Source organism: Prunus dulcis, chromosome 8 (assembly GCF_902201215.1).
Source record: "Prunus dulcis chromosome 8, ALMONDv2, whole genome shotgun sequence".
Lineage (NCBI taxonomy): Eukaryota > Viridiplantae > Streptophyta > Magnoliopsida > Rosales > Rosaceae > Prunus > Prunus dulcis.
This window is the reverse complement of record NC_047657.1, coordinates 2,360,445-2,430,609: the sequence shown is the minus strand read 5'-3', so window position 1 is coordinate 2,430,609 and position 70,165 is coordinate 2,360,445. Positions and strand designations below refer to the sequence as shown.

The window sequence follows — 70,165 nt, the reverse complement described above, 5'->3', positions numbered from 1 at the left end:
AGAAACGGAGGAAAGAAGAAGAGGAGAGGCTTAGGCTGGAAGAACTTGAAAGGCAAAAGGAAGAGGCCAGGCGTAAGAAAAAAGAAAGAGAAAAGGAGAAGCTACAAAAGAAGAGACAGGAAGGCAAGCTTTTAAGTGCAAAGCAAAAAGAAGAAGCCCGTCGGCTGGAGGCAATGAGAAACCAGATACTTGCTAATGCAGCTAATGGATCAGGGAGTTTGCCTCTCCCTACCACAGACAATGAGAAAAAAGCTAAACGACCTTTGTATCAGAAAAAGAAGTCAAAAGCAGTACCCAATCATGCAAATGGTGTGGCTCCTGTGAACCCAGTGGAAAGCATAGAAGAAGAAGAAAACCAGCAAGACACCGTTCCTGAGCTGTACTCTGTGGAATTTGACAAGGTTGAAGAGGTAGAATCAGTGGACCTAGAGGACAAATCTGAAGTTGCTGAATCTGTTAAAGAGAATGGAGTCGAAGAAGAAGAAGAAGAAGATGATGATGAAGAATGGGATGCAAAGAGCTGGGATGATGCTGTTGTTAATCTTTCTCTTAAAAGTGGATTTTCTGATGAAGAGGTTGACTCTGAGCCTGAACCTGTCGTGAGAAAAGACATAAAGAGTGCAGGTTCCAAATTGGCAGTTTATCCCCAGAGAAGCGTTCCTTCTCAACCAATAAAATCTCAGGATGCTGAGAATAAGAAAAAACAACCGGAGATTGATGCTGATAGAAGTAGGAAGAAAGAGGCTACTGCTAAAAAAGAAGCCCCAAGTTCAGATTCTGCCACTAAAGAGGGTGAAGATAACCTTCGTTCTCCTATTTGCTGTATTATGGGCCATGTTGATACTGGTAAAACTAAGCTGCTGGATTGTATACGAGGCACAAATGTTCAGGAAGGTGAGGCTGGAGGTATTACTCAGCAGATTGGCGCAACATATTTTCCTGCTGAGAACATCCGTGAGAGAACTAAGGAACTGAAAGCTGATGCAAAGCTGAAGGTCCCAGGTTTATTGGTAATTGATACCCCTGGGCACGAGTCATTCACTAATTTGCGGTCACGGGGTTCAGGTTTATGTGATATTGCCATTTTGGTTGTTGACATCATGCATGGCTTAGAGCCTCAAACAATAGAGTCACTCAATCTTTTGAAAATGAGGAATACGGAATTCATTGTTGCATTGAACAAGGTGAGCTTTATGGTTAAATCCACCCTCTGGATCCCTACTAGTGTCTTATTGTCAATGTTTAATTAGTTTTTGCTTTTCTTGAATGTCCAATTTTTAGGTGGACAGACTCTATGGGTGGAAAACCTGCCGCAATGCACCAATTGTTAAGGCAATGAAGCAACAAACTAAGGATGTGCAAAATGAGTTCAATATGAGGCTTGTACAGGTCCTGTGTATTCCAACCTTGTCTTTTTGTGTCACTTTATTTAATTTGACTTTCTTGGTATTAAAAACCTTCAATTCTTGTATGGGTTGCCAGATTATCACTCAATTCAAGGAGCAGGGGTTAAATACTGAATTGTATTATAAGAATAAAGAAATGGGGGAAACATACAGTATTATACCTACGAGTGCCATTAGGTATGGCTTGTGGAATCTGGCCTTGTCTTTCTTCTTAGTCTCCACTTTGAAGGTTATTTTTTAAAGTATCTTTTCTATATGTCCTGAAATTTGGGTTGTGAATATTGCAGTGGTGAAGGGATTCCAGATATGCTGTTACTGTTGGTTCAATGGACCCAGAAAACTATGGTTGAGAAACTTACTTACAGCAACGAAGTGCAGGTTTGATTTCTTTTGACCTTTTTCCCAGAAATGTAAAGGTTTTTATAACAGTTGAAATGTGAGTAATTTGGTGGGGGTTCATCTTGTGCACCAGTGTACGGTTTTGGAGGTTAAAGTTATTGAAGGCCTTGGGACAACAATTGATGTTGTATTGGTTAATGGCGTGCTTCATGAAGGAGATCAAATAGTTGTTTGTGGCATGCAGGCAAGTATCTAAAACCTTTTTTCACAAGACAATTTAGTAAATTGTGACTTATAATTTTTACAAACTATTGTGATTATTTATTTTACAACTGGTGCAGTCAGCATGTGAAGAAGTTTACATGTGATTGCCATTATTGATATCATTTTCTTTTTGTCTCTTTTAGGGACCTATTGTTACTTCAATTCGAGCTTTATTGACACCACATCCGATGAAAGAACTTCGTGTGAAGGTGAGTTTTCTTCCATTTCCTTTTTACTCGAATTTGCTTTTAGCTTTTTGGTGATTTGGTAAGAGAATGAAATCTGTTACTCCCAGTGAAAGTCCACTGAAGAATAGGTGGAGCAGCATCAGTATTGCTGAAAATGTTAAACGCACATTAAAGTAGATTTTTACTTTTATTTTTTATTATTTTTATGTTTCAAATTTAAATTTAGTTGAAACTTCTTATGAGATTCATTTCTATGGAATGCATCGTCGAGTGCTTATTATCCGGCAGGTATTGGGATTCAATACAGCAGGTGCTGGGTTCAATCCAACACCTGCTAACACCTGCAAAGTTAATATATATTTACCTTTTTAATCATTGAAGCTTTTGGATGGTGCCCTATGACTACTGGATGATAGATGTTAGGCGCCTATTTGTAGGTGCTTAGGTGAGCGTTTTTGCACTGTTTATATTATACAAATGGAAAAAACAGAAACAGCTGTTGGATTTTATGCTGAAATCACAAAAAGACGAACAGTAGGAGAATAAACTGTAAGGTTAAACCACCACATCAATCCTCAAATTTTAAAATTTGAGGAATTCTAATGCACTCTGATGTCAGTGTGTCAATAATTCTTCTGCTTCTCTCATGTTAGAACTTAGTACTTCAGATATAACAAGAATTAGCTCCAAAAATTATATTGTTTTCTCATGTCTTGTATGTATGAATCCTTAATGTCTGAGACTAGGCAGTTGTCACCAGATAATGATTTAATGGTTCTTTATTTCAGGGAACTTATCTGCATCATAGTGAAATTAAGGCTGCACAGGGTATCAAGATTACAGCACAGGTAATTTTGGTTGAAATCAAGGCCAATCCAATTCTACTAATTGTAAACTCCTGTTGTGAGATTTTATTAATTTTTTATGTTTGTTATCTGCAGGGTCTTGAACATGCTATTGCTGGCACTGCTCTATATGTGGTAGGGCCTCGTGATGACTTGGAAGAGGTGAAGGAAGCAGCTATGGAAGACATGAAGTCAGTCTTGAACAGGATTGACAAGAGTGGTGAGGGAGTTTGCGTACAAGCATCTACTCTAGGCTCCTTGGAAGCATTGCTAGAGTTTTTGAAGACCCCAGAAGTTAATATTCCTGTTAGTGGTATTAGCATAGGCCCCGTACATAAAAAGGACGTCATGAAGGCCAGTGTAATGCTCGAAAAGAAAAAGGAGTATGCCACCATCCTGGCATTTGATGTCAAAGTGACACCAGAGGCCCGGGAAATGGCAGATGATTTAGGTGTGAAGATTTTTATTGCTGATATCATCTATCACTTATTCGATCAATTTAAGGCCTATATTGACAATCTCAAGGAGGAAAAGAAAAAGGAATCTGCTGATGAAGCTGTCTTTCCCTGTGTGCTCAAGATTTTACCCAACTGTGTTTTCAACAAGAAGGATCCAATTGTGTTGGGAGTTGATGTTCTGGAAGGCATTGCGAAGGTACTATTATATACATTGAATTTGTTTCACCTTGCTCTCTTTAGTGGGATATACCGTCTGAAATTTAAGTTTATCGTGGCATGACATGTCTATACATTTGGTAAGAGCCCATTGTGTTTATTCTCAGAGTACTGTTTAGGAGTGTTTGGTTAATTTTTTACCATCTTAATTTGTGTCTTTCTGTTCTAGATTCTTTTTTTCTTTCTATTTTGCTTAGATACTTGAGCTGAGACCTCAATGTTGAAAATTTCCCCAAGTAGAAGGATAGTCTGTAATTTTCACCGAGTGAATTATTAGAGTTGTTGAATGTTTAAAGTAGTCTCTGGAAATGATCTTACTGAAAGAGCTCGAGTGTTCCTGTGGAACCTGCCAATGTTTTGCTGGTTCCCCTTTTCATTATTTGGCGGAGCCAAGGATGTAACTCCTGAGCGGGAAAGCCCTTTTATTGCCGACTACTATCTTGGATTAAGTAGTGGAATTTCTCAGAAGGTTTCTCATGCACTTTCACGTGCAATATATTTTGTTTAAACAATGTGCACTTAAAAAGAACAATTAATTTTCAAAATTCATGATTTATGCTTTATCATCCGAAATACCAGACAACTAGTACACGTTCTAGATATTGTTACACCGAAAGCTCATCCCCAGATGCTGGTAAATTATATTTGATGTTTCCAGAGCTAGCTCTTTTGGTTTTTCCTAATTTTTTATCTTCATTTTATCAATACTAGTTCTTGAATCATGTATGATCAAAGTTTGCGAGTTTATTTTTGGTTTAATATGAATAAGTTCCAATCCTGTTATTATGTGTTTAATTCCTTCACCTTTCAAAGCATGTGTTACATTCCTCAACCTTTCAAAGCATGTGTATTATGTTCCGGGGTGTAGATAGTGCTCAGTGCCTTCACAGGAACTTTTTGAAAGTGTTATTTTATAAGATCAATTAAATGTTTGTTAATTAAATCTGGCTGTCTTTATATTATGTGATCTTTGTGCAGGTTGGGACTCCAATTTGTATTCCGCAAAGGGATTTTATTACTATTGGGCGAATTGCATCCATTGAAAATAACCACAAACCTGTTGATATAGCGAAGAAGGGGCTGAAGGTAGCCATTAAGGTATGATAACTTTTGACACTTGTATGTATACGTATTCTCTCTCTCTCTCTCTCTCTCTCTCATGTGTCACTAGTCGGAAAAGTTCAATTTTGTAGCTGTTGCTATTCTTGCCTCGGGTAAATATATGGAGTTGCCCTGTCAAAAATTATAGGGCTTTATGACTTTTGTTATGAATAGTGGGTAGGTTTTTGTTAGATCAATGCTCTTTTGTATAAGCAGTGACGATACTCTTCCATATTATCATTGGAAGTGTAAGTTCTATTATTTGATGTATAACAAGTAACTGCTCACATATTTTCCGCGCAACTTAAATTTTTCACAGGGTTCAGTAGTCGTTTAATATTAGAATCTTAAGTAATTTGAAAATATAGACTTCATGGTCATGGCTCGTTGATTGGGGCTGTAGCTCAATGAAAAGGGAAACTTTGCCTTTTGGAAGCTGTTTATGCCATTTGGAAGGAAAGGCATAAAAGAATTTCTAGACATCAGTTAAAAACTCCCTATGATCATCAAGCTAGTTAATAACTACTGTTTTGAGAGAAGGGGAGGGGGGTTTGATTCCATTGAGGTTAAGTCCTACAGAAGCACTATTCTGATTTTGCAACTAGTCCTTTGATGCATTAATGGCCTTCGCTTTTACTTTTATTTGTTGGCTTTTAGCATTTGACCCATGCTCATCATTGCTTTATGGGTGATCTGGTTCCTGTCTGCTTCTGACTTTCCTTGGCATAGTGCTTATCGCAGTCTTTTCTTTGTGTTTTTGCAGATAGTTGGGACAAATTCTGATGAACAGCAAAAGATGTTTGGTAGGCATTTTGAAATTGAAGATGAACTTGTCAGTCATATCTCAAGGAGGTCGATTGATATACTAAAATCGAATTACCGGGTAAGCTTAAATTTCATGTACAGTTCACTTTTCGGACTATGTCAACTGTGGCTCTTAATTGTAATTTTAAATATTCAGGATGAGCTATCAATTGACGAATGGAAGCTGGTTGTGAAATTGAAGAAACTTTTCGAGATACCATGAGTGAAGCTGATGTGATACCTGAGCAGTTCTTTTATAACACAACACTTGTGGGCTTTACTGACTTCAGCGGCAATCAGAGAGAATGCCGAGATTCCTTGTGGAAAGATTTTTGATCTTTAAGCGACACCAATACATTTAGGCACTCAAGTTCAAATGCCATATGTGGAGAGTGGAGAGGGAGCAGAAGTAGTTCCAGCTCGTGTTTCCATGAGGTCCTTTTTCCAGAGTTGAAAGTTGGGCCTGTTCTGATTTTTTTTAATCATGTTAGGCTACACTACGTTGTTTTGTACTTGTAGTTTGCATCCGTATCTTTTTGGAACTCTAGTCTCTATAGGTTATAATACCCACCTTACAAGTCTGTTGATGGAAAATGTATTTTAGGTGCACGTGAGCTCGCTTTCGAAGAGTAATATTGAAATTTTCATGGCAAACAAGCTTAGTTGTGTCCTCGTCAAAACCCTACTGGGCTGGCAGATAAAACTCGGGAAAATGCTGAAAATCGACAGCGAAGAAGCTAGCAAAATGGCAAGAAAAGCATCTTATCCCTTGTTTTGCTGATGATAAACTCTTTTGTTTTGCTGATGATAAAATACATATGCTTGAAGGAAACCTCAAGAGACTTGACTCTTTTGTTTTGCTGATGATAAAATACATATGCTTGAAGGAAACCTCAAGAGACTTGACTCTTTTATTTTTCATTTTTCCTCCATCGATGGCAAGCCGTCTTATGAAAAGTTTTTGGCTGTTTCTATCTCTAGGATGTTATTTTGCTCCTCGTGACCATTTTAGATATAAGAAATGAAAATTAATAATCCAACATGAGGCTAAAACTGGTGTCAAATAGGCGTTTAATGAGATTTGGCTCCATTTCTCTACTCTCACTTTGATATTTCCTCAAATGTTGGAAGATAGGCATAGGGTATCCTTTTAGGCGAAAGACATTGTGTTTGTTCTTCTTATCAGTAGTGGCACTAATTAGCGAGACAAGTTGGATTTAAAATTTGCATAGGGTTTTAATGCATTTGATGCACTAGGCTATATAATGCAACACAAGTCTCCCAAATACCAAACATTGAATTTAAATTTGATAGTTGATGTACCCGTCTCGCTGCCGATACATTAAAGTGGAAGTCCCCGAGTATTTCAAACGCCAACTCCCCAGTCCAGTACCCAACGAATTGGCTAAATCAACCACTTTACTTTCTTGAGTATTCATCCCTGCAATTGAAGACTATTGAAGACTAGTCCTTGTATCCAAACCCGATTACAAACAGATTGTTTTCTATTTTTCTTATTTATTATTTTCCTATTTTTCTTGATGGCATATCTAGTTAGAAAGTATTTGATTTATACATTTTGGACTGGAAAAAGGAATCGATTAACATACATGTCGTGCTTATAAAAAAACTCCACATATGGCGCCTTAAGGATAAAAATTAAAAATATTGACGACGACTCGAGATAATTAACCCTCTATATTTAATTCATTGGTAACAATTAACCCACTGAAATAAATTTTTTGAAAAAATGATGAAAAAAGAAAAGCCCAACCCTTTCCCGACATAGCATTGTTCTCGAAGTAGTTGCCTAAATGCTAGAAAGGAAATCTAATTCGAAACTCATCGAAACAAAGTTTTTGTCGACTGGATCATCATCCACGCACTTGAGAGCTCCGCCGCTCCCTTTCGAGATTTGGTCTCGCTTCCCAAATGTTGAAGGTTGGCTGAGACTCACTGACTCACTGAGATGCTGAAGATGATGATGCGGAATATAGCTGCTGCTTCTTTTTATTGCAGCAGTCGGAGATGGAGAGGAGGTATGCCTTGTCTTCACTCTAACTCCCTTCTTGTTGTTTTCGACAACAATTACTTTGCTTTCTTTCACTCTCAACCTTCGAAACCAATCAATTCTACAAGAACCAAACTAGACCAGCCAGTGAGAGACTCACCCAAAATCACAAATGTTGAGGATGCTTTCAATATGTTTGATAGAATGCTCCAAATGCATCCTCGGCCTTCAGTTGTTCGTTTCAATCAAATATTGGGTCAAGTTGCAAAATTGAAACATTACTCGGCCGTCATCTCGTTGTATAACCAAATGGGTATGTCGAGAATTGGACATGATGTTTATACCCTAACCATTCTCATAAATTGTTATTGTCATCTAAACCAAATGGGGTTTAGTTTATCTGTATTGGGAAAATTCTTCAAACTTGGTCTTGAACCAAATGTCTTTACCTTCAACACTCTAATCAACGGCTTTCTTCTTGAGAATAGAGTGGCGGAGGCGGCAACCCTTTTCGACAAGATGATGAGGGGAGGTAATTGTCAGCCTGATGTGGTTACTTATGGCACACTAGTCAAGGGCTTTTGCATGAGGGGTGACAACCGTGCAGCTATTCAATTGCTTAGGAAGATGGAGGCAGGGGTTTGCAAGCCTGACCTAGTAGTCTATAACACAATCATCGACAGTCTTTGTAAGGATACACTAGTTGATGATGCATTAAACCTCTTCTCAGAAATGATGTGCAAGGGTATTTCCCCAAATGTCATTACCTATACATCCTTGATTAATGGAGTTTGCAAATTAGGCGAGTGGAAAGAAGCTACAAGGTTGTTGAATGAAATGGTGAGTAAAAATATCTTTCCAGATGTGTTCACGTTCAATGTCTTGGTAGACACACTTTGTAAGGAGGGAATGGTCGTGGAAGCAGAAGGCGTGGTTGAGATGATGATTCAAAGAGATATTGATCCTGATACAGTTACGTACAATTCACTCATGGATGGTTACTGTTTGCGAGGAGAAATAGGCAAGGCACAAAATGTTTTTGAACTAATGCTTAGCAAGGGCTTGATGGTTAATGTTGTTTGTTACAACACGTTGATAAATGGATATTGTAAGCTTAAAAAAATAGATGAGGCCATGATGCTTTTTCTGGATATGTCTCATAAGGGACTAGTTGCAAATACCGTTACCTATAACACTCTTCTGGATGGTTTTGGCAAAGCAGGTAGAATACAGGATACACAAAAGTTGTTCTCTGAGATGCAAGCTTGTGGCCAACTTCCAAATGTTCGAACTTATTCTATTTTACTGGATGGCCTGTGTACAAACCGACAACTTTCTAGGGCAATGCAATTGTTTGGAGAGATGGAAGCGAAGAAGTTGGATATTGATATTGTGATTTACAATATTCTTATTGAAGGTTTGTGCATAGCTGGAAAAATTGAATCTGCAAGGGATCTCTTTTGTGGTTTATCATCAAAAGGACTTCGACCTGATGTGAAGACATACACTATAATGATTAATGGACTCTGTATCGCGGGCCTAACAAGTGAAGCAGAAAAGTTTCTTATCCAAATGGAAGAGAAAGGCTGTTTTCCTGATGGTTGCACCTATAACACAATTATCCGAGGGTTCATCCATAATAAACAGACATCAAGGGCGATGGTACTTATTCGAACAATGGTAGAGAAGGGTTTTTCTGCAGATGCATCAACAATGGAGTTGATAGTTAATTTACTGTCGAAGGATGAAGTAGATCCTGCTTTGTTGCCTTTGATAAAAAAATCACTGTGAAATTAATATGCATTTGTAGACAATGAAATTTGGAACTGCTGCACCTTCAACGAGAATTAATACCAGAAATTAAGGATGCAAGTGAGAAGGCATTTTCACCTCCTGCCACACGCACAACCACTGTAATTTTCCCTTTATCTATGATGATTTATTTACTTTGTATTCCTATCGCTTAGCATCTTGCAGTATATAGAAGGCCAAATATATAAATTTAGGTGTGCCTTCTCACGACTCTCCTAGCTCGAAATGTTTCTATAGATAATTGTCTCCTATTTCAGGTATCAGAAACCTTGACAAAACATAGACCATTATAGGTTAAGTCAATTGACATTGACTTCAAAATTAGTTATCTACAGAGGATCTTTAAAATCAAAGGTTGGTTTATCTCTCTTCCCACATAATGTATAATATATATACTAATGGCTTCTAGTTTGAGGATGAAATAATGAGCCTGCACTTTGGTAACTCATTGATGCTCTGGAGAGGAGTGTGTTATTTTGGGATAGTTCCTTGATTGAACTTGTGTTGAGTACCCATCTTTATGTTAACTAAACTAATTTTCCAAGTTAAAACTCTTTTGTTTCTTGTCTGGTTCATATATACCAGTCAATTTAGATGGTTTGCTTGGTTAGAAGTTGGAACTAGTTAGCCATGATGGAAAATATTTGCCCCAGTGCCAGGATTGGGATTGGAAGGGAAGGGAGAATTTTTACGAAGTGATTTTTGAATGTAGTGAACGATATATTTTCTATCGAAAAGAAAATGAGCTAGTTTATGTTTTCTTTTCATATTTCCACCCATACAGCAAGTAAAACTCATGTGTGTTTGTAAAGCCCTATATTTGTACAATCTGTGTAATTTTGGCGTTGGTTTAGGACAACTGTCGTTTATTGAGTTGGATGGTGCAGTTGCAGTTATTGTGATTGAGTTTAAATGAAATAATAAAATTTGACAGCATTTAATAATAGTTTTGTAATTTTGAGGTTTTTTTCGTTTCGTGATTGTAAAATTACATCCTATTTTTTAGGCATTGGCCTTATATAAATTAGGTAAAATTCATAATATGAAAAATAATTTTACAATCACGTGTAAAAGCTCACATATTTTTTTCAGAAAAAAAAAGACCCTTAAAAAAAATAAATCTAGTATTAGCATTCATAATTCATACAAACTACAATAATCCATGACAATTTTTCATATTATATAGTATTATGATTTGATTATCAATACAAGCAAAATTATATTTCTCAATATAAACAACCAAGCGAACACTATCATTGATATCTCATTTGGTTCCGTGCGGCAAAACCTAAGCCTCGAGACATTAAGACGTAAGCTTTTTTGACAAATTATTTTAATTAAGAAAATATAAAACAACTCAAAAGGACTTTAAAAAAAAAATTACAATATATAAAAATAAAAATATATATATTTTGTGGTTAGAAATAACTCACCTCAGAAGTGACAAGGTTCCAAACATTAAAATAGAGGCAAGTGCAGTGATTCTATTGGATGAATGAAAAGAAGATGGTAGGATTATATGGAATTTAATCAGAAGGCAGAGTTTTGGTCAAATAGGGGATTTCACAAACCAAACTGTGGTGTCTTTATTGTATGAGCCAGACTACATGAAACACATCGTTTCATTAAAAAAAATTCAGACATCTCAATCCAACGTCGTTTAAGAAAAACAAAAGTTGAGTTAGGGTTGGGTCTTCTTCTTCGCGAGGAATTAGCTATTGACGGCGCCGAACAGAGCTTATATCGCATGGCAACCATAGCTGCTGCGCCCGTTGCAAGGTTCAACTAATTTCGCTCAAGTGTCGAATTCCGGCGTTATGAGGGTCAATTGACCACTTTTGTTCCAAAATGAATCCGTTTATGAGTGTACTCAGTTAATTTTAAAATTAGTATAACATCACTCGTAAAAAATTGAATCATATTAATGATATTGTAGTGTCAAGTGACGAGAAAAAAGGACTCGAGTTACCCATATAACAATTACCATCCTATATATATGGAGGTGGCATGTTTTTCCTAATCGTTCCCAAATTTCCTACATAATCCATCAAAGCAAAAGACTCGAGGCTTTCCCATACTGCAATAATGCAATTGGTGCTTTTTCGGTTATAGTCGAGTCATTGCCTTTTCCTTATCCACTACGTCATATATATATATATATATATATATATCGTCATTATCAAAACTTTTGTGTTGTTGGCGACACTACGTGCCGGATAACGTGATGATTATTTGTCCCATTGATTGAGACAAGTGGATATGGAAGAAGACGAAGAGAAATTTACAAAGTTCATAGATGTGTCCTTGTAGTTTGTGTACTGGTAAGTTACAAAGTTTACAGACGTGTCTCCGATTTGAGTCAGAGGCATATCCCATAAAATTTTCTAACAAAAACAATATGAAATAATTAAAAATACGAATAAGGTCTTAGTTTAATTGTACTTACCAATATACGTTCCAAGTTAAAATTCCAAATAAAAAAACGAACGTTCACCCTTCATCTTAGGGACATTGATTAGAGGTAGATCCATTAAGGCGTAAGGAGGTGCAGCTGCACTTCCCCTCGTCGGAAAAACCATTGTAGGTGCTTCTAATTGCACATTTGCTCAACTGGTGTACAGATTACCTTATTTCCATTTTCAACATTTAAGTAAACGTCTTTGTTCTTTTACTTTAATTTATGTTTATATTACTCTATTTACTTAAGTTTACAATGTAAATAAGGAAGTACCCCTCATTTGTATTCAAATAAAAATATTAGAAAATCAAATTCCTACCAAATCAAAATATGAAAAATCGGTTTTAGTGCAAAATAGGCTAAAAATGATGGCTCATTAAGTCAATATATACTTCATACTAAAATCCCATAAAATCAAGTTTTCTTATTTGATGTGTAAGGAATAAAAGCCGCCAAAAATTATCTTGAGAAAATGATTATTCCGAAAAACCATTTTTCATATTTAATCAATTTTGCACCTCCGCAAAAAAATTTCTGAGTCCGCCACTGCATTGAGTATGACAAAATTAAAAAGTTGGGTAACTTTATTGGTCAAATTTTTTAAAGGGGAGCTTAGTGGGCAAACTTGCACTTCCTTCAAAATAAGGCTACATACATTTTTATTTATTTTACAATTTGTATATATCCATAAATTTTGAACTCACAACCTCCACAACATGTTAAATATATTACTTGAGTTTAATGTAATTTCTTTTTCTAAAATTGGAACTCCTAATAACAACCTCCAACATATTAAATATATGACATTTTTTTAGTGCTGTTTTTCTTTCAAATGTTTTTTTAATGCAAAATGATAGTCTAAACTACAAAGAGGCCAACGAAATTTAGCTCTGTGGCAAAGGGGACGTAATCTGCTGTCCCCTTTTTCCATGCCCATTCGTGTCCCTTGCATAATTTTTTGACACGTGCCTATACTTAACCCCAATATAACATCCATATGACCGACAACATTTGCCTCTCCTCCTCATCGCCGGCCAACCTCATCCCCTCCTCCTCCCCTATGTCAAGCTGGTTGGAGTTGATGATAGAGCACTTGAACACTGATGCCGTTAAAGAAATCACAAAGATCGGACTTGTCTATCATATCAACTTTGCACCTAACCCTTCCACCTTCTCTAAAGTCTGACAAATTCACCACCTTTTCCTTTGATATTTTGAGTGGAATTGGAGAATTGGATTTGATGACATAATTTTCACCGTTGATCTCAAGAAAAGGGCAATTTTAGGGTTTCTAATTTTCCTCTATCCTAATTAATTATTGATTATATAATTATGTATGAAAGATAAAAACTTTCTAAACTATTAAACCGGAAAACGCAGGTTTTAGGGTTTCTAATTTTCCTCTATCCTAATTAATTATTGATTATATGATTATGTATGAGAAATAAAAAATTTCTAAACTCTTAAACAGGAATTCATGCCACGTGAAGGAGGGAAGCCAGGTACCATTTTTCTTCAAAGAGTGATGGCTTTGTGAAGGTTCCAATGGGGAATATCAACCCACAAATTGCTTTCATAAGGATTGCAATATCCAAACATTTTCCCCCAGCCTTCCAAGATGTGAGACCTGTGAGGTTGCCATAGATAGGAGATTGAGAGAGACTCAGGGGAGAGGGCTGGTCTGCGGTGATGAGGACAAGGGATTGTGGCGGGTTGGACACTGGTGGCAGTTTGGTTATATTTGTTCTTTTAATGTTTAGTTTTTATTTTTCTAATTTATTCAAGTTAACAATGTTATATTAGGGTTAAGTTGTTGGACACATGTCAAAAAATTATACAAGGGATACGACGGGACATGGAAAATGGAGACAGCGAATCTCATCCCGTGAATAAGCGTCTTGATTTGTAGACTAGTGGTTTCAGGTTGCAAACCTTGATTTGATTTGATAGTGTGTGTTAGAATAAGTTCTTTGTTGATTAAATTAAAGAGGCCCCGGGGAGATCCCACTTACATTCCTCAAAATAAAAGATATGATCAGTTATGTGCGTGATCTTTAGTACTTTTATTCCCCAATAATACTATGCGTTTCCTTTCTTTTAAGGCTCAACTTACACCAAGAAAATTAGCAAAACTCACTCCCTATACACATCTTGTCATCTTTCATTACACAAAAACCAAAAGCAGAAAAAAAGGGAACATAAAAAAGATGAAACATCTAATAACACAGTTACAATGGATGTGAGATCAAGGTGTTTCACAGCCCACTAGAGCCAATCAACTTGGTTAACCCAAAGGTTATAGCCATGGCCATCCAACCTCCAACCAAAACCCTCATCATTGATCTCATAATTGGTGCCTTCCCTAATTTAGCCCCCAACCACCCAAACACCACCAAAGCCAAGCTCACAGCTGCAGCCACAACTCCTAACCTCACCTTATACTCCCTTATGAACGAAGCTGCTAGCAATGGGACCATTGCCCCTACTGAAAACGCAAGAGCTGAAGCAGCCGCAGCTTGCAACGGGTTGGGCAGGCTCTCCTTTTCATTGTCTCCCTCGCTATCACCATCTTCCGCCACTTGTGCCAGAGTCTTTTGCTTGTTCTGATCGTCCCTTTTCATTTGAGCCACCTCTATGTCCAACTGGGAGTACACAGAGACAAACTCTCCAATGGCCATGCTGCATGCCCCGGCTACTAGTCCGGCGAACCCAGTTAGGATCATGGCCTTGATGTCTTCCTTGACAGCTCCCACGCCCATCATCAACGACGCCGTTGAGATTAAGCCATCATTGGCGCCTAGGACAGCAGCGCGAAGCCACTGGGAGCGTTTTGAGTAGTCGAACTCGTTTTGATCTAGGGTTTGTTGGTGTTCTAGGTCGTTTGTGGTGATTGGGATGGCACACTTGCCTTCGTTAAGGGATGTTTGGCTGTTTGGCGCCATGGGAAAATGAATGAGAAAAGTGGATAATGGGGAAGGATTAAGGATTATGGATGTGTTCTTCTGAAATGAGGGAGAGAGAGGTTTGAGAAGTGTGGAGGACACACGCACTCAACTAAGGTATTTATGGTGGAAAAGGTTCAATTATGGGGGAGGCAAAGGTGGGGGATAGCCACTAATGGGAAAAAAAGCAAAGAACAAGTGTGTTTATTTTTTGCTTCATTTGAAAAATAATTAGTTAATTTGACTAAATGCCTTGGTGGTCAAATGGCTGAGACTTGCGTCGTAGTTTGGTAGAAAGTGGAATTCATATGATATGTCCACTAATTCAGTACGGAAGTGAAACCCTATAAGCATGAATTTAACTGAGATATCATCTGAAAAAGGTGAAATAAATAGAAGGGAAAACTAATTCTAAAATAAAAAGAGTGAAAGCAGAAATCATTATATTAATTTAAGTTTTTGATTTACATATGGGAATAAAACTTTTAGAAAGATATTTTAAAAGCAGATACCCTTAATACCTTGTTCTCTTATACAAGTGATCCACGACAATGCTCAAAGTTTTAGTGATGCAAATCCTACCAGGTGTTGACCTTAAATGTATGAATGCTCAATATCTTCAGAGGATAAAAAGAAAAAAAAAAAGAAAAAAAAGTAGCACCTAAAAAGAAAAAGAAAAAGAAAAAGAAAAAAGAACGATATTGTAATATAGATAGATTTAATATATAGCTGATAAAATTATTGAGGGCCGAATAAAGTTGAGCTGAGATTGCTGGTGGATCTCGACCAGCTTTCGCTTTGAGCCAATTGTTCCATAAGCTTCTAATATTTGAAATTAAGAAGAAAATTAAAGATGCAAATGTGGGTTAGGTCAGTTGATTGAGTCCGTCTTCTTGCACTCATGTTCAAATCTCCCTCTTTGTAGATTAATTTAAACTATCACTTGTATCAAAATAAAGAAGAAATTCAAGATCGGAAATTCGAACAAACAGACAAATGTGATCAGAGGAATAAAACTGATAAGCAAGAAGAAACGTAAAAGGAAATTAAAGACATACTTTTAAGCAGTTACACCAGTAAAAATAAAAAATAAAAAATAAACCGAGTTCATGAGCAAAGCGTGACTATGGAACCAGACAAAAACTGGAAAGACAAACCCTTATGCAATCTTTCGTACATGGTTATCAAAACGGATGCAATAATTCAAGGCTTTCCCTTCCCTTTATGTCTTTTTCTAACTCTTTCGGTTATGGTCTTCTTATTATGTAGTTTATATTTTGGTATATTAGCTTTGCTTCTCTGAAAGAATCAAGTGGACGTGGTTTCCATGACACTGGTTTGCCAGAAGCATACTACATATAAAATGTAATTGACCCAATTTTCTGTGGATTCTAAACTACTTCCTGATCCCATAGACATCAAATCAGTGGGATTTATAAATGTTAGCTCATATAAACATGTGCTGCAGTTAACCCAAATTTGTGCCAACCAAAAAGAAAGAAGCTCCAATCTGTTCATAAAAGAGTAAACAGATTGAATGTTATACTATCAAATTGTCAGTTTCATATGACTTATATGATAATCATGAGTGTCCATTAGTAAAAGAGTTCATTATAAGGCTTTGCCAAATTAATCGAAATCCTCGATTATCGTAGTGGAAGTTCAACAAAATTTCATCGAGTCCAATAAATCAAGAGTCACCAAATCTGCTCAAGAAAGATGTGTTAGTACACGCGTTAGTATGTGATAATGGCAGTGGGGTATAACTCAGTTGGTTGAGTTCTTCCACTTCCACCCATGTGGGTAGAGGTTCGAACCATAGACATCCAATGATATTTGTGTAAACCCTCTTCCCATGTCAGCAGTATATTCATTAGCTGCTTTGTAATATTCTTTTGCACCACCATTTGATTAATAAATTCCTATCATATGTATGCCACAGAACACCAACTAAGTATGATTGCTGAAGAACCTACTAAAAAAAAGTTGAGCAATGGATTGCTGAAGAAGAAAGCACTGAGTGTCGATAAAGAAAGAGTGGGGATTGGATAATATAAGAAAATGGAAGGGAGTGTGCATTCCATACGAATGCCACCACCACCTTGATTTTAAATTGAGTCAAAGAAAACGAATTAGGGTTCTTTATCTTCTCTCGTCCTTTCTTTTCAGCGTCCCACAATCCCACTCAAATTGCTTTTTTATGGCCCTATTTGGAGCAATAAATGACTTTTGTTTTGTGTACAGCCAACGTACCAAAGAAGCTTTTTGAATGTCTGTGTTTTAATTCTTTTAGTGGACCACCCAATTGTTTTCTCTACTTGAAGCCAAAACCTCTCCCTGATCATGGCCAAGCAACAACTTTGGATAGGTAGCTAAAAAAGTATATTTAAATCATTATCCCAAACAATGGGTGAATGATATCAATCTAAATCTTTCTTTTTTGGTTATATCTAACATATATACTCATAGAATAGGCTCTTTCTACCACATTATTTCCGAAATCAAACTCTCGTTGTGAAATCATGGATTTAATCTTGTTATGAAATTATAGATTTAATTATTATGTATTGTCCCAATCTCTTGGACGTCCAAGAGATTGTGGTCACCCACCGTTGGATATTAATCCAATGGTTCAAAAAAGTATCTTAAAAGGAGTGCAAGAGCGAGTAAACCGTTGAATTTACATCCAACGGTGAGTGACCACAAATCTCTTGGACCCTGTAGTCCAAGAGATAAGGACTGTCTTTAAGTTATACTTGACTTTTTCTTTAATCATGCCTTATCATTTATAAATCATGCATGTAGATTTTCCCTTTAGCATCAAAGAACCAAACTCTTTTTTCTCTCAAAACCAAAGCACCTCTTCTCCGTTCAATCACTCTTCTTCTCCAAACTTACATTTTGTTTATCTCTTTTCATCTTCTTAAAAGATAAAAGATTACAAAATAAACCAAGACTATGTATAGTTACTCATATACTTTTTTTTTTTGCATGGAATGGAAAATTGTGAAAAATGGGAGTCAGCTCATACTTCGTGTAGGCTATAGACTTTCGACAGCACAACAGATTATGATGTGTCCCCAACTCGTTTTGTCCCACACTTATAACAATATAGAGAGTGCCCTTGTATTTGGTGGGACTCTCTGTGTATCAACGTTTGGTTAAAGGCTTCGGTCGCACACAAAAATTTCTCCTCCTCCTCGTCGAGGGTTACATCGTCTAGAGACTTGAATCATTACATTAGTTTTATACTTAATACGAAGTCTTTCATTTTCGTTTCATTGTTTAGGTTATACTTAAAAAAGAAAGTCCTTTCCTTTGGGTGGTCGATTGTAACAACATTATCGTAGCATTAGTGTTTCATGCGGTGGCCCACTTTGATCTGGAGCTGCATGTAGAACAAGTAATGGTAACATTGAGCTAATACCATATGCAATATGTTGGACAAAAATAAAACCAACCTAATTTCTTTCACGTCTTTTTGTTGCCCCAATTCACCACTGTCTGAGTGAGTTTGCTGGGATGGGACTGCATTGCCTCCACAATATAATATGGAGACTACTGGTCATGGTGTGTGTGATGTTTTTGTGGGTTAGGCCTGTCATATCCATATCGAGTTCAATTGGATTATAGTGGAATACACCTTGAATTCAACAAGGGGATCAACTTCCAAAAAGGAGTTAGTTTAACACTCTTCTGTGTGTGCACGAGAGCTCATGTCTTCTTGTTTCAGCTCAAATCACAAAAAAAATACAAAAGAAAAGTACATGCATCTCGTTACCAAAGGTAGATAATTTTAGGGCCATTTAGAAGACATTTGTGCTCATATAAGTATTTTTGTAGGAGCGCTTGTATTATAAAGGCTCGTTTGGAAGTGGTTTTAGTTTTAGATAGGTCAATAATCACTTTAAGTGGTTTTAATTGATTTTATGGAGAAGCATATAGGAGGTGTTTTTCCCCGTAATCATTCAAACCCACTTAAAGTGATATATGGAGACGCATGTTGGAGTTGCTTCTCCCCACAAGTGATTGTGGCCCTCCGAAAATCACTCCTAAACAAGTCCTTAAATGAATATAAGGTAAAATGATTCTCCATAGCAGTGATTATTGGTCTCTCCAGAATTACTCCCCCAACAAGCCCTAAGTAAGTTGAAATATTTATAAAAAATCTAAGTGTTTATGGGAAAGGGACTTGGAAGTGATTTCCAAAAGAACACCTCTAGAAAACGCTTTTATGTCCACAAAAACACTTTTAAAGTTGTATGTCAAACCCTTTCAGAAGTAGTACCAAATCAAAACTCGAATTTACTATTCCTTTAAGGACAAATTGCAATGGCCTTTCCAGCACAGTAGAGAAAAAGCCTCGTAAATATGAATGGGCAGATGAGCCCAAACAAACTTATGATGATTGGTTTCTAGTAGTAAGAATTCTATAACGAGGGTATTATCTAAGGTCTTTAGATGAGGCCATATGTCATAGTTATTAGTTTAAACTGACTAGTTTAATTCAATGATTAAGAGATAAAATTTTATTTAAGGTCTTTATATAATGCCCTCATTATAGAATGACTTGTTTCAAGCAACTTTGATTCTCGATTTGGGCTTCTTCTGTTTTGGAGTGTTTGAAATGGTTGTGCCATATATCCCGTGGTCCTCCTCAAAGCCTCTAAACTGCATGGTGTACCAAATGGAGGCTGAATATTGATATTCTTTTATCCCGTGAACTTTAAGATATTTTCCAACTAGGGGAAGACCTAAATGTCACTAGTCATGAACAATGAAACTAGAAATATTTCATGTCTACGTTACTTGAAAGGCCAATAATTCTTAAAATGTAAGCGCAAAGTAGGCCCCATAGAGGGCTTCCCACAAAAATATAGGAAAAAAGAATTAGAGCCTTGAATTTTCTTTCTACTGCACTAAAACCTTAGGAAAAAGGAAAAAAAAAAGAAAAAAGAAAGTAATATGTAGTTCACTTCAGTAATCTGAAATGTCCATTTTTGTATTTTCAATTTAGAAAGGGAGATGTTATTAGCAGTTCTTTTTTTCTTTTTGGTTGGATATTATGCACTCCTCCTTTTTAGTTAAAAAATAAAGGCTAAAAATCACTCTTGGTCCCTGTAGTTTGGCACTTCAACCACTTTTGACCCTATAGTTTTAATTCCGTCAATTTTGACCGTGTAGTTTCGTATTTGTAGCAATTCAAGGACAAGTTAGTATTCCTGTCAATTTCTTTGACGGGGCAAGGGGCAATTTTATCAATCCAAAATCCTTGAGTATAAAAACTCGTCTGAAACTTCCCTAATTTCATATTAAGGCTTGAAATTGGTCATTTGTGTTTAGGTTTCTTCAAAAATTGGGATTAGTGGTTGAATTTTGTGTCCTAATATAAAATGGGGAGAATTTTAGATAAGCTTTTACGCTATAGGGTTTTGGATTGACGAAATTGCCCCTTACATCATTAAAGAAATTGACAAGAATACTAACATGTCCTTGAATTTCTACAAATATGAAACTACAATGGCAAACTTGATGAAATTGAAACTATAAGGTCAAAAATGATTGAAGTGCCAAATTACAAAGACCAAAAGTGACTTTTGGCCAAAAATGAAATATAAAGGAGTGCAAGATCACTATTTTGAAGTGTTAATATCATTTCCCTTCAGAAATCATCCCTAAAAAAGAAAGCTCACTAAAAGTATTTAAGTATTTTATCATTATCATTGTCTACCTGTTTGATTCTAATTAGTTTGTCCAAATGAGATCCCGAATTTCTGCACATAGAGATTATGCCGTTAAACTGTACGTAAGAATATGCCGTTAAAGATGGCATGAAAACTAAAGTACGTAGGGACCACATACGATGAAAAGAAGGCATTCAAGGGCTGATTTATCTATATATTATACAGAGCCCAGTCCTTTTCCTGTAGTCCTAATTAATCACTAATGTCCTTGTTATGTTGCTCTCGCCACCATTTCCAGTCAAAAACTCGAATCAAATAACACTTTGAAGTTCTTGGAAGACTTGGAATTTTTGACATGCGAAAGCATAATCTATACATATGCATATATCACAGGAAAATTATCCGAGAACTTCTCTGGTAACCATGTTCTAGTGGCATTTGGGAAGTGGAAAGGCTTGCAAATTATACATTATAAGGTTTACCTGCCAAGAAATTTCCTCAATTAATTAAGATTTTATGTCAACATTTCCAGTAGCTTGTGGAGGTAGACATCTCTATTTATCCTCTATGGCACCCATGAGCTTTTCAGGATATCATTTATATTTTCTTACGTTGTTTCTTGGTAATTTGGTCATCACATTAATGCGTGTGTGTCTATATATATATACAAGCCTCTCAGCAATCTATAACAAATATGGCAGTTCCACAAAGAACAAGCATGCTAGTTGAGCTTCATCACTCAAAGCAATTTTGCTTTTTTTTAATTCTAGTATTCTCTAGCACCATATCTACGAACCATGCATGCAACCAAACTGAGCGCAGCTCTCTCCTGTCCTTGGCTCTCAATCTGTCTTCTCCTACTTTAAATTGGAATTCTGATAATTGTTGCTCTTGGAAGGCGTCACTTGTAAAGATGGATGGGTAACCCAATTGCTCTTACCCTCCAAAGGGCTCAAAGGAGGTGAGTTTCCCTTTTCCCTTGGTTCTCTCACACAACTCACCTTATGGTTCACTTGAAATCGGATTCCTCTTGTCGTTGAATCGCCTTGAAATCCTTGATTTGAGCTATAACCTTCTTTCCGAAGAGCTTCCATTTTCTCTACCATCAGTAGTAATATCCAAGTCGTGGATTTGTCCAGCAATTGCTTCCACGGTGCAATCCCATCTTCGTTCTTTCCAACATGCTTGGAACTTGACTAGTTTCATTGCCAGCAACAATACCTTCACCAGATTTATCGCGTCCTCTATGTCTTCATTCTCCCCCCTTCATTAGGGTACTAGATTTTTCCTTGAATAAATGTAGTGGCAAAATTTCTCCCGAACTAGGGGAATGTTCCAAACTACAGGTTTTTCATGCTGGTTACAATAATCTCTCTGGAGAACTTCCGGATGATATCTATAATGCAACAACACTTCAAGAAATTGCTTTACCGATGAATTCGCTTAACTGACCCGTTAGCAATAGAATTGTCAATTTCACCAACCTTGCAGTCCTCGACCTCTAGCATAATAACTTGATTGGCAAGCTACCTAAAAATACTAGGTAACTCTCCACGCTAAAACTCATGCTCCTTCATTTCAACAATTTAGAAGGTTCTCTGCCCCCATCTTTGATGAACTGCACAAGCCTTATAGAACTGAATCTGGGATTCAACAACTTCGAAGGAGAAATCTCCACCCTAAATTTCTCCACACTTAGTCAACTTAGTAAACTTGACCTAGGAAGTAATTCCTTCAGTGCTCACTTGCCAATACGCCTTTACCCAAGCAAGTCCCTGAAAGCAATTAGGCTATCTAGAGGGGCAAATACAACCTGAGATTCTTTCATTAAAATCCTTGTCCTACCTTTCGCTTGGTGCCAGCGAACTGACAAATGTCAGAGGGGCAATGAAGATATTAATGGGTTCCAAGAGTCTTGCGACCCTCCTTCCGTATAGTTTTGTAGGTGAGGAAATGCCGACTGATGAAGACATGGTTGGTTTCGACAGATTCGAAAATCTTTGAATTTTAGCTTGGGTGATTGTGATCTCACTGGTCAAATACCTATGTGGTTATATAAGCTCAAAAAGCTAGGGATCTTGGACATGCCTTTTAATAGAATCACAGGATCAATCCCTAGTTGGTTGGGAACTCTTCCAAGGCTCTTTTATATGAACTTTGACTCCAACCTAATTTCTGGTGAATTTCCAAAGGAGCTATGCAAACTACCCATGTTGGTATCTGAACAAGCTGCAGCTCAAGTAGACCATAATTTTCTTGAACTGCCTATCTTCATCCAACCTGATGGTGCTCAAGCTTTACAATACACCTATTTGTCTTTTTTGCCGCCATCGATATACCTACACAACAATAGCATTAGTGGCAGCATACCTGTTGAGATTGGTGGACTGCAGCTTCTTCATGCGTTGGATCTTAGCAACAACTTCTCCGGAGAAATTCCAGACCAAATATCCAATCTCAAAAATATGGATACGGTGGACCTCTCTGTGAATCATTTGTCTGGAAAAATCCCAACATCATTGAAGAGTCTTAATTTCTTGTCATTTTTCAATGTCTCCTACAATAATCTTGAAGGACAATCCCAACAAGTACTCAGCTCCAAGGCTTCAATGCCTCTGCATTTGAGGGGAACCAGAAACTTTGTGGTGCCCCCCCACCCAAATGGATGCCTGGGAACTAACGGGATTGATGCAGGTAATAAGAATAATCAAGATGTGGACAATGGGCACGAAATCCCATGGTTTTATATTTCCCTTGCGCTTGGATTCATTGTGGGATTTTGGGGAGTTTGTGGTCCCTTAATGTTTAAGAAGAGATGGGATGTGCATATTTCCAATTTCTAGACAATTTACAAGACAGACTCTATGTAATGATCACAGTGTGTGTGACCGCGATGCAAAGAAGGGTTAGGACCTAGATTGTACTTTATCCTTCATGTATTTCAGCTTTTTTGTGTATTGATCTCTTAATTCTTTTCAGCAATCAGGCTATTCTTTATGTTAATGAACAAAAAATAAAAAGAACAATAAAAACGATACGATACAGAGAAAAACATGTTATAATCTCCTTATAGCTTGATACTTACAATATATATCACAATTGAAGGATCAATCAGAGCTAGAGGTGCCATTTCTTCACTCTTGCATCTCCATAAACCTGCGAAACCCTTACAGACTTGTCTCTCCTAACTGTAGTCCATCGCTTACCCCACAAACTTATGTCTCAAAACCCATTCAGTTTATAACAAAGAAAGACACACAATGAAAGACCCAGACAGCAAAATTCCTAAACACCATCTTTAGGTTTATACAAATTCTATCTCCAAGATTACCCTCTTTCTTCTATGTAGCACTCCACCTGAACACGAGAGCGCCATCCAACTCAAACATACAAGCAAAAAACCATCACTCACTCGACCCAAACCAACATTTTGTACCCACTGTACAAAATATCATCACCACTTCCTCACCATCTGTCCAATAAACGTACATTTGTCTATATCTTTGACTTTTTGATTACCCTTTCGAGTACCTAACCTAAACTTCAGTCAAGGCAGTACACAGTCCTGATTCAACATGATTCACAATGCATGTGGAGAGGAACCTTGATACATTCTCTCCACACATACCACCTTACAACATCATTTACACTCTATGAAACACGAACATGGTTCTAATCTACTTCCGATACGTTAAAATCTACTACCAATACGTTATAAAAAATCTGCTTCCAATAAGCCATTAAGGCCTCATCAAACAGTTCACAAAAATCCACCATACTTTTTGTTCATTTTTCGAAGACCAATTACCACTAAAAGAAGTACAAGTATGCATGGAGATAACGAGGAAGTCCCTACACATTCACCTCCTCTAAAAGTACACCCTACAACCTTATTCTTGTACTTCTGACCTCACAAATACTAAACCCTGAAAAACCATGCCCAATTGAATAGGGCTTTGGCATCACTTGTCATAAAAAATAAAAAGATTAAGGAGAGGCACATATGCATCCAATATCAAGATCAATCACAAATACTAAGGAAATAAAATCTAATGTGGCGTAGTGAAAATCCATCTACATACACAGTACATAGGCAAAATGGATTATTCACTATCTAAAACCATAAAGAACTAAAAAACAGGTACCAGAACATAAACACCAAATTCAATGCCAAATCTCAAACTATCCCCATTTCATTGCTTCCTGATGTCCCAAGCTATAGGACAAATTATGCCACTTTGCTTCCCAGGAACTAGCCAAAAACCTCTCACTTGAAACATGAATGTAACAGGTAGTCATCTCATCTAAAAGAAACATATTTAACATATACATACTCTCTCAATGTATAGGAACAGGGAAACCAAATCTACCATGGAGGAAGACTTGTTTAGCAAAAGTGTAGTCTCCCCACTACCCACTCTGGTGATCAATAGTTATACCTTTCTCTTTATAAGGCAAACACAAATACAACTGGGGTGATTGAAAAAACAAAAACAAAAACCCTTAGCATTTTGATAGCATATGTGACAACAAATATATATTTGTTTTATGTTCAAAAACTAGCATCAAATAGTCAAAACACTGCGATGCATCAATGTTGCATCCTAAGGTACTTTGGAAAGCATTTTCTCCACTTGAGTAAAGCCACAGTAGCCATTGTACAGGGAAAATGAAAAGCACAAGAGTTTATTTGACACTAACCCAAAAAAAAAAAAGAAGTATGCATTTTTGACTTCTCAATATTTATCTGGATGCAAACTGTAATATTACACTCAAATGCAATGTACACAAGCATTAGGCTTATACAATTAACTACATTGAAATTGATCCAGAAAGTAGTTCTGGCAAAGTTCTACCCATCATGTGAACTTGGTGAAGCAGTATGCAAGAAAATCTACAAGTTGCACAAAATTAAGAAATTCAAAATATCGCTGACATATTGCATCTGTAAAGCACCGCTCTCACATTCCTGTTCCTGTAAATCAAGAGAGATCATGCATAGATAGAAACCCATTCATGAAAAACACAATCTTACAACTGCAAAACCAAGAGATGCATTGTATACTCTAATCAACATGCATGGGTTCCAAGCCCCCACTTGCATCCTCCATTCCGTGTTTCTGCTCTTTCTCCTCAATCAAACTCTTCTGCTCTTCCTCTATGGTGTTCTGCAACTCATCCACCTGCAAAAACATCAAATAAAAATTAAACCTAATTTCAAAAGGGTTCTACTGCTTAATGCAGGCAACATAATCGAAAATTGGGGAATTTAACAGAGCTGCATACCACATGCAAGAGCAGAGCAAACTGCTTCTTTCGGAGCTCCAGCATCCTCGAACTTGCCGTGTTCTCAGCGTCCATAGCGGCAATCTCTTTCTCCAAATCGGATATGATTTTGAGCGTTTCGGACCGAGGCGGTTGCGTAGCGATCATTTTCCTGATCGCCTCACACTCCTCCTTATGCCTTCTTTCGATTTTACTCTCCTCAAGCTGCTTCTTCAGCAATTCAATGTCGGTCTGCGCTTGCACTATCTGCCGATTTATCTCCTCCCTCAACTCGTCAAAATTGTGCTTCTCTCTGAGATTCGCATCCACAACCGCTTTGCTCTTGAGGAGCGGAATCTCGAAGGTGCTGAGCTCTTGGAGGAAAGCTTTGGCCAGCTTGTCGCAGTCGCCATAGTTGTCCTCGTTCTTGTCGAGCTCGACGAACAGGGATGTGAACTTCTTCTGGAGCTTCTTCAATGGGGGTTCGCCTCTTGTGGTTGTGGTTCGAGTGAGAAGTCTGTGCTTGATGATTACGTCATCTTCGAGCGGCCCGAACGCGTAGTTCGCCGCCACGGCCTCTCCCCGCCCAGAAACCTTTCTTCCTTTTACCAGCATCGATATAAACGTGGTGATTGTAGTGTCGGATAAATTCGATTTGCAATTTGCCGTCAAACCCTAATTCGAATCCTCAGAAACACAAATCCTAATTCTGTTTGTGGGATCCAACGGTGAAGGATGACGTTTGTTGTGTCTGCACAAGGTTTATCGAACGGTAGTTTCTTAGTGTGTTTCAAAGGAAAACACTTCTGCACCTACACCGGATCCAGAATTTTTAAGAGCTATGAAAATAAAATAAAATAAAATAAGACCAATAAATAAATTCTATATATATTATAACCCAATGCAACTAAACACTGTAGCTAAGCACAGTGTAATGACGGAAATGCCCCTCATTTTGCTGTTGTTTTCGTTTTTTTTTTTCCTTCAGCACAGAGAAATTGACGAAACTGCCCTTGACTAAACAGCTTCTTTGTTCCCCTTTTTGCCCCTCCCCCTTCGTTGAGAGGGTTTCGTCCGCTGACAGAACCCTCTGTTTTCAGTTCGTTTCCAACCAGCTGGTTGGGGGGCAGCCATGGAAGATCTGTATTCGTTGCTGGACATGCTTGGGGGGCCGTCGATTTTTGTTTGAGAGGTGAGCTGCAAATCCAGCTGCACTTTTAGTCTTCGTCTCACAGATTTGGGGTCGGGAGATTTCATCCTTTCTACATCCTTCGACTCAGACTTCCATCTTTCTTGCTTGCGAATATTTGCATCCTTTGTCTTCAGGTATGCATCCCATCAACTTTTTAACAGATCTTTTGGTCTTTATTTCATGAATTTGATTGTTGGCTGGGAGATTTTTCGTCCTTTGTAGAGTTGTGTTCATTTTTTTGGTTATTTTGATTTCAGGTTCTTGGGTAATCTCTAATGCTTTATTTAGTTATTTTTTACGAATTTGGGTTCATTTATTTGGTTACTTTGATTTCAGATTTTCGGATAAAACATTGGAAAGCAAAGACTAAGCATGCTTTTTTTTTTTTTAATTGAAAAAATTCCCTTTTTTTATCTGCTGTTGGTTGTTGTATTCTAAATATGGAGAAAAAAATTGATGATAAAACACAAGCAAAAAAGAAGTGAAGCTTAATCAGGTTTTGACAAAATAGAAATTAGGAATGATTAACTAGCAACCATGTTGATAAAGTGCTATCTTCCCTTCTTAGATTGGCTCTCCAGCATATGGTGTCTAGGGAAACAATATGGTTTACTTTCTCAGTTCGGTATGCTTGGTACATAAGTTCTGAAAATTGTCTGGCCTCATTGAGCAGGCATGCTGTAGAGTTCTTGCTTGAATGTGTATGGTTTGTCCTTTAAAATTATAATTGAACATAATATTCTAGATATTAGGATTGCCGCAGGCTTATGTAGATCACAGTCTGTGCAACGATTCAATCCTGAGTGAGAGAGTGGTTTTGTGATTTTGATTGTTTAGGGTGACTTTTGATTGAGATGTTCGATTGAGTTGTCAAGACAAAGGGGATGTAAATTTAGATCAACACTTATAGAAAATTAAAGTTATATATTGAAGTTTTTGGTTTTTAGAATTAGAAAGGCTGAGAAAACAGAAGTCATGCTACAATATACCTGGAATGAATATTTGTGCTGCCTTCTTTAAGGAACCTAAATCTGTTATGTCTTTGGCCTATCCAAGTTAGCATATATTAGATAAATTGTACATTAGTATTTATCAAGCAGTTTAGAAAGTGTCACCTTATAAAACAGGGCCAAATCCTCCCTCTCCCAGTTTATTCACTGCATTGAAGTTGTTTGTTGCAGCTAAAACTCTTTTTAAATTGAAGAGTGGTAGTTCTGCATAATTTTTCGCAGCTTCAGCTCTTTCTTTATTTATATTTTCACTCATACAGCCTTCCGTGCTCCCTGTTTCATTCTAATTATTAGAGCATTGGTTGTTTGGAACAATAGAATATATGTGTTTGTGTGAGTGAGAAAGAGAAAAGGAAAGAGAAGGGTGGTAGCACCATACCTTCCATTCCCAAGTATTTGTTCCATACGAAGAATTGGTTGGCTGGGAGATTTTTTGTCAAGAGACTTTCTTTCTTTTAGTTTTTTGTCAAGAAATTTTTTGTCAAGAGATTTTTTTTTTTTTTTTTGGTCAAAATAGAAATTGGCAATTATTTTATCTTAGATGGAAGGATCAAATAGAACTGACTTGCTTCTATCTCCTTTCACTTTAGATGGAAGGATGTCTGTGCACATATCCAGTAGCTTTGTGCATGTTTTCCTTTCACCCAATTTCATTATTTTTTTTTTCCTTGAAAAATTCTTCAGCCTCAGCACATGTGTCTCTAAACCTTATCTGTCCAATCCCATTCAGTAGCATGAAGGGGCACATGACTAATAGTTCAATAACAGCTTACTGTCTTCACAATTTTCACTAGGAACCGAGTTCGAGTTTCGATTCACATCAGAATAATAACATAGATGGGTTTGTGCATTTGGTATTTGTTTTTGTGTGATATTTTTCTCTTAGGGCGTGTCAAACGTTTTGAGTGTTTTTTTATCTGCTTTTGGTTGCTGTATCCTAAATATGGAGAAAAAAAAATTAATGATAAAACACAAGGAAAAAAGAAGTGAAGATTAATCATGTTTCGACAAAATAGAAATTGGGTGCTTTATTCTTTTTGAGCTTAACTTTTCTCATAGATTGCTTGCACTTGAGGGCATTCCCCCGCATGTTATTGTTTTAATGCTTTTGTCCTCTGTTGGGTCATTTGGGTTGGTGTCATTTTACATTAAGTATCTTTGAAACCACTCCAAGGACCTTCTCTCCTTAGAGTTGTAGTTTCATTTAAGTTGCCAAAACGGTATAAAGTAGGTATAAATTAGTATAAATTAGGTCAAAATGCTTCTGTAGAGGACTGTTCTGTATGTATGGAATTTTGATCTTTGTGGAAATATGGATGGTATGTTAGAAAGTGAATTCATATAGACAGCATAGTTGGAATTTTGAGTTCTTAGGTTTATTTTTGTACAAAGTCTTCTGTTAGAAGATTCATTGAAGAGCCATTTCTTTCCTTTTTCAGTCTCTCTTCTATCACTTGAAAGGCTAAAGTACCTGCAAAGGCATGAATTCTTGCAGGAATTATAGCTCATGAGAGCAATACTTTTTTTATATAAATCTATTTAAAGGATGAGACATAGAAGGATCTTTGAAAATGATGGTCTGGAATGGATATTTTGTAGACCAAAGTTTGAGGTCTGTCATTGGGAATGCATAATTGTATCCGAAAGCTTCCCGTGATGAACTTTAGGATCTTTGAAAATTATGCATAATTGCATAATTGGTTGTTGGCTGGGAGATTTTTCGTCCTTTCTAGATTTTCTGTGTGAAAGTGGAGGGATTTGGGTTCGGTTGTGTGAGTGAAATTATGCATCTTTGTGTGTTATTTCAGTCCAAGTTTGTACCTTTGTATATATGAGTGTGTTGTTCTGTTTTGATATATGAGTGTAAAATCTTACTTTACTGCCTAACATGAACATTTTGTCCCAAAGTTTGTGTAATGACTGACAAATGTAAGGAGTTTGAAAAAGGTATCTGAGGTATAGAAACCCCCCGAAGTTTGAGTTCAATATTCTCTCATGGTGAATATATCTAACTCCTCACATGTGAGCCTCTATCCTCAGCTTATATTGGAAGGTTGCAGTCTTAGGAATTTAAACCCAGGATCTCCAGCTTAGTTAGCATGATAATATTGGTTGGTTTGTTGCCATTCACAGTACTGTAATAAGATGCGGGTCAATAATTATTTTATATTCTCAATTCATTCATGTTTATATTTTTTTCAATCTCATGGACTACCTTTCTTTTATAACATATAGCGATGATCCATTTCACCAGTTTGTTATTTCTGTTTAACCATATAAATTTTCTTTTTCCATCTTTTTTTAAATTTTTAAATTTTTTTTTTTAATTCATGGTTTACTGGTCCTTATTGATTGTATCTTCTGAAAGAGATTCTTTTTGTGTCTGCAAAAAAAAAAAAAAAAAAAAAAAAAAAAAAAAGTCCCAAGCTTATAGACTTCTGGATATTTTAGGTATTGAAATTAAAATTTTTTTTTTTTAATAAAAAAGAAAAACAGGAATTTGATGCATGTCCTTCTGTATTATCAACTGGGTTTTCATTTGAATTTTGTATACAGCTTCTATATGATTTTCTTTTTTTTCCCCCGCAGTTGCAGTAACACAACCTGTAATATATAATACAATTTACATCAGAACATATGCTTTGTAAACGAATCATGAAAGCAATGTTGAAATGAGGGGATCCGTACAGAGTGATTTCTTTCCGTACAGATTTTGCTCAAGCTAATTTCTTGGTTTAATGAAAAGATTCTGCATGCATAAAATACTCAAGCTAATTTTTCTTCCTTTTTTTTTTTTTTTTAATTTTTTTTATTTTTTTTAACTATGTTTTCTTTTGATATTTTGCAGGTGGTCTTTTGTTGCTTTGGATAGAGCGGTTTGGTTGGTGTTTTCAGTTCTGTTAAGCAAGGGGTGAGTTTCTAGGCTGAAATTTCAATTAATTGGTTTAAGTTTTGTGAATAGAGCATAGGAATTAGATAATAGCATCAATTGACAATTGGTTGGTGTTAATTTGTTGTTGTAATGATAGGTTTAGATGATTACAATATTTGAACATGTTGGTAAATCCTTTGACTGTTTTGGCAATTGGGTAGTTGAGATGTTCCCTAAAGCAAAGACTAAGCATGCTTTTTTTTATTGAAAAATTTTTCTTTTTTTATCTGCTGTTGGTTGTTGTATTCTAAATATGGAAAAAAAAAATTGATGATAAAACACAAGCAAAAAAGAAGTGAAGATTAATCAGGTTTTGACAAAATAGAAATTAGGAATGATTAACTAGCAACCATGCTGATAAAGTGCTATCTTCCCTTCTTAGATTGTTTCTCCAGCATATGGTGTCTAGGGAAACAATATGGTTTACTTTCTCAGTTCGATATGCTTGGTACATAAGTTCTGAAAATTGTTTGGCCTCATTGAGCAGACATGCTGTAGAGTTCTTGCTTGAACGTGTATGGTTTGTCCTTTAAAATTATAATTGAACATAATATTCTAGATATTAGAATTGCTGCAAGCTTATGTAGATCACAGTCTCTGCAACGATTCAATCCTGAGTGAGAGAGTGGTTTTGTGATTTTGATTGTTTAGGGTGACTTGGTGGGCTTGATTGATTATGAGTTTTGAGTCAAATGTACTCATTGTGTATATCTGTTTAACTAGGCTTGATATTAATATATGCATATTGTTTGAGCCATGTTCTATCTTTAGGGTATTTTTTATTTATTTTTTACGAATTTGGGTTCATTTATTTAGTTACTTTGATTTCAGGTTTTGGGGTAATCCCTAATGCTTTATTTATTTATTTTTTACGAATTTGGGTTCATTTATTTGGTTACTTTGATTTCAGGTTCTTGAGTAATCCCTATTGCTATATAAGAGGAGCTGAGGTATTTAAATTTCACAACATATTGGATTCTATCAGGAAGGGGATTGAATCTCACAGATTAGCTCAGGTATTTCCATCATTGTTATTATTAATTTTTTTAATCAATTGTCAATTCAATGACTTTGCTCTTTTCGAGAAATCTTAGAAATGGAAATCATTCTCAATTTCTGTTTTGGTTGCTGATAAAACACTGGAAAGCAAAAACTAAGCATGCTTTTTTTTATTGAAAAAATTTTCTTTTTTGTTCTGCTGTTGGTTGTTGTATTCTAAATATGGAGAAAAAAATTAATGATAAAACACAAGGAAAAAAGAAGTGAAGATTAATCACGTTTTGACAAAATAGAAATTAGGAATGATTGACCAGCAACCATGCTGATAAAGTGCCATCTTCCCTTCTTAGCTTGACTCTCCAGCATATGGTGTCTGGGAAAACATATGGTTTACTCTCTTTGTTCGATATGCTTGATACATAAATTCTGAAAATTGTATGGCCTGATTGAGCAGGCATGCTATAGAGTTCTTGCTTGAATGTGTATGGTTTGTCCTTTAAAATTACAACTGAACATAATATCCTAGATATTAGGATTGCCGCAAGCTTATGTAGATCACAGTTTGTGCAACGATTCAATCTGGTTCTCATCAATATTAACATTTACTCTCTTCTCACTTTTTTTATAACAGGGTCAAGACCTCCATCAAAGAGAAGAAAAATCATGAAGACATTGCAAAACAGAACTCGCCCAATTAAATAGCATGCTGTTCAAAACTATCCAAATTTTGCTATTTTGATGCCTACTTCCTACTATTAACATCTCAATGTATATACAAACAAGTGTACTATTTTAACATAACAAGTAGCCTATAAAATATGTTATTACTTGCTTTTTTGCAACTTACACTCCCTTAGTTAAACATAATGTTATAAATTAAATCTCATTGTATATATAAACAATCTAACTTTGTTTACGCAATTTCAAAACCCGCAGCATCGCGCGGGCTTTCCTGCTAGTAAATAACTAAAACAAATAAGGGAAGATAAAAGGGAGGTCCCTTCAATTGGGAACGTCTACGGGTTGGGGTCTTTGTGGCTTTAGTAAGGGGATAGTAATTGGGAAATTTTCGTCTAAGGGGATAGATAGTCTTTGTGGATTTTTATTTTTTGGGTTCAAATATATACTAAGTACGACCTCAATTTTGGCCAATTTAAAATTACTATGTAAATTATATGTATGTAGAAGCATCGTTTTATAATTTTGTCTTTTTTTCCATTCAAGAGATATTGGGGGAGAAGGGTTTTCACACGCACACACACACACACACACACTGTCAATGTGTCATGAGGGTTCAAAACTAAGACCATTGGTCAGCAAAGTCAAAGCCCTTTTCATTGGGCTGGATCCTGTCGACCATTTTATCTTATTTAAGAGCATTAATCCGTACATCCAAGGTTCTAAGTTCAACTCCTCTTCTCTCCATATGCCAAAAAATAAAAATAAAAATAAAAACATAATTTCTTTGAATAAGGTCGGTTGATGATATTAAGCTCAAGTTCATGACACCATTAGTTTGGAAGCAAAATTAAATTTGAGAAACTATTTTTGAATGTCATTAAGTCACTATTTGGATGAATGTAACATTTGATGAGTCATTTGAAAAGGTTATAACAGGCCTGAAAAAAAAAAAAAAATGTTTTTGTATAAGGAAAAATGAAGTACTGGAATTGCAGCACAAGTCATTTTGGAGTTGATTGACCCGTCCAAGCCCCAGTTAATGTCAATCTCTCAAATAGGCCTTCACTAATTAACCTATTGAATTTATACAGCACATGTGAGATTTAGCATAAGAAAGAAACAATTTAAGCATACATAGATGTCTCCCAACCATGTTTAAATGCTTCAGTCGGTAAAATGCGCCCGTTAGGCTTCCGGATGACGGAACTCTCCTCCCCCAACCAAATTTGGATACGATTAGTCTTCTTTCATTCTTTTGCAGAGTGATTCTTTGCCAAGGGTACCAATACCGCTTGGTCCTGTCTCAGTACAGTACTGTTCACGTGTTCGCTTAGTGATGGCACCTTGTACCTTGTCCGATTTGTCAAAATCACAATCTGTGACGTCCTCATAAAAAGAATTCTTTTTGTTGGAATATTGTTTCATTGTTCGGTTGAGCTCTTCCGCGTCTTGTTCGAATAGTGCGCGGACTCCACACTTCTTCACCTTCACCCACGTCTTCTCTCCTGGGTAAGACCTTGCTTCGAAATGAAACCTCATCTTATGATCATGGCATTTCTCCCTCCAATAGGTCTCAGGTCTCTGTCTTGGTTTCCAAAATAAACGTTGCCTAGACAGGAGGAGCAACCAAAGGTGATCCGACGCTACATCGTCTATGGTAGTAACATAACCCGGGCGCGCAGAGGTGTTTAAATCATCATAAAGGCAATGAAAACTGATTAAATTATGTTTCGTAGCAGTAGCTGAAATTTCTTGAGCAGGTACAAATAGAGCACAAAAAGCAAACCCCACCCACTTGCTATTAGAATCCGAAGGTAGTGTCTCAATTACTGAGTCTCCCACACTTTGATTATTGAACCACTCAGGAATTTCACTTCCAGGAATTATAATATAGAAGAAGCTCAAAGAACGAGGAATTTCCTGCACCAAAGGAAGGATATAAATAGTACTACACAACTAAAGAGGGAAGAGGAGGGAGGAAGAAGGAGAAGTACCTGAAGGAATTTCTTCAGCATTAAAAATATTATGGAACTGGAACCTTGATGGTCAATCAAACTGAAGCAATTCAAAGAACGAATCGACATATAACTTACACCATTGCACATCGGTGTTGGATCTGGGAATATTTTCAAGGAAGTACAATTATCAGTGTTTACAAAAATACTTAGTGGTCCGTTTGATGGAAGGCTTGGCAATTTTTGAAGCCTTTTGCAATTCTTCAATGTGATGCTCCGAAGATTAGAAAGCCCACTGATGCTTGCAGGAAGGCTAACAAAATGGTTTCCATCAAGATTTAATTCTTCTAAAGAGGACAATAAACCAATATCTTCAGGTATTGCTCCTTCACAAAGATTGCAGTCATTCAGATTTAGACGCTTCAAAAAGCGTAAATCTTTTAAGGAAGCTAACACCAGACTCACAGGGTGGGGATTCTTTCTTGGAAATAAGCCAAAAGTGAAGAAAGAATGCCATGATCTAGGCAGTTCGATATCTTTCACTGGAACCAGGGAAGATGGGGGATCTCTCATAGAAATTCCACTCATATCAAGCTCCTTCAAACTCGCCATGGAATGTATATTTGATGAAGGCATTTGCTCAACAGCAGTGAAGTTTAAAGAAAGCTTCGAAAAATTCTTCATTTCTCCCACAAATTCTGGAATCTTTTTCACTTTTGAGCACCCAGAAAGATCAAATGTTTCAAGAGATTCCAGTTCTACTTCACTTGGGAGACTCTTAATGCTTTTACAGTATTTAAAATTCAAAACTCTTAGTCTTTTGAGAGAGGCAATGGATGGATGAATCTTAACAAGATTAGTACAACCTTCAAAAACCAGCCTCTCAAGATTCTGAGTACCTGTGAAATCTGGGGTCCTTGTCAAGTTCTCGGAGTAACTAAGATCAATAGATTTCAACTTCACCATGTACTGTACAAAACATGAAAATGGTAGATTAAATTAATAAACTTCCAAGAACCGTACAATTTATTGAGATTGAAAAGAAATAGCTTGCAAAGTCTTACCTTTATTCCATTCCAAAGGTGATCAATTTTGCTATGCTGCATACGAAGTTCAGCAAGCTCAACAGGTTGAAAACTTGGTGGCAGACATTTGGAGGGATACCAACTCCACTCCAGAATCCTTAAGGAATTGGGAAGATACTTTGGGCCCAAAGAAAGGCGCAAATTATTAATCTTGAGCAACCTTAGTTTACACATCTTAGTGAATGCTTCAGGATTCCAGTGTGCCGCTTCAAATTCATGCAAGCGTAGGACTATGCCTTCAATGGTTTCCGTTCCCTTGTAAATAGGAATGAAAGAAAAGTTAGTGTCATAATCAAGTCTCTCTTATCGTTATTAATGGAATTATGGTATGTTATCCAAGGCTTTGGTATTTTACTTTTTGTGCAACTTCTTACCGTATTGTTCGTGAGTACATGAATGATGTCACTGTGAAGCCACAAGCGACTGCGACCACCTGGCTCGTCAAAAGACTCTTGACGAACAATCTCCCATGCCATTTCTTGTATCAAATCATGAATGGACAGGCACGTGTTTGAAATAGACAAGAGAGATTTCTCAATAAGAACATGTATCACAATACGAGTGCCAACAAAACCACAACTGTCTAGTATTTCAATCACTTCTTCCTTGTCATAAAACTTATGGAAACATGCAACATCAAGAAAAATTTTCTTCTGCATCTCCTCTAGTCCATCATAGCTTATTTTCAACATTTGAAAAATTTTTCTGTCAGGAGCTTGCTTCAGTTTATCTAGTGCACTCTTCCATTCATCTCGACTTCTTTTATACAAAAAAGACCCCAAAGTTTTAAGAGCTAATGGAAGACCTCCTGCGTAGTTTATGAAATTTTTAGACAGTTCTAGATAATCTTCTTCAAGGTCATCTTTTCTAAAGGCCTTCCTACTAAAGAGATAAAGAGCTTCGTCTTGGGTTAATGGCATGACCTTATATACTTTCTCTATCCCATGTTCGACGAACAAATGTTCATCTCTAGTTGTAATGATGATTCTACTTCCCAAACCAAAGCAGTCTTTTTCTCTGATCAACATTTCCAGTTGGTCTGATTGATCTACATCATCAAGAACGAGAAGAACCTTTTTATTACATAGACACCTCTTTATCGTAGTCAATCCACTATAAGCATCATAAACTTGTATATTTTTTTCCCTCAAGATATTGGAAAGAAGCTGTTTCTGTAAAGGAACTAGACCATGTGTTGCATAAACCTCTCTGACATTTGCAAGAAAGCTGCTACCTTCAAAATTATGAGAAATTGTCTCATAAACTAATCTAGCAAGGGTTGTCTTACCCATTCCGCCCATCCCCCATATCCCAACAAAGCGCACATCATTTGCGTTTGTATCTAAAAGCAGATCTATTTCCTCTAGTTTAATATCAAGTCCGACCAATATCTCCGAGGAATCTAACAATGAAAATGAGGGATGCACTTTATCCCACACTGCATCAACAATTTTTTTGATAAGCTCTGTATCATACCTAGAAACAGAAGAAGAAAAAAATCATCAAATCAATGTGTCAGTTGTTGAATATGTCATAAATAAAGTGCATGGCAAATTCTGAAACGCAATATTTTTTAGTCAAGGCTTATTAGCTATGTGTCAGTTGTTGCTTCATGCTTACCTATAATCCTTTGAATTCCACCCAGCGAGATCAGCAACTTTTTTTAAAGCATTTCTCCACTCAAGCACCTCCTCTCTGTCTTCCCCACAATTCCTTTCATGGTTAATGAGGGCTGTCCCAAAACTCCCCCGTTGATGTCGTACATCAGAGGGATCCACATCATAAAAAATTGGGAAAATTCTCTCCTTCTCTTTCATGGACTGAACAATATGGGTTAGTTCACGCAAACACCAACTTGATGAAGCATAGTTTGTTGAAAGAACTATGATTGCAAACCTTGATTGTTCAATCGCGGTCAGAAGCTCCGGATTGATATCTGCCCCTCTTTCAAGATCTGGATCATCCCTGAAAGTTCTAATTCCTCGCCAGTCCAACTGTTTGTATAAATAGTCTGTAAAACCCCTGCGAGTGTCCTCACCCCTGAAACTCAAAAACACTTCGTATTTCCATGAACAAACTGCAGTAGCTGAAGTGAAGGCCCTTTGGCTGCTCGATGCCATTGGAAAGTAGTGGTTTCAAGAAATCTTCTGTGAGCACGGGATTGTGGAACTAGAATGATTAGAAAGAAAAGAAAAATCAGCACAGATAGAGGTTCCAGGAAGCTACGCAGGTAAGTATTAATGCAATTACTTAAAACTCAAGTCAAGCCATTAACTCAGCAATTATGTGTTCAATTCCCTCGGCATCAGTAAGCTGGACACAATCACTTTTGTGAGAAGAAAGAGAACGCATCCCACCAAGTGGGGTGTTGTGGAAAACATTTGTCCTTTCTCATTATTTCCTTTCTATAGTGGGGTGACGTGGATTTCCTTACTAAAGTGTTTGTTCCTATTGATTTGATTCCTTGCTAAAGTGGACGGCTTCAAGACGTCATGTAAATATCTTCCTCCCTAGAAAAATAAAACGAAAGTTGGGAACTTGCTTGGACTAGACCACTTTTGCCTTGAAATTTCATTTCATTTTGTTGGTCTTGGTCATTTCACTTTGGCAGCATATTTCATGTTTTTCCTTGAAATGAGCCAACATTAAATACATATTTTTCATGACCATTTAGTCCTCATTAACAATTTAAAATTACAATATATCATTAAATGCATTTTTTTATTTGATTTAATATTGGTATAATCGAAAAATTATACGAATTTTGTGTTCCATTCCTACTCAAAACAAACATGAAAAATGAAATAAAGTGATATCTCCCGGTTACTTTCCCAATATTACCAAACATAGAAAAAGAATCTTCCATTTTCCATTCCTTAGGAAATGACATGGGAAGTGATTTCCCCTCAAATCCGTTCCGTGAACCAAGCGAGGCCAATATGTCTTATCCACGTGTTAGGCTTCCTACATTAAAAAGTTAAAGGAACATAACTTGAGTTTATAAGACGTTCGTCAATCCTCCCATTGCCAATTAGTTTTGATGTAGAACCTCAACTTCCTTCACACCTCTGATACTGAGCCCCAACATATTGTGTTGTAGGAATTTTTGGATCGAATTATTGCGTTTTAGGATAGGACTATGACCTCTTCACATGTGAGGTTTTTAATGTTACTTAAAAATGGACAGGTGTATCTATAGTGATGGCGTGGGGACTTTTTGGATTTCTTGGCCTCCTGTGTGTCCTAAAGGCCCCATTTGGTTACAAAAAGGAATTGATAAGCTTAAGAGAGAAAGAAAGAAAAAAAAGAACATAAAAAAAGGGACAATCACTTTGGTGAGAAGAAAGAGAACGCATCCCAGCGAAGTTTCATGGGGTGTTGTGTTGTGGAAAACATTAGTGATTAGTCCTTTCTCATTATTTCCTTTTTATTGTGGGGTGATGCGGTTTTCCACCTCTACAGCGCCCTTTCCTCTCCCTTTCATCTAAACTTTCCTGTGAATTAACTAACTTTAGTAAGCAAACATGGACCAGACCAGAGCCAGTTCACTTTGGTAGGAAAAGAAAAATGATACTTCCCCAAAACCACGGAAGCTTTTCTTGAAATTTCTTTTATTTTTTTTGGTGGAAAACATTTGTCCTTTCATTTTGTAAAAGACTTTCATGTTTTTCCTTTCCTTTTTTTTTTCACCTTGTCCTTTATCCTGAGTATTGGACGTATTGAGCTCTTTCTTAGGGAGAATCTTCGGTTTCTTGCCTTGACTTTTGAGTCTCTTTTCTGTAGAAATTGTTTTGGCATCACATGTAATGTAAATTTCCTTTTTCCTCTTGAGAGTTTACATTTTATGGATTGTGCTATGATGTTCATTAGAAAATTTGGTTGGGTGAGGAAGATTCCGCTTACTTTAATAGCCATTCAACTTATCCGTGGTTCAATAATTGCAGTGTACTACAGTGTTTCATGTGAATCATTTCTCTGGAAAAATCCCAACATCATTGAGGAGTCTTATTTTCTTGTCTCAATGTCTCCTACAATAATTTTGAAGGACTAATACCAACAAATACTCAGCTCCAAGGCTTCAATGCCTCTGCATTTGAGGGAAACCAGAAACTTTGTGGTGCTCCCCTCCCAACTGAGTGCCTGGGAACTAATGGGATTGATGCAGGTATGAAATCCCATGGTTTTATATTTCACTTGCGCTTGGATTTATTATGGGATTTTGTGACAAGACCCTCTCCGGAATTTCCCAAAAGTCAAAACGGACCCCGTCTTTGTTCCGACATCTTCCCGATGCCGGGCCCACTTACTAAAAACCGAAACTCTCCACCACAATTTTGGCAGTGTCTCCCCTGTAAACTAAGCAAACCCAACAAAAATTTCAACCTGCAATAAACGTAAAATAATAATCCCAACCAGCAGCATGCTTTCATAATTCATCAAAACATACTAAATGGCCTCCGGCCTCACAATTAAAATCTACCATGGGCGATAACAGAGCATCTACTGAATTTAGATTACAAGAACAGTTGAGTAAAAGAAATTACTCAAATCCTAACTAGGAAAGTTCACGGTTCGAGCCTCGTACACCACTTGCACGCTTCCTAGAGCGACTACTGGTTGGGGGCGCAAAACAGAAAACATGTGAGTGGACAAAAACAAGATTTGCATTTAAAACAATATAGTAACCCCACCGTGTAAAAATAATGCTCAAGACATGCAGGTTCACAATTCATTATTGAATTACTCAAAACATATTTCATTTAAAATTCTTTAAAACACAAGTCATCTCATCCATAAACCTCATTCTTACAATCTTGCAACTCCTGCCAAACCACTGAAAAACTCTAATTCTTCACTCTCCCAACTATACATATACATACATACATACATATATATATATATATAACTATACATAGCTATATGATATACTCATCACACTACCTAGGTACCGGGGAAACAATCCAACTGGGGGATCGTTTGACTAGCCCGCATGATTTTCAGGTGCTATCATGCGTCTAGGGATGAGCGGTCCAACCGGGGGACGAAACTCCATAGCTCACACACCGGAACATCCAACGCCATGTGTAGCTCCCAAATTATCTCATACGCGCGCAGACTGGATCATCACACACCGGAACATCCAATGCCATGGGTGATGACCCTAAACAATATACATAGTTTTTCCATACGCCGGAACATCCAACGCCGCGTGTGAGACGGATAACCTATTCTTCCCACAAGCCGGAACATCCAACGCCACGTGTGAAAAGTCTAATAACTGGGGAAGGTACTTACATAGTGTAATCATACAACTTCTCTCAACAACCCCTCATATTCAAGTTCTTCCACAACTCACTTCAACAACCCAAGTATCTCACTTATAGAGAATATATATATATATATATATATACTTCCCCAAAATCCATATAAAATATACTCTCGATACCCAAATATGCCCAACCCACAATATATTGCCAAAGCGCTATACAAACATCGAATTCAACTCATGAATATAATATATTCAATAAACCATTAAAAACATTATGCATAAATCTTTCATCAATAAAACCATGCATATGATTGAAAACAAAGTCCACTCACAAATATTCCCACGCTGCCAGACCACGAGAGGGTCCTGCCTGCTGAGTACGTGTAGTCGGAACACCTATTTCGAGATACGAACCCTTAATTAATATAAAATTACTTCGAAGCGGAAATCACAAATTAAATACTTAAATCCCCAAATTCCCAGTACGTGCACGTTGAAGGAGGTATCCTAAGGTCCGATTACATGTTTAAGAATTGTTCACGATTGTACGGTTATCGCTAACTCACAAACTTTGCATTATTGAATCAGAACATTCGGGGCTTCGTTTCATAATCTGTGAAGTCCTACACGGTCCTAGGAATACCTATAACAACATATTTTACTTGAAAAAGATCTAACGGTCATAACCTATCGAACCCGGATAACGCACAATATGCGAAAATCCGTTCGATAGTCAAACGACACCTGAATTGAGATCCGTGAAATCCTATGCACTCGTAACAACCTAAAGATCTCATCGGGTCAAATTGCAACTTCACCAGCCTCGCCCACTTGCCGCCTAATGCGCCGGCAGCGCGTGAGTGTGTAGAGTAAATTCCAGTGACGAGCTCACCCTTCCTATCCTAGCTTCTACTCAAGGTCAAGATCACTTCATTCAACTACGGGGAGCTCCAATTCGGACGGCAGCTGGCTGGAATTTCACTTTGAAATTTGGCCAAAACCTAGATTTACAAAATCAGTTTCTACCCAGCAAATTGATCCAAACCTATGCATCAGTCACCTAGAACTCGGAAAAGAGGAAGAATCCTCACCTCAATCACCTGGTTTGGGCGGCGGAGACGGCGGCGCGACGATGGAAAGTCTCCGGTTTGAACCAGTCGAGATCGTCGGCGATTCTCGAGTTTTCCGACTGGGAGACTTGGTGATTCTGGTTCAGGGCTTCACGACGAGTCGAACGGGACCGGTCTCTAGGGCTGGGGTGGTCGGATGTGGCGGCGGTGAGATGGTTTCCGTCTCCGTGAACAATAAAGGGGAGGGGGAGGTCGCGCGCGCAGAGAGAGAGAGAGAGAGAATCAGAGAGTGAGGTAAAAATGAAAAATCAGATTTTTACTCTAACTCTTTTCAAAATAATTACATGTTTGCCACTGATAATGTTTTGATCGCCAAATCTTCGTTACAACTCCGTTTCAAGCCTACCGCGTGTCTACGAATTCATCTCAGTACAAGCTACCCAAAGATACCAGTCGTGGTCCCAAAATCCTTTCGGATAAGAAAATGACCAATTTACCCCTACCCCAAGGGTAAATTCGTAATTTCACTTTAAATCAATTAAAATAGACATTAAATTTGGAGTCGGGGTGTTACATTTTGGGGAGTTTGTGGTCCTTTAATGTTTTAAGACATGAAGACATGCATATTTCCAATTTCTAGACAAGTACAAGACTTGTTCTATGTAATGATCATAGTGTGTGTGTCCAGGATGCAAAGAAGGGTTAGGATCTAGATTGCACTTTATACTTTATATTTCTTTTTTCTTTTTTCCTTTCTGTAACTTAAGGAATGTTTTGTTGTAATCTACTTCAATTCAACCAATAAGCTCTGGAGAGGAACCTAGATACATTCTCTCCATACATACCATCTCACAACACCTTATCAAACATGCACATGGTTCTAATCTTCTTCCAATACGTTAAAATATACTTCCGATACATTAAAATCGACTTCAAATACGTTATAAGAAATCTGCTTCCAGTAAGCCACTAAGGCCTCATCAAGAAGTTCAGAAAAAACTACCATACTTTTTGTTCATTTTTCGAAGACCAATTACCACTAAAAGAAGGATAAGTATGCTTGGATAATGAGGAAGTCCCAACACATTCACCTCCTCTAAAAGTGCAGCCTACAACCTTATTTCTGTACTTCTTACAACACAAATACTAAACCCTGAAAAACCATACCCAATTGAATAGGGCTTCGGCACCGCTTGTTATAAAAAAAAATAAAAAGATTAAGGAGAGGCACATATGCATCCAATATCAAGATCAATCACAAATACTAAGAAACAAAATCTAATGTGGCATAGCGAAACTCCATCTACATACAGAGTCCATAGACAAAATGGATTATTCGCTATCTAAAACAAAAAAGAAATAAAAAAAATGTACCAGAACATAAACACCAAATTCAATACCAAGCCTCGAACTATCCCCATTTCATTGCTTCCTAATGTCCCAAGCTATACATACTCTCTCAATGTAGGGGAACAGGGAAAGCAAATCTACCATGGAGGAAGTATTGCATTTCCGACTTCTCAATATTTATCTGGATGCAAACTGTAATATTACACTCAAATGCAATGTACACAGGTATTAGGTTTATACAATTAACTACACTGAAATTGATCCAGAAAGAAGTTCTGGCAAAGTTCTACCCATCACGTGAACTTGGTGAAAATCTACAAGTTGCACAAAATTAAGAATTTCAAAATATCGCTGACATATTCCTGTTTCTGTAAATCAAGATTCAAGAGAGATAATGCATAGATAGAAACCCATTCATGAAAAACACAATCTTACAACTGCAAAACCAAGAGATGCATTGTATACTCTAATCAACATGCATGGGTTCCAAGCCCCCACTTGCATCCTCCGTTCCGTGTTTGTGCTCTTTCTCCTCAATCAAACTCTTCTGCTCTTCCTCTATGGTGTTCTGCAACTCATCCACCTCCAAAAACAACCAAAATTAAATCTAATTTCAAAAGGGTTCTACTGCTTGATGCAGGCAACATAATCGAAAATTGGGGAATTTAACAGAGCTGCATACCACATACAACAGCAGAGCAAACTGCTTCTTTCGCAGCTCCAGCATCCTCGAACTTGCCGTGTTCTCAGCGTCCAAAGCGGCAATCTCTTTCTCCAAATCGGATATGATTTTGAGCGTTTCGAGGCAGTTGCGTAGCTATCATTTTCCTGATCGCCTCACACTCCTCCTTGTGCCTTCTTTCGATTTTACTCTCCTCAAGCTGCTTCTTCAGCAATTCAATGTCGGTCTGAGCGTGCACTATCTGCCGATTTATCTCCTCTCCTTCAACTCGTCGAAATTGTGCTTCTCTCTGAGATTCGCATCCACAACCGCTTTGCTCTTGAGGAGCGGAATCTCGAAGGTGCTGAGCTCTTGGAGGAAAGCTTTGGCCAGCTTGTCGCAGTCGCCATAGTTGTCCTCGTTCTTGTCGAGCTCGACGAACAGGGATGTGAACTTCTTCTGGAGCTTCTTCAATGGGGGTTCGCCTCTTGTGGTTGTGGTTCGAGTGAGAAGTCTGTGCTTGATGATTACGTCATCTTCGAGCGGCCCGAACGCGTAGTTCGCCGCCACGGCCTCTCCCCGCCCAGAAACCTTTCTTCCTTTTACCAGCATCGATATAAACGTGGTGATTGTAGTGTCGGATAAATTCGATTTGCAATTTGCCGTCAAACCCTAATTCGAATCCTCAGAAACACAAATCCTATTTCTGTTTGTGGGATCCAACGGTGAAGGATGACGTTTGTTGTGTCTGCACAAGGTTTATCGAACGGTAGTTTCTTAGTGTGTTTCAAAGGAAAACACTTCTGCACCTACACCGGATCCAGAATTTTTAAGAGTTATGAAAATAAAATAAAATAAAATAAGACCAATAAATAAATAAATAACTAAAACAAATAAGGGAGGATAAAAGGGAGGTCCCTTCAATTGGGAGCGTCTACGGGTTGAGGTCTTTGTGGCTTTAGTAAGGGGATAGTAATTGGGAAATTTTCGTCCATGGGGATAGATAGTCTTTGTGGATTTTTATTTTTTGGGTACAAATATATACTAAGTACGACCTCAATTTTGGCCAATTTAAAATTACTATGTAAATTATATGTATGTAGAAGCATCGTTTTATAATTTTGTCTTTTTTTTCCATTCAAGCGATATTGGGGGTGAAGGGTTTTCACACACACACACTGTCAATGTGTCATGAGGGTTCAAAACTGAGACCATTGGTCAGCAAAGTCAAAGCCCTTTCCATTGGGCTAGATCCAGTTGACCATTTTATCTTATTTAAGAGCATTAATCCGTACATCCAAGGTTCTAAGTTCAACTCCTCTTCTCTCCATATGCCAAAAAATAAAAATAAAAATATAAACATAATTTCTTTGAATATGTGTGCAAATAAGGTCGGTTGATGATATTAAGCTCAAGTTCATGACACCATTAGTTTGGAAGCAAAATTAAATTTGAGAAACTATTTTTGAATGTCATTAAGTCACTATTTGGATGAATGTAACATTTGATGAGTCATTTGAAAAGGTTATAACAGGCCTGAAAAAAAAAAAAAAATGTTTTTGTATAAGGAAAAATGAAGTACTGGAATTGCAGCACAAGTCATTTTGGAGTTGATTGACCCGTCCAAGCCCCAGTTAATGTCAATCTCTCAAATAGGCCTTCACTAATTAACCTATTGAATTTATACAGCACATGTGAGATTTAGCATAAGAAAGAAACAATTTAAGCATACATAGATGTCTCCCAACCATGTTTAAATGCTTCAGTCGGTAAAATGCGCCCGTTAGGCTTCCGGATGACGGAACTCTCCTCCCCCAACCAAATTTGGATACGATTAGTCTTCTTTCATTCTTTTGCAGAGTGATTCTTTGCCAAGGGTACCAATACCGCTTGGTCCTGTCTCAGTACAGTACTGTTCACGTGTTCGCTTAGTGATGGCACCTTGTACCTTGTCCGATTTGTCAAAATCACAATCTGTGACGTCCTCATAAAAAGAATTCTTTTTGTTGGAATATTGTTTCATTGTTCGGTTGAGCTCTTCCGCGTCTTGTTCGAATAGTGCGCGGACTCCACACTTCTTCACCTTCACCCACGTCTTCTCTCCTGGGTAAGACCTTGCTTCGAAATGAAACCTCATCTTATGATCATGGCATTTCTCCCTCCAATAGGTCTCAGGTCTCTGTCTTGGTTTCCAAAATAAACGTTGCCTAGACAGGAGGAGCAACCAAAGGTGATCCGACGCTACATCGTCTATGGTAGTAACATAACCCGGGCGCGCAGAGGTGTTTAAATCATCATAAAGGCAATGAAAACTGATTAAATTATGTTTCGTAGCAGTAGCTGAAATTTCTTGAGCAGGTACAAATAGAGCACAAAAAGCAAACCCCACCCACTTGCTATTAGAATCCGAAGGTAGTGTCTCAATTACTGAGTCTCCCACACTTTGATTATTGAACCACTCAGGAATTTCACTTCCAGGAATTATAATATAGAAGAAGCTCAAAGAACGAGGAATTTCCTGCACCAAAGGAAGGATATAAATAGTACTACACAACTAAAGAGGGAAGAGGAGGGAGGAAGAAGGAGAAGTACCTGAAGGAATTTCTTCAGCATTAAAAATATTATGGAACTGGAACCTTGATGGTCAATCAAACTGAAGCAATTCAAAGAACGAATCGACATATAACTTACACCATTGCACATCGGTGTTGGATCTGGGAATATTTTCAAGGAAGTACAATTATCAGTGTTTACAAAAATATCTAGTGGTCCGTTTGATGGAAGGCTTGGCAATTTTTGAAGCCTTTTGCAATTCTTCAATGTGATGCTCCGAAGATTAGAAAGCCCACTGATGCTTGCAGGAAGGCTAACAAAATGGTTTCCATCAAGATTTAATTCTTCTAAAGAGGACAATAAACCAATATCTTCAGGTATTGCTCCTTCACAAAGATTGCAGTCATTCAGATTTAGACGCTTCAAAAAGCGTAAATCTTTTAAGGAAGCTAACACCAGACTCACAGGGTGGGGATTCTTTCTTGGAAATAAGCCAAAAGTGAAGAAAGAATGCCATGATCTAGGCAGTTCGATATCTTTCACTGGAACCAGGGAAGATGGGGGATCTCTCATAGAAATTCCACTCATATCAAGCTCCTTCAAACTCGCCATGGAATGTATATTTGATGAAGGCATTTGCTCAACAGCAGTGAAGTTTAAAGAAAGCTTCGAAAAATTCTTCATTTCTCCCACAAATTCTGGAATCTTTTTCACTTTTGAGCACCCAGAAAGATCAAATGTTTCAAGAGATTCCAGTTCTACTTCACTTGGGAGACTCTTAATGCTTTTACAGTATTTAAAATTCAAAACTCTTAGTCTTTTGAGAGAGGCAATGGATGGATGAATCTTAACAAGATTAGTACAACCTTCAAAAACCAGCCTCTCAAGATTCTGAGTACCTGTGAAATCTGGGGTCCTTGTCAAGTTCTCGGAGTAACTAAGATCAATAGATTTCAACTTCACCATGTACTGTACAAAACATGAAAATGGTAGATTAAATTAATAAACTTCCAAGAACCGTACAATTTATTGAGATTGAAAAGAAATAGCTTGCAAAGTCTTACCTTTATTCCATTCCAAAGGTGATCAATTTTGCTATGCTGCATACGAAGTTCAGCAAGCTCAACAGGTTGAAAACTTGGTGGCAGACATTTGGAGGGATACCAACTCCACTCCAGAATCCTTAAGGAATTGGGAAGATACTTTGGGCCCAAAGAAAGGCGCAAATTATTAATCTTGAGCAACCTTAGTTTACACATCTTAGTGAATGCTTCAGGATTCCAGTGTGCCGCTTCAAATTCATGCAAGCGTAGGACTATGCCTTCAATGGTTTCCGTTCCCTTGTAAATAGGAATGAAAGAAAAGTTAGTGTCATAATCAAGTCTCTCTTATCGTTATTAATGGAATTATGGTATGTTATCCAAGGCTTTGGTATTTTACTTTTTGTGCAACTTCTTACCGTATTGTTCGTGAGTACATGAATGATGTCACTGTGAAGCCACAAGCGACTGCGACCACCTGGCTCGTCAAAAGACTCTTGACGAACAATCTCCCATGCCATTTCTTGTATCAAATCATGAATGGACAGGCACGTGTTTGAAATAGACAAGAGAGATTTCTCAATAAGAACATGTATCACAATACGAGTGCCAACAAAACCACAACTGTCTAGTATTTCAATCACTTCTTCCTTGTCATAAAACTTATGGAAACATGCAACATCAAGAAAAATTTTCTTCTGCATCTCCTCTAGTCCATCATAGCTTATTTTCAACATTTGAAAAATTTTTCTGTCAGGAGCTTGCTTCAGTTTATCTAGTGCACTCTTCCATTCATCTCGACTTCTTTTATACAAAAAAGACCCCAAAGTTTTAAGAGCTAATGGAAGACCTCCTGCGTAGTTTATGAAATTTTTAGACAGTTCTAGATAATCTTCTTCAAGGTCATCTTTTCTAAAGGCCTTCCTACTAAAGAGATAAAGAGCTTCGTCTTGGGTTAATGGCATGACCTTATATACTTTCTCTATCCCATGTTCGACGAACAAATGTTCATCTCTAGTTGTAATGATGATTCTACTTCCCAAACCAAAGCAGTCTTTTTCTCTGATCAACATTTCCAGTTGGTCTGATTGATCTACATCATCAAGAACGAGAAGAACCTTTTTATTACATAGACACCTCTTTATCGTAGTCAATCCACTATAAGCATCATAAACTTGTATATTTTTTTCCCTCAAGATATTGGAAAGAAGCTGTTTCTGTAAAGGAACTAGACCATGTGTTGCATAAACCTCTCTGACATTTGCAAGAAAGCTGCTACCTTCAAAATTATGAGAAATTGTCTCATAAACTAATCTAGCAAGGGTTGTCTTACCCATTCCGCCCATCCCCCATATCCCAACAAAGCGCACATCATTTGCGTTTGTATCTAAAAGCAGATCTATTTCCTTTAGTTTAATATCAAGTCCGACCAATATCTCCGAGGAATCTAACAATGAAAATGAGGGATGCACTTTATCCCACACTGCATCAACAATTTTTTTGATAAGCTCTGTATCATACCTAGAAACAGAAGAAGAAAAAAATCATCAAATCAATGTGTCAGTTGTTGAATATGTCATAAATAAAGTGCATGGCAAATTCTGAAACGCAATATTTTTTAGTCAAGGCTTATTAGCTATGTGTCAGTTGTTGCTTCATGCTTACCTATAATCCTTTGAATTCCACCCAGCGAGATTAGCAACTTTTTTTAAAGCATTTCTCCACTCAAGCACCTCCTCTCTGTCTTCCCCACAATTCCTTTCATGGTTAATGAGGGCTGTCCCAAAACTCCCCCGTTGATGCCGTACATCAGAGGGATCCACATCATAAAATATTGGGAAAATTCTCTCCTTCTCTTTCATGGACTGAACAATATGGGTTAGTTCACGCAAACACCAACTTGAAGTAGCATAGTTTGTTGAAAGAACTATGATTGCAAACCTTGATTGTTCAATCATGGTGAGGAGCTCAGGATTGATATCTGTCCCTTTTTCAAGATCTGGATCATCCCTGAAAGTTCTAATTCCTCGGCAGTCCAACTGTTTGTATAAATAGTCAGTAAAACCCCTGCGAGTGTCTTCACCCCTGAAACTCAAAAACACTCGGTATTTCCATGGACAAACTGCAGTAGCAGAAGTGAAGGCCCTTTGGCTGCTCAATGCCATTGGAAAGTGGTTCCAAGAAATCTTCTCTCGGCACCGGATTGCGGAACAAGAATGATTAGAAAGATGAAAATTCAATGGCACCAATTGAAATATGGAAAAGAAAAAAATCAGCACAGAGGGGTGCCAGGAAGGCAAAGACAAAGATGATAATGAAACTGAAAAACAAAATAAAAATAGTGTTGAAAGGGGCTTCTGCAATGTTTCTTCATGGTGTGTTGCGAGGAAAAGATGCCTTTGACATTGACTAATGAAGAAGAGGATGATATGTAGAGAAGAGGACAGAGGAAGTAGTTGGAGTTGGAGAATGGCGCCGTGACACAAACCAATGTTGTTCTTTATTTTGTTTATTTGAAAGGGTGATGATAAGTAGATAAGTAGATAAGTTTAATTAATTTTGTGTTAGTGTCGTTTAGTATATTGATTTCAATACCTGCTACTAATTTAAAATTTTCCCCGATCACAATTCACCGTCCTTAAATAATATGTTAAACTCAAGCAGATGAGTATACATTAGAGAAGACGTGGATTTCAAGCAGGGGTGGCCATGGCATGGTGCAAGTGGCACCACTACACAAGCCCCCAAAATATTTTTACTTTATATTATATATATTAATATTACAAAAATGTAATGAAACAAAGTGTATTGGTGGAGTTTTTTCTAGCGCATATCCCTTGGTAAAATTCCCAAGCTTGAGTCTCATTGATATCATTCTATTTGTATTTTTATTCTTTTTTCATTATAACAACAAATTTTAAAATAATTATTAAAAATAAAAAAAAAAATATGCACATGAAAAAAACGAAGGGGAACGATCCAACTAAACTAACAACATTATATATCACACCCAAACAAAACAAAACAAAAAAAATACTTTCTTCCACTCAAAACATAACCAAAAAACAAATTCATGCCTTCTTCTTTCTCTTGAACTTTTATTTTTTTTACCGAACATACTAATATTTAACTTTATCAAATAAGAACTTAAAAAAAATTATGAATTTGATTTGTGATTGTTATTACATGCTAATTGATGATGAATTTTAGTTATGAAAAAAATTGTTTTATGACATTAAGTCATGGTAATTTTTATTATTATTATTTTTAAGTATTTTCATATTAGATTATGTGAGGGCTCCAGTTTAAATTTTGCACAAGGCCTTTAAAATCTCAAGACTGACCTTAATTTCAAGTCTGGCATACAACTTTTAGTCCCTCGCCTAATTAAATTCAAATTCACCTAAATTTATTCCTATAGGAAAATCATGAGTTAATTCCTTTTCACGTATCCTATTTTCGTTGGTTTGCTCAATACTTGGGAGAGTTCAAATGATAATAAAAATTTGCAGCCTCTGTCCTGTAGGGACTTTGAGGATTAGTTATATTGTAAATGTCAAATAAAGTAGGGCAAATATTCAGATAATGCTCATCTATGCTCATATTATTATTCTTCTCAAGTAAAAAGATGTGTCAATAGGAAATAAATCTCTATTACAATAAGACTAAATAAGGAACCAAAATCCTAACTAAGGACTTGTCAACACTCCCTCTCAAGTTGGGGCAAAGATATTTCGCATGCCCAACTTGACAAGCAAGTCATAGAACACCATACTTGATATTGACCAATCGAACAACTGTAGATAAGGCCTTGTTATAAACCACAAGTGAAACAACTGACAAACAAATAGGGCACATAGAAGAACAAATAAAAGCATAACACAAAAACTGTGTAAGCACGACAGTATGTAAGGCAGAACACAGAAACCCTGTGAGCATGGCCGTAGAAAAGGCAGAACACAGAAACCCTGTGAGCACGACAATAGGTAAGGCAGAACACAAAAACCCTGTGAGCACGACAGTAGATAAGGCAGAACACAGAAACCCTGTGAGCACGACAGTAGGTAAGGTAGAACACAAAAATCATGTGAACACAGCAATAGGTAAGTATGAAACATATTCAACAAACTAGGTTCCATAGTGCGCATCATCCAACTTTTCACGGTAGCATCATCAATTTTCCACTTTCCAAATTGTGGATATTTGGAATCTAGGGCATCAAAGTCACGAGTTAGGTAACCCAATTTTCCTTGTGAAGTAGCATAGAGTTCGATCATCGAAGCCCAAATCGCATAGTTGGATCCATTCAATTTGAATCCTAAGAGTAGGTTAGTGGACGATTCAGTATGAACCATCACAATAGGGGTATGAGAAGCAGTAGATGAAGTAGAACCAGAAGCATTGGAAATAGGTAGTGTTTAGGATTAAGGTTTTTTATGTTGTAGAGACAGATCAAAACACATCAACATCATCGGCAATGACCATAGCATCGGAAAGCGAAGCAAACAAAGGCAACATTAACGACAGTGGCAGCGGCCACGGCAACGACCATAGAAACGGTAACTGAAAACGATGACAAATCTTCCCATATCAACTTTAGCTAATTCATGCAGACACAACTTCTCCTCAATCCTCCTCTCCCTTTGAAGAGAATGGGTTGTCGAAGTCAAGAAAGAGGCAATATCTCCATGGGAAAGAAAAAACATATCTTTTTCATTCCCTTTCCCCCGCCCCCCTCCCCTCTCCCCTGGAAAGAGGGGAGGAGAACACTTAAATTGCAAGGAAAACGCAAGCACAGGTCACAAGATAACCTGGCTCTGATACCATGTCAAACAAAGTAGGGCAAATATTCCGATAATGCTCATCTATGCTCATATTATTAATCTTCTCTAATATAGAAGTATTTATACAATAACAAAGATGTGTTAACCCTAAATAAAATAGAAAATATATCTAAATTACAATAGGAAATAAATCTCTATTACAATAGGACTAAATAATATTGGTAAGTAACCAAAATTCTAACTAAATAAGGAACCAAAATCCAAACTAAGTAAGGACTCACCAACAAATTCCTTTTCACATATAGTATTTTCGTTGGTTTGTTCAATACTTGGGAGAGTTCATTTTCACATATCGCTTCGTTGGTTTGTTCAATACTTGGGAGAGTTCAGATGATAACAGAAATTTGCAGCCTCTGTCCTGTAGGGACTTTGAGGATTAGTTATGTTGTATATGTATCTGCAAGTTATTAGACCATGAGAGGATTAGTTATGTTGTAGCATCTACGCTTTCTTTAATCCCTTATTTGCTCCCACAACCAGTGTGCAACCTGTATATGGAAATAAGTCACTTTCTATTAGAGTGGCTTCCCCCACCACCATGGCCTCTACCTCTTTTTCATCCTCTTCCGCCAGTCTAAGCCCGCCGTTTCAATCTTAAATCCCTCCACGATTACTTTGTTCCAAAGCCTAACAACTCGATCAAAGTCAAAGTGAGAAGGATATCAATAGAAGAGAAAGAGGATCTCAGGAAGGAAGAAGGGGTTGAAGGGAAAGATGGCAGCATTACAATCGAAGTTTATTGAAATGACCACTAGTGCAACGCGGTACCTATTTTGAGAACGACACCAACAGTTTAGCCTTTATTCAAGGTTTCAAATATTCAAGCCCATTTCTCCCTATGGAGGTAATTGGAAAAGTCAAGCACAACGAATAAACAGTCAATATTCTGGACGTTCTGATGCTTCTATTAATCAATGCATGATTCTTTAAATTCCCATAATCAAATCAGTGCACTGCAATCTGTCTACATATAGTTATACAGAGCTATGCAATGCAGCCTCCAACTAAAAAGGAAAAAGAACCAAAAAGAAAAAGCAATCTAGACTACAAAATGGGAGGCAGCAGCAAAGGATCTATTAGTGAGTACACTATGGACTAATATAGTTGTGCTGATGTTTCTTATTTAATTTTAAAACACTTCATGACAATCAATTAGTTGTTCACTTGCACTGTTAGTAAGCTAGCAGTAAATCCAAAGGCATTAATGTCCTGGTACTTGATACACCAAGCTCAAGAATCATGGGTGCAATCGATACATCAATGTCTTTAGAGTTCAAAGTGAGTGTAGCATTACCTGAACTCCATGTCATGGCCGAACTGTAAGATAATGCAAGGGAAAGTGAACATAACCCGGGGAAAAGGTGAAGGAGTAGCATTGTAGAATCATTGACAAAGCAATCTTTGCTTCAGTAGTGCCAAATTTCATGCCCACACAAGTTAGGTCCCAATCCAAATGGTATAAATGCACCTATGTTGTTGTTAGTTGCTTTAGCAACCCCTTCCAAAAATCTCTCTGGTTTGAAAGGTGCACATCCTCTCCCCAGATTTCAGGATCATGGTAAATTGCTATAGTTGAGATAACCAAATCAAGATTAGGAGGAAGAGTGAGCTTTCCCAGTCTAACTTCCCTTTCAACTTTCCTTATAATAGAAACAAGCGGCGGATATAACCGTAGAGACTCATTAATGATCATACTCATCTGCATTCAAATGAAAAAAGAGATAACAAATCAGGATTTCAAATTTAATTGAGAAAATATTTCTGGTACTTACAAAAGCAATTGATTGTGTTCTTGACATTCTTACTGTTTTCAGTTTGGCAATCCCATCAGAATGTGGAGTTTCTTTGCCAAATAATTGTATGACCTCCTTTCTTGCTTCCGCTTGCCAATCTGTATGGACTGCCAGAAGAAAGACAGTCCAAGAAAGCAAAGTGGTAGTAGTTTCTTGTCCGGACATGTAAAACATCTTGCAATCATCAACAACTTTGTCCGCCGAAATCCTCTGGTTGTCATTGTCATCATGTTGAGCCTCTACAAGTAATCCAAGATAATCACTTCCAAATCTGTCTTCTCCTCTGGCCATTGCCTTCTCTTCTTTTTTTCTTAATAATCTCTATTATAGAGTCTTGTATTCCTTTCTCAAGTTTCTCCGACTCTATCTCATCGCTGGTTTTAAAGAACTTACTGCAATTTTCAATGAAAGACTAAACATGAGAACATAATTAATGCTCACTGCTATGGGAAACAATAAAAGAAGACTAAAGAAGAATGGTTCTCTGCATAACAAGCTTAATGCGCCAACTATACAACGAAAATGAAATAGAGTATGCTTCTCCTGGCTATAATGAAAATTTTTATTGAGTACATTTCTCCTGGCTATAATGCAAATCTGTATTCAATTCAAATTTGGAATTTGCACCAGTATCTCTTCTTTTTTAGGGGAAATCATCAGCATGAGTCTTTTTTTTCTTAAGAAGATACAGAGAGAATTGTTTAGGCATGACGCTGTGTTTGTTAACATAGTAAGGTACAGAATGACCAACCAAAAGATCATTTGGAAGCCATTTATATTGAGAAGTAAGAATGCTATCCAGAGATTGAATGGCTATCCACGTTAATCAATCAATCAATCAGATATTCAATAACTAAGACAACAGAGATTGAATGGCTATCCATGTGGTTTTGCAATTCAAGATTTCGTTGAAATGAAGTTACCTAATGACAGGAACCCTGATTGTGAGAAATATTTTGTAGATTATGAAGCCTAACTTGTCAACATCTCAAAAATGTTCTTTCCTTCAATATAGCTGTTGCCAAATGCTATTCTGGAAGTCACTTCTGAACTCAGCAACCTAAACTCTTGAAGCACATGAATCTCTTTTCCTTCATAATTTTCCACCTTCCTAGCATTGTCTCGGCACTAGCTACCATTTCTGGAATCATACTCTGGTAAAACAATACCATCCCATCAGATTTTACTTCACTACTATACTACTCTTTGCAAGAAATTACCATTAACTGTGAAAAAAAGATAAGCTCCCTCCATGGAAGGCAAGAGTGGCCAGCTTTCTCAATTTTGCCCATTTTTCAGCTTCTGTTGTGGAAACCAAACCATCTCCTAATAGCTTCTTTACAAAATTTTGGACCTCTTTTTTGGGATAAGCTCCATCTTTGTTATTCAGTATCTCTTTGCACAACTCAGGTTCTGCGATCACCAACTGAGCCTGAGAACCGTGCCACTGCAAATAATTAATTCAATATTTGGAACTAAAATTAAATTTAAATAAATTTTTAAACTTTTTTTTTTAAAGTAGCTAATTGAGTTGGTTTCTTACCATAAATCTTGGTCCATCAGTGAATGTGAGGTTGGACTAAAGGAAGTGTGTCGTGTGATGGAATAAAAGAATGATATTATTGGTGGTGGGTACGGTTATGTGGAGGTAATAATGGGTAAGAGAAGAAACTTGTTCTCTTGTGATAATCAAAAAACAGAAAGTAGTGGGAAAAGTAGTGGGATACTATTTTGATATGATGATGTTCCTTCTTTGATTATTCAAATGAGGAGAAAAGGGTGGCTTTATATAATAGCCACTACCGACCTAACACATTAAATACACAACTAACATCAAACATAGTTAATTCAACTAACTTCTACCACACCATTAATTTAACACACAACTACCAACAAACTGCCAACTATTTCAAAGTTACCAGCCGACTATTAATGAAGTCTAAATTACTTTAACATCCCCCCTTAAGCTAGACTTCATTTACGCCAATTAATTTTCTCATCTTGATGAGCAGCTCCTTCTTCAACGGTTTGGTGAACAAATCTGCCAGCTGATCTTGGGACTTGCAATACAGAACCTCAACTTCTTTATCTTTGATTAGCTCTCTGATGAAATGGAACTTGATCTTGATATGCTTACTCTTGCTGTGAAACATTGGATTTTTGGAAAGACAAATAGCTGATTTGTTGTCGCAGAACAGCTTTGTAGGTCCTTCTTGAACTTGACCCATCTCTTCTAAAATACTTTTCAGCCACCTAGCTTGACAACCTGCTGATGCAAGAGCAACATACTCAGATTCTGTAGTGGAAAGTGCCACTATAGATTGCTTTTTGGAGGACCAAGAAATCGCACTTGAGCCAATGCTAAAGACATAACCAGATGTGCTTTTGCAAGTATCAACATCTCCACCCAAGTCACTGTCACTATAGCCAGTCAAATTTAGATTCTGAACAGGATAATAATGCAAACCATAATTAATGGTTCCAACCACATATCTTAGGATTCTCTTTCCAAGCTCCCAATGAACATCTTTTGGTGACTCCATGAAACGGCTGAGGAAGCTTACTGCATATGTAAGATCTGGCCTTGTTGTAGTTAAATACAAGAGGCCACCCACTAGACTTCGAAACAAAGTTTGATTTACCATTGTGCTTCCATCATTCTTACCTATCTTAACACCAACCTCCATTGGAGTAGCAATTGACTTTGCATTTTCCAACCTGAACCTTTTCAACAATTCCTTTGCGTATTTCTTTTGAGAAATATAGATACCATTCTCATTTTGTTTGACTTCAATTCCAAGAAAGAAATGAAGCAAACCAAGGTCTGTCATTTCAAATCTTTGTGACATAATCATCTTGAAATTATCACACATTTGAGCATTACTTCCAGTAAATATTAAGTCATCCACATATAAGCAGACAATCAAAATCTCACCTTGAGAGTTTTTTTTGGTGTAAAGAGTATGCTCATATGGGCATTTGTGAAACCCATACTCTTGGAAGAATGCATCAATCCGACTGTACCAAGCTCTTGGAGCTTGTTTCAAACCATATAAAGCCTTCTTCAATCTACACACTTTTGTTTCTTCATTTCCCTGCACATAACCTGGAGGTTGAACAACATACACTTCTTCTTCCAAAAAACCTTGCAAGAACGCTGATTTAACGTCCATTTGAAAGACTTTCCAACAATTTTGGGCAGCAAGAGCTAACACCATTCGGATGGTGTCAAAGCGTGCAACTGGAGCAAAAACTTCATTGTAGTCAATTCCATAATTTTGCTTGTAGCCTTTAGCTACCAAGCGAGCTTTGTATTTCTCAACTTCTCCTTGAGCATTCAGCTTGGTCTTATACACCCATTTTACTCCTATAGGCTTCTTTCCTTGAGGAAGATCAACCAACTCCCATGTGTCATTTTTCTTAATGGAATCAATTTCTTGATCCATAGCCTTCACCCATTTTTCATCCTTTGAAGCCTCTTCAAACATAATTGGGTCTGCATCTACAAATAGAGCAAAATTTGTGCCACCATTAGTGATCAAAACATAATCACTAGATGGATACCTTGTGGATGGTTGATGAGCTCTTGTTGATCTCCTTTGTCCTCTGCTAATTTCTTCTTCCTCACTGCTATCACTAGAAGAAGTTGATGATAACCCTTGTGATGAAGATTCCTGTGATGATGAAGTTGTTGGTGGAGTTAAATCTGGATTTTCAAGGCCAATGTCCAACAGTATTGGACTTTGATTTTCAGCTTCACTCCAATTCCATGCTTCTTCTTCATTGAACTTGACATCACGACTAACAATAATCTTGTTAGTCAATGGATTAAACAACTTATATGCCTTGGCCTTTTCACTATACCCAACAAGAATGCACTTTTCTGATTTGTCATCCAATTTTCTCCTTGTTTCATCAGGAATATGAGAATAAGCAATGCTGCCAAATATCCTTAAGTGACTAATACATGGCTTGAGGCCACTCCAAGCTTCTTGAGGGGTCTTGCCTTCCACACTATTGGACGATGCACGGTTCAAGAGATATACAGCACATGCCACTGCTTCTGCCCAAAAACGATTAGGCATTGCTTTTGCCTTCAACATGCTTCTTGCCAATTCCATAATGGTCCTATTTTTTCTCTCGGCCACACCATTTTGCTGTGGGGTGTACCGAGCTGTGAACTGATGCTTAATCCCATTTTCTTTTAGAAAATTTTCGAACACATTGGATGAGAATTCTCCACCTTGATCAGACCGCAAGGTTTTCAATGCAAATCCACTTTGCTTCTCAGCCAAAGCTTTGAAAACTTTAAAGTAATCAAACACCTCTGATTTATATTTGAGAAAATAGACCCATGTCTTTCTGCTATAATCATCAATGAATGTAAGAAAGTAGCGGTTACCTCCTGTTGATGTTGTGTTCATGGGCCCGCATACATCTGAGTGCACCAGCTCAAGAGGATGGGATGCTCTCCAAGAATATCCTGTAAGAAACGAATTTCTCTGATGTTTTCCCAGCACACATGCTTCACAAACTTGTGTTTGATGCTGTATCGTTGGTAGGCCTCGTACCATATGTTGTTTCCCCATCAATGATAGTGTATTGAAACTCAAATGCCCATAGCGTAGATGCCACAACCATGAGGAATCCTTGATAAGTGCACTTAAGCAAGCAAAAGATTCATACTTTATGTTCAGAGAAAACATATTGTCTCCTGACATCTGCACCTTTGTAATTAGAGAGTTGTACTTGTCTCTAATTACACACTGGTCTTCCCTGAACTGAATATTATGGCCTTTACGAAGAAGTTGCCCCACACTAAGGAGATTGTAATTTAAATCTGGAACATATAACACATCAGAGATTCTTTTTTGTTCTCCAGACTTGGACAGAAAAAGAATATCTCCACATCCTTTGGCCACTAGCTTTCCACCATCACCAATCCTTACTTATGAGTTGTTGGTATGCTTGAAATTGACAAAGGCACTTTTGTTGCCTGTCATGTGATTACTACATCCGCTATCAAGATACCATTTTTCTGCACACACGTTTCCTTCCCTGGCAGCTGCATATGCAAGTAGAACCACATTATCATTTTCCCTTTCAGAAGCTTTTTCATGCACAAAGCTTGATTCGGCTCCTCCATTTGTTTTGTTTTTGCATGTTGACTTGATGTGCCCATATTGCTTGCAATTGTAGCACTGAATATTAGAAAGAGAGGAACCTTGTTCTCTTCCTCTTCCTCTTGAATAACCACCATAATCTCCTCTTCCTCTTGGAAAACCATAATCTCCTCTTCCTCTTTGATAACCATAATCCCGTCTTCCTCTTGGATAACCATAATCTCGTGCAGAGCCTTCATCATTAGTTTCTTTCTGGTCATTTGCATAGCCACGTCCTTGATTATTTCTTCCTCGTCCACGAGTAAAGCCGCCTCCTCCTCTTCTAGAACTTCCTCTGAATGAGACTTGAGATTGAAAAGCTTGCTCAACAGGGCCAGAGTCAAACTGCTTCAGTCGTAACTCATGGGATTGAAGAGAACCCATTAAACTGTCAAGAGACAAAGTAGACAGATCTTTGGATTCTTCAATTGCCACCACAATATATTCAAACTTTCGGGACATACTTCGAAGAATATTTTCAGCAACTCTCTGATCTTCAATTTTTTCTCCATTAATTCTCAGTTGGTTGACTAGAGAAATGACACGATTGAAATAGTCTTCAACAGATTCTGACTCCTTCATACGTAACATATCAAACTCACCTCTTAGAGTTTGCAGTCTTGCCATCTTCACTTTTTCTTCTCCTTTATATGATGCAAAGAGAGTGTCCCACGCCTGTTTTGATGTAGTGCATGATGAGATTCTTTCAAAGATAGCTTCATCCACTGCTTGAAAGATAAAGAATAAAGCCTTTTTGTCCTTCTTACGTGTCTCCTTCAGCTCTGTGAGTTGTTGTTGAGTGAGGATTGCTTGATCATTTGGCTCCACAAAGCCATTTTCAACCACCTCCCACAAATCTTGAGCAGCATACAACACCTTCATTTGGATGCTCCATTGACTATAATTCTTCCCTGTAAACTTTGGAAGCTGGGGCTGTAACAAGTTGTTGTTTGAAGCCATATGATTCTGAGTTTCCAGCTCTGATACCACTTTGATGGAATAAAAGAATGATATTATTGGTGGTGGGTACGGTTATGTGGAGGTAATAATGGGTAAGAGAAGAAACTTGTTCTCTTGTGATAATCAAAAAACAGAAAGTAGTGGGAAAAGTAGTGGGATACTATTTTGATATGATGATGTTCCTTCTTTGATTATTCAAATGAGGAGAAAAGGGTGGCTATAATAGCCACTACCGACCTAACACATTAAATACACAACTAACACCAAACATAGTTAATTCAACTAACTTCTACCACACCATTAATTTAACACACAACTACCAACAAACTGCCAACTATTTCAAAGTTACCAGCCGACTATTAATGAAGTCTAAATTACATTAACATCGTGGGATATAGTTTTGGGCCTGGCCATGGCTTCCTTCATCATGTGGGAGATTTCTTTGGTGTTTCCATGGATGAGTTTGTAAGGAGGGCATGGATCCCCTGCAGATCTATCTGCTTCTGTATGCGAGTTGGAGCCCACCATAGCTTGTGAAGGATCTTGATGAGAACTACGACCATGAACAAGCACAGAAAGCACAGAAAGCCTCCTAAAGAACCCATTTGTCCTCGCTTTCTTTCTTTCTTTCTCTTTGCTCCTATTTAAACCACTCTGAGTATTCATCTTTCAGCAGTCAGTTTTAAAATTTTCTTGCACTTTGTTGTTTGTTTGTACAAACTTAGGAAGAGAAAAAAATGAAAAACCAAGACATTGCAGGTGGCCAGATGTATCATGTAGCCAAGTTTTAATGGAAAACACTTGGCTCATTTCCTTACGTGGCAACAAAATTTGCTTTGTTTTTTCCTTTCTTTTAATTTTGCTACGTAAGTCGAAAGAATTTCTAGAAACAGAAGAATCATCCATAAATACGTAGATAAACTTTTCTAATATGTCAGAGAAAAGTGACAGCATGCTCCTGTACTAATTTTTAATTCACTATGTATGTCTAGCAACTTTGTGTGTTCTTGTCTGATATTTCCTTATAAACATATAGATTACATGCAATCTCGATCTGATTGCAATTGGCAAGAAAGACTGGATTCTTAACAAGTTTTCTCAGCCAGAAAAAATACTATAATAAAGGATGAAACATAATATAAAGTTGCTCAAAGAATAGTAAGACACAAATCATATCAACAGAATAGCATTGCTTGGGAGGCTTATTCTAAAAAACTTCAATGCACCTAGTTGACGGTGTTTCAAGTCAATCACTCATTATCACGTCGGAAAGTTAAAGCACAAAACTAAAGGAATTTCAGCTTAAATTTTAGCGGATTTTAATCTCTACAACATTTATAAGTTGGGAGATTAACTATTATACCCAATATAGGGACCCAAATTATAAAAATACTCCATATGAAATGGACTTTAGAAACACACCCAAAGCTCATTTACAACATAACAAAAAAGCTTTTAACTTCTTATAAATTACAAAACTGCCATCAATTTCTTAAAACAAGCTCAACCCCAAAATCTCATAAAAATACCCAAAACACTAAATATGGCATTAAAGTAATTTAATAATCAATATTAAATTCAATAAGGCAAGCTGTCATTTTTTGAGTTTTTTTTTTTATTTGTTTATAAAAATTTAATTGTGTAGAGTTTATTTATAATATTAGTGCTAAGAATAGGTATATCACTAAATATCTCTTATAGATTTTCTTCTTTCCTCCAGGCCCCTGAGCTGTACAAAAACGACCACGTCGCACCAGGCTTGCCTCCTTTCCTTTCAATAAAATGCACAGTTGACAGTGCTGCTGAAGACCTCCTTTCAGTGAAGTGCACCGTTTCACTCAAGTATGGGTTTTCAATCTAGAATTGGGCTTTTAAAACAAAATGCTGCTCTTAACCCACTTCGCCTCCAACCCAATAGAACCCAATCCCCAAATCACATTACTTAACCTCTTTTTTCTTTTTCTTTTTTCTTATTTCAAAATTTTCACATGTTTTATGAAATTTATTTATTTTGGTGTTTGATTTAACATTACATAAAGTTACATTTAACAGTTTCGGAAACTGATTTTTTAAAATTAAGTAAGCTAGTCTTTTGGATTAATCAAGCTGGTCCTTTTATATATGTTTGATATGAAGAATAAATATGGTATGATGAAATTAGGATATCAAAATTATTATTTTATGTGTTATATAATTTACTTTAATATATACATATATTATTTTAGTTATTTTTAATTATCGTAATCATGATCACTATACTCGGCAAATATAGGCTTAGTCAAGCTGGCTAGAGTGGATGTACTCCTCACTCTACACCTGAGTTCAAATCTTCCTCCCATAGTCTAAATTAGATTAAATTAGATTATCGCTTGTATCAAACATTAAAATTCAAAAATAAAAAATAAAAAAAGCATGATCACGGTACTCATATAGCCTAACGGTGGGATCTCTAGGACATCCTAATACTGGCTCCTTTATTTTATCTTGTTTTATATTAAAGACAAACAAAAAGTTACAAATGGAATCCCCTAGGCATCCCAAATCTTTTGACTTAATACCAAAATAATTAAACTGGAGTCGACTTCATAGAACTCTAATTGCACTTGCACTCTAATGATAAAGATAACTTTTTACAACAACTCTGAACTTACTAACTCAATAATTGCACTTGCTCTTATTGATACTATTCCATAAAAGGGGGGAAATAAATTATGTATTTCACCCATATTACAACACGTATACAAGATGTACCACATGACTATACTACTGTAATATTCTACAATTTCTCCACAAAATATCAAGACTCCATCGTAAATGCAATAAAATAATGAATATTCCTATTGCCAAACCAATTCAGTTACATTATCTTTGAGAACATTGCTCATAATCAATTCGACAATCCAACATCATTGAATAGGGTAGCTAGGCTTCATGACGAAAACATTCAAGGGGGATAACTCCACAAGGAAGGTAAGTACTCGCACCAATTGACTAATCAAAGCCACCAAGCATAAAACATGAGTTTACACTCCTTTCTAAATTCAGAGCTTATTACTCTTATGAGTTTTATGCATCATAATTTGACAACCTTTTAGATGATGCAATCCTCTTGATATATCAATATCAATCTAGAGCTATACACTCTAGTGCTGAGATTCACCAATCTCTATTGGAGATTAAATTGCCAAGTCTTCATAGAAGTTGTGATATGTCTATAGCAAGAGCATTCATGACTTGTATCTCACGCATAAAAGACATACTCTCATAGTAACTAGCCATGTTCATCATCGTTAAAGACATTACCATGTTTTCTCGTTCATAACTTGTGAATAAATCTCAATTCACTAACATATATGTATGAATTCTTACCATATTCTTGGAGAAATTGTTCATGAGGACTTACATGTCTAACAGAAGCCCAATTGGGCTGAAACTCATTTGAAGAGTTGATGCGCGAAATCCGCACAATCTTTTTGGCACTAGTGCGCTGTTCATATTTGGTATTAGCAAAGAGTTAGACCAAACTTCAAGTTTCAAAGTTCAAATCTTCCAATCAATTTTCAAAAGTCAATGGAGGTTTATTTGATCATAAAATCAATATAAATGGGATTTAAATATGCTACAAACGGTAAGTTGATTTAGACTAAACATTCTCGCCAGACATTCAATGAATATAATTACTAATTTAAGCATCAGAGAGCCCTTAAGATCTTGAATCCGGTAGCTTTTGAACTTAGGTTTTCTCTTTGTAGATGCCTCAGTCAAATTCTTCATACTATTTATCGATCTTGGCTTGCCATGTGAGTTGTACGATTTTCACCTAGTAGGATTTATAATTTTGCATATGGTAGAAATTAAAATTTTATTTTCAATGAATGGAAAGTTACCTTTAATAGGCATTCATACACTAATATAGTAGGATTTGTTAGAATAAGAATGAAAAGTTAATCCAACTCAAATCTTTATAGAAAGAAGCTTGACACTTTTTTGGAGCAATTATAATAGGAGTGCGTGTTATAGAATGTATAACCAATAAGATGCATTTTGAGTTAGCATACATTCATATTGGGAAATTTATTATAGAATGTATATCCAATAAGATGCATTCTAAGTTAACATATATTCATATTGGGAGATTTGAGTTAAACTTTAACTTCAACACGTATCGTTGATGAAATGTTTGTTTGTTGTTTGTATATTAAGATTATTCACAGAGTGTGCTAGTTTTACGTTGCATTCAAATTCCTCACACCACCACGTTGTTAGTAGTTATAATTATATAATATCATAAGTAAAAATAATTATGGTAAAAAAACGCAACGGAAACATGTAAGCATAAAAAATTTTCTCTTACAAACTTCTTCTCATACTATTTTTTCTACAATATTGCAGTTCAATGAACGCAACTATTCTTCCATATGCATTGCGTGTGTATAGGTTATAAATAGTGGAATATAATGTCAAACTACATATAATTGGGTTCTACTACTCACTACTCAGCTCGTTCGAGTCCTTCTTCCCAAAAGCACTTTTATCACTTTTGATTTTACCAACCTCCTCCTTGCTCACTTTTTCAACGCACTCTCCTTCTCTCCACCCCTCAAATCCTCTCTCTCTCTCTTTCTCTCCGTTGTTTTCAACCACTTAAACTCCCACCACCATTCTCATCAATAAACATTAAACACCTGACCGCCGTTACCACCCACCACCACCACAACCCAAAAACCAAAAAACACAAAAAACAGAGCAAAAGACGAAAATGGATTTGAACAACAACTTCACCGGAGCTTCAAGGGCCTCCCCGACATCCTCGACTGACATGGAGCAGATGTCGGAGACCCCACAGCGCGGGTCCCACCACCGCCGAGCCCACTCCGACACCTCCTTCCGCATCCCCAACTTCGACGACCTCCTCCTCTTCGACCCTTCCGACCTCGACCTCTCCTGCCTCCCCTCCCCAACCATCCTGCCACGTAGCAGCAACCCAATGACCCAGGACTCCGACGACTCCTCCGGCCCACCCAACCCCTTCTCCAGCTCCAGGCCCGGCGGCCCCACTTCCTCCGGCTCCACCGCCGCCGCAGCCCACCTCCGGAGCCTCTCCGTCGACTCCGACTTCTTCGACGGCCTCGGCCTCGGCACCGGAGGAGACTCCGGCAGAGAAGCCCTTGGGGGGCAGAGGTCTGGGTCCCACCACAGGCACAGCAACTCAATGGACGGCTCCTTTACGCCGTCGTTTGAGGCGGACTCGCCTGTGATCGTGGTGGACGGTATCAAGAAGTCCATAGCTCCTGAGAGACTTGCTGAGCTCTCTCTTATTGATCCGAAGAGAGCTAAAAGGTTGCCCATTTTTTGTTTTTCTTGTGGCTGTCTTCTTGACCCCTTCCTCAACTGGATCATCGTTTTTCCTTTTGCTTTTTTTTTTTTTAGGGTTTTTTCTTTCTGCAAATTTGAGTTAAACTCTTTTCAATTAATTGAGGGGATTTGGCCTTTTTTAATGTTCAGAATCTAATTTGATACGTAAAATGGGATTTCTTTTGCGAAATTTTGAAGAAAGAAAACTTAGTTTATGGAAATGTTGGTTTTTTTTTTTTTTTTTTTTGGTAGATGTTATTTATTTTGGTGGAATGAGAAATTGAATTCATAATTTTGTGGTTGATAGGATTTTAGCCAATAGACAATCTGCTGCGCGGTCGAAGGAGAGGAAGGTGAGATATACCAATGAGCTGGAGAGGAAGGTGCAGACGCTTCAGACAGAGGCAACAACCCTATCAGCACAGGTCACTCTGTTACAGGTAATACCTAAGACCTTGACTTTTGTAGCTCAATGGAATAAGAAGTATCAGTTGGGCAAGACTTTAGGTGCTACTTGCTAAACCAATGGAACCCACAGCTTGGTTTGTTATGAAACGGATATATCATGCTTTGTCATTACAAAAATGGTATTTTCTGCTTTGCAATGATCATCATGAAATTATTTTCATTGTTCATTTATGCGGGTGGTTTTGTTCGGGTGCACGGTTGTTTACTTTTTCCTTCCATTTTCTACCATTTTTAAATTGTCAATGTTTCCATGCTTGCTTCATTCTCCAGTACGTATTGGCACATGGGGTTACATATGAAATATGGATAAATAGATCTTTCTGTTTCTAGGAAAACTCTTATCAGTTTCCTTAATCACTTAACAGTACAAAGTTACTTTATTACATCAAAGTTCCTCATAATGATTCTTTTCAATCTTACGTACGTCATTTTCTTTTTAAAGATCGGGTCCTTCTGTGAGTATGCGGCCGGTTTTTGTGAGATTCTAGCTTTTATGTTCTAAGATACCTAAGCTTTTATTCTTTAGGAAATGTGTTTTGTTTAAGGGATAGTTTAACATTGATTATGATCTTTGTTTTGGAATGATTTTTGTATTTCCATTAACAATACAAGAAGTAAACATACACATTAATGTCAAGTATGGATCCTCAGCTTATAAATTTCAGTTGCTTATGTCCATAACTAAGTAGTTTTGTGCTTCCATTTAATTATCTTTTCAATATAAACCCTCAGCCCAAAACACTTAACCTAAAATGTAAAATAACATTGTTCTGGACACAAGTTAGTATCAACAGAAAAGGAAAAAGCCACACATTGTAAATAGGGAAAGATTATGAATGGCAGAAAGCAGTTTTTGTAACCTAAAATTTTTGCTGTAACTTCAAATTGGTACTAACTTTTCTGTTGAAGAACATTTAAACATCCATGTTGCTTTAGTTACTAGAAATCCCGATCGTTCTGGAACATTAATTAAGTTTAGGAATAAGGTCAGGGCATTGGTCACTTAGCTGGGATGTGGATTAAAGTAGGTTTATACATAGTTAGAAGATAATATGTTTCCATAACAGTTACAAACTGATGATTTTATGCTATAACTTCATAGTGAAAAAGGTCAAATTTTATAAGCTGCTACCTCCTTGTGTTCTGTGCTCAAGTCTTTTCAACTAGTGAGCTCTATTTCTCCTCTGCTGAGATCTCTTCTCTGTCTTTTTTTTCCTTTTCTCTTTGCGAGATTGAAGACTCTAGAAGTTGATTTGACAAACAGATATGAGAATTTGGGATCCTTCATTTGATTCTACAGTTTCTACTTTATGTTATCTACTGGCCTTTGTTTCTCTTTGTTAGATTGAAGAGTCTAGAAATAACTGATTCTTTTAAAAATGTGGACATACCCATGCCATGTCCAACCTAAAAGGAACCACAGCCCTTATATTAAAAGATTTAGGCTTCCAGAGTAGGATTGAATTTTTAATGGTCACCACCTACTAGACAGTAGGTGCCAGTAATGCGAGAAACTTCTTTGCCCATGGTGGATGGTCAAAAGTTACAATCAAACTTGAGGACTCCTAGGTGTCTTAGATGTTTTTCTTAATTTGGCAAACTTGTTTCCCGTTGTTTCCTTTCTTTTGAATTTTAAGCTTTACTGTGTAACAGTATTTTGCTAAGCAATTTTCAGAGTCATTCTGGTTCAAATCTGGGACAAACTCTTGGTTCTTGCTGGATTTCGACACCAGGCTGTCTTTATAAGGATTGACCCTATTCTTAATTATACCATATATGTTCTTGTAGCACATGCAAATAATTCAGATAGTTTAAGAGTCAGTTTAGGATTTTAGTTTAACAGTGTCTGCATCCTTATCAGTCTATATAATGTATCTGTGATGCAGAGGGACACTACTGTTATAACTGCTGAGAATAAGGAGCTCAAGCTTCGCTTACAGGCTATGGAGCAACAAGCACAACTAAGAGATGGTATGCATATTATTCGTATGTTTGTGCTGTTATGGAAAAGGAGTGGTGGAATTGTTTTACTTTCGTGTGGCTCGAAATACCTTGAGCTTTCAAGTTAGCTAACTTTTCTTTTGAGGTTATATTATAGTTGCTTTGGTTTTTGTTTATTTTACACCTACAGCCTTGAATGAAAAACTTAAGGAGGAAGTTCAGCGGCTTAAGATTGAAACCAACCAAATCCCACCTGGGAATGGAAACCCTTTCTACAGAGGGCTCCCCCCTCAATATGCCGCCCCTCAGTCGTCCTCGCATCATCAGCTTGGTAGCGGCCAGACCCAGCAGCACCATCACATGCTTCACAACCAGGCTGTTTCCAATGGACAGGCTCGCCCAAGCTTCATGGACTTCAACCAGAGGGCCTAGAAACTTTATTTTAGTTATTAACCACAGGAACATATTTATGTTTGAGAATTTAGAGGAGGGTAGTTAATCTCAGATAGCTTCTTGTACATACTACATACAGATGTATATGTATGTGGTGCAGGACTTAAGGCTGTGAAGATTGCTGCTCACACAGTACACAGAACCCACAGTACCCTGTATCAGTTAAAAACTATAGATGAATTATGTTATCATTTCTAGGAGATAGGATCGTTTAGAGCATGTTTTAGTCCTAATCTTACTGGAACACCTGCTGGGTTGTATTAGCGTTTTTGCTAATAAGATCTTATATTTCCTATGGAAGATTGATTTACTCTCAGTGTCCTTTGTTTTTTGTTTTTGTTTTTGGGGGTGGTCTTTTTTGCTAACCAATATCAATCTGTTTTCTTTCTCTTTTGATTGTTTCTTAATTGTAGTTTTATTTATTTTTTATTTCTGCCAAAGTTAGGAAGGAGGGGGTTTTCTCTGTTTTTTTAATTTTTCTTCAGTCAGAAGAGAGGGAGTTTTCTCATACACGCTGTGAATGTGCTATGAAGATTCAAACTCGAGGCTATTAGTCTACAAACCCGTATTTCACTACCTAGACCCCATATTGTTGTTCCATATTGTTGTTCTATTGATGGCTGCATTATTGTCTGTTTGTCATTTGGTTTTTTTGTTCTTCTATTGCTTTTCTACATCCAAGGACGTGTCACTCGTCAATGGAACATGCCCTTCCAAATGGCGAGTCTAATCTCATCTCATATTGACCCAAAAAAAAAAAAAAAAAATCTCATCTCATTTGGTCGCATGTACAGGTATGAGTGGAGAATTAAAGATAATTAATTGTGTCATTGTCAATGAAGAAAATTAATTATTTATGGTGTTGTCAATAAAGAAAAATTATTTGTGTCGTTGTCATATTGTATTAGGTCCATTATTCATCATCGAGGAGGAGAAATATCACATGCAAGTTAGGTGAGCATGACATGTGCCACCCTTGTACAGGCACCATTTAATAACATCATCAACGACCCCTATTATATTAGTTTATAAAGAAAATCCAATTATAGATTACTTAGTATGCATACTATTATATATTACTTAATTTAGAGAGAGAGCTCTTCTCTGAGAGGGACTTACGTATCCCAAGGGGTTTGTTCTTAGGTCATCTTCAATTATAAAACGATAAAATTTAGAGTATGGTTGATAACTATTCTAATTTTTATTTTTATTTTTTACTTTTTGTGAAGAATGAAAGTGAGAATGAGAGCGGTATTGATCCCTCAAGAGGAGTAAAAACAAAACTTTCTTGTAATAGAAATAGCAATGAAAAAAAATCAGGATTTTGGCAATGTGAGGCCACTTTCAATTTGGCCTCTACAACCAGCCCCCTCTATCTAACTAGGGATGACAATGGATCAAATCGGGAGTGGGTATATCATTTCCATTCTATTAGGTATTTTTTCCCCATCTCGCCTTCATACCCGGAATATTAAAATCGAAGACCCCCCCAATTACAAAAAAATATAAATAAAAAAACTATTTGTTGAATGAGAAAAAAAAAAATACTATAAATAGAAGATATGTATCAATTCAAATTTTATTATCTAAAAAAAAATA

At 37.1% G+C, this 70,165-nt stretch overlaps 7 protein-coding genes, 1 long non-coding RNA gene and 2 pseudogenes across 9 annotated transcripts in view; 4 read left to right on the top strand and 6 right to left on the bottom strand.

Annotated features, from left to right (window-relative positions):
- The window catches only part of LOC117636517 (eukaryotic translation initiation factor 5B), an 8,679-nt gene extending 2,082 nt beyond the window's left edge, over positions 1 to 6,597 (top strand). Inside the window, exons 2-12 of the mRNA XM_034371056.1 lie at positions 1 to 1,184; positions 1,282 to 1,389; positions 1,483 to 1,583; positions 1,694 to 1,784; positions 1,879 to 1,989; positions 2,153 to 2,218; positions 2,986 to 3,045; positions 3,139 to 3,696; positions 4,695 to 4,814; positions 5,581 to 5,700; positions 5,779 to 6,597. The exon at positions 1 to 1,184 is cut by the window's left edge and continues 1,624 nt beyond it. Of these exons, the coding sequence (XP_034226947.1) occupies positions 1 to 1,184; positions 1,282 to 1,389; positions 1,483 to 1,583; positions 1,694 to 1,784; positions 1,879 to 1,989; positions 2,153 to 2,218; positions 2,986 to 3,045; positions 3,139 to 3,696; positions 4,695 to 4,814; positions 5,581 to 5,700; positions 5,779 to 5,844 (2,585 nt within the window). The 3' untranslated portion in view covers positions 5,845 to 6,597. The remainder of the gene's footprint in view (positions 1,185 to 1,281; positions 1,390 to 1,482; positions 1,584 to 1,693; positions 1,785 to 1,878; positions 1,990 to 2,152; positions 2,219 to 2,985; positions 3,046 to 3,138; positions 3,697 to 4,694; positions 4,815 to 5,580; positions 5,701 to 5,778) is intronic.
- An 853-nt stretch (positions 6,598 to 7,450) lies between these two features.
- On the top strand, positions 7,451 to 9,688 carry LOC117637437 (pentatricopeptide repeat-containing protein At1g63330-like). The gene has a single exon (XM_034372322.1). The coding sequence runs from the start codon at positions 7,591 to 7,593 to the stop codon at positions 9,421 to 9,423; it is 1,833 nt and encodes a 610-aa protein (XP_034228213.1). The 5' UTR covers positions 7,451 to 7,590; the 3' UTR covers positions 9,424 to 9,688.
- Positions 9,689 to 13,945: 4,257 nt separating this feature from the next.
- LOC117637941 (vacuolar iron transporter homolog 4-like) lies at positions 13,946 to 14,910 on the bottom strand. The gene has a single exon (XM_034372994.1). It carries the CDS (start codon positions 14,842 to 14,844, stop codon positions 14,158 to 14,160), a length of 687 nt encoding a protein of 228 aa, XP_034228885.1. The 5' UTR covers positions 14,845 to 14,910; the 3' UTR covers positions 13,946 to 14,157.
- Positions 14,911 to 25,235: 10,325 nt separating this feature from the next.
- On the bottom strand, positions 25,236 to 26,625 carry LOC117637473 (THO complex subunit 7A-like). The gene is made up of 2 exons (XM_034372370.1): positions 25,815 to 26,625; positions 25,236 to 25,711 (listed from the first exon to the last, which is right to left on the bottom strand). Exons 1-2 carry the CDS (start codon positions 26,406 to 26,408, stop codon positions 25,595 to 25,597), a joined length of 711 nt encoding a protein of 236 aa, XP_034228261.1. The 5' UTR covers positions 26,409 to 26,625; the 3' UTR covers positions 25,236 to 25,594.
- Positions 26,626 to 26,876: 251 nt separating this feature from the next.
- On the top strand, positions 26,877 to 32,887 carry LOC117637475. Of its 2 annotated transcripts, none has more exons than XR_004587184.1 (4): positions 26,877 to 27,119; positions 30,844 to 30,906; positions 31,838 to 31,943; positions 32,863 to 32,887. It is a non-coding gene; the product is annotated as an uncharacterized LOC117637475 (long non-coding RNA). The 2 variants fall into 2 exon arrangements; XR_004587183.1 differs by lacking the exon at positions 32,863 to 32,887 and adding an exon at positions 32,558 to 32,807 and having other exon boundaries at positions 26,878 to 27,119.
- Positions 32,888 to 33,551: 664 nt separating this feature from the next.
- On the bottom strand, positions 33,552 to 38,006 carry LOC117637472 (disease resistance protein RUN1-like). Its single transcript, XM_034372368.1, has 5 exons — positions 37,268 to 38,006; positions 36,022 to 37,123; positions 35,627 to 35,902; positions 34,602 to 35,531; positions 33,552 to 34,527 (listed from the first exon to the last, which is right to left on the bottom strand). The coding sequence occupies exons 1-5, from the start codon at positions 37,765 to 37,767 to the stop codon at positions 33,844 to 33,846; spliced, it is 3,492 nt and encodes a 1,163-aa protein (XP_034228259.1). The 5' UTR covers positions 37,768 to 38,006; the 3' UTR covers positions 33,552 to 33,843.
- A 5,482-nt stretch (positions 38,007 to 43,488) lies between these two features.
- On the bottom strand, positions 43,489 to 44,916 carry LOC117637474 (annotated as a pseudogene).
- A 623-nt stretch (positions 44,917 to 45,539) lies between these two features.
- Positions 45,540 to 49,788, bottom strand: LOC117637591 (disease resistance protein RUN1-like). Its single transcript, XM_034372522.1, has 5 exons — positions 49,256 to 49,788; positions 48,010 to 49,111; positions 47,615 to 47,890; positions 46,590 to 47,519; positions 45,540 to 46,515 (listed from the first exon to the last, which is right to left on the bottom strand). The coding sequence occupies exons 1-5, from the start codon at positions 49,753 to 49,755 to the stop codon at positions 45,832 to 45,834; spliced, it is 3,492 nt and encodes a 1,163-aa protein (XP_034228413.1). The 5' UTR covers positions 49,756 to 49,788; the 3' UTR covers positions 45,540 to 45,831.
- Positions 49,789 to 53,346: 3,558 nt separating this feature from the next.
- LOC117637630 lies at positions 53,347 to 55,802 on the bottom strand (annotated as a pseudogene).
- Positions 55,803 to 64,817: 9,015 nt separating this feature from the next.
- On the top strand, positions 64,818 to 68,882 carry LOC117638780 (transcription factor VIP1-like). Its single transcript, XM_034373894.1, has 4 exons — positions 64,818 to 65,689; positions 66,012 to 66,144; positions 68,059 to 68,143; positions 68,304 to 68,882. The coding sequence occupies exons 1-4, from the start codon at positions 65,109 to 65,111 to the stop codon at positions 68,543 to 68,545; spliced, it is 1,041 nt and encodes a 346-aa protein (XP_034229785.1). The 5' UTR covers positions 64,818 to 65,108; the 3' UTR covers positions 68,546 to 68,882.
- Positions 68,883 to 70,165: the final 1,283 nt, after the last annotated feature.

Bases quoted from the DNA above. Each gene is read 5' to 3' on its own strand.
- LOC117637591 (XM_034372522.1), bottom strand. From the start codon at position 49,755: ATGGCATTGAGCAGCCAAAGGGCCTTCACTTCTGCTACTGCAGTTTGT. The intron at 47,520-47,614 runs GTAAGACTTTGC...TGTTTTGTACAG, and splicing joins ACCTTTGGAATGGAATAAAG to TACATGGTGAAGTTGAAATC. The intron at 46,516-46,589 runs GTACTTCTCCTT...CCTTTGGTGCAG, and splicing joins TGCTGAAGAAATTCCTTCAG to GAAATTCCTCGTTCTTTGAG.
- LOC117637941 (XM_034372994.1), bottom strand. From the start codon at position 14,844: ATGGCGCCAAACAGCCAAACATCCCTTAACGAAGGCAAGTGTGCCATC.
- LOC117637437 (XM_034372322.1), top strand. From the start codon at position 7,591: ATGCTGAAGATGATGATGCGGAATATAGCTGCTGCTTCTTTTTATTGC.
- LOC117638780 (XM_034373894.1), top strand. From the start codon at position 65,109: ATGGATTTGAACAACAACTTCACCGGAGCTTCAAGGGCCTCCCCGACA. The intron at 66,145-68,058 runs GTAATACCTAAG...TCTGTGATGCAG, and splicing joins CACAGGTCACTCTGTTACAG to AGGGACACTACTGTTATAAC. The intron at 68,144-68,303 runs GTATGCATATTA...TTACACCTACAG, and splicing joins ACAAGCACAACTAAGAGATG to CCTTGAATGAAAAACTTAAG.
- LOC117637472 (XM_034372368.1), bottom strand. From the start codon at position 37,767: ATGGCATCGAGCAGCCAAAGGGCCTTCACTTCAGCTACTGCAGTTTGT. The intron at 37,124-37,267 runs GTAAGCATGAAG...TTCTGTTTCTAG, and splicing joins TGGAATTCAAAGGATTATAG to GTATGATACAGAGCTTATCA. The intron at 35,532-35,626 runs GTAAGACTTTGC...TGTTTTGTACAG, and splicing joins ACCTTTGGAATGGAATAAAG to TACATGGTGAAGTTGAAATC.
- LOC117637473 (XM_034372370.1), bottom strand. From the start codon at position 26,408: ATGCTGGTAAAAGGAAGAAAGGTTTCTGGGCGGGGAGAGGCCGTGGCG. The intron at 25,712-25,814 runs GTATGCAGCTCT...ATGTTTTTGCAG, and splicing joins TTGCTCTGCTCTTGCATGTG to GTGGATGAGTTGCAGAACAC.